Source organism: Thalia democratica, chromosome 9 (genome assembly GCF_965202585.1).
Source record: "Thalia democratica chromosome 9, ktThaDemo2.hap1.1, whole genome shotgun sequence".
Lineage (NCBI taxonomy): Eukaryota > Metazoa > Chordata > Thaliacea > Salpida > Salpidae > Thalia > Thalia democratica.
The window spans coordinates 7,790,628-7,862,716 of record NC_139173.1 but is presented as its reverse complement, the minus strand read 5'-3'; the positions used below and the strand labels follow the sequence as shown (position 1 = coordinate 7,862,716).

At 25.9% G+C, this 72,089-nt stretch overlaps 2 protein-coding genes across 2 annotated transcripts in view; one reads left to right on the top strand and one right to left on the bottom strand.

The window, feature by feature from the left end:
- Positions 1–28,429: 28,429 nt before the first annotated feature.
- On the bottom strand, positions 28,430–54,151 carry LOC145844386 (bifunctional 3'-5' exonuclease/ATP-dependent helicase WRN-like). The gene is made up of 25 exons (XM_082951782.1): positions 54,012–54,151; positions 52,430–52,651; positions 52,009–52,114; positions 49,729–49,836; positions 48,827–49,227; positions 48,397–48,559; positions 47,913–48,001; positions 47,294–47,483; positions 46,175–46,281; positions 43,816–43,963; positions 43,398–43,461; positions 43,242–43,300; positions 42,810–42,911; positions 42,431–42,510; positions 36,419–36,601; positions 35,897–36,053; positions 35,435–35,609; positions 34,874–35,021; positions 34,290–34,461; positions 31,111–31,258; positions 30,576–30,754; positions 29,842–30,004; positions 29,166–29,310; positions 28,828–28,914; positions 28,430–28,577 (listed from the first exon to the last, which is right to left on the bottom strand). The coding sequence occupies exons 1-25, from the start codon at positions 54,149–54,151 to the stop codon at positions 28,430–28,432; spliced, it is 3,684 nt and encodes a 1,227-aa protein (XP_082807908.1).
- Positions 54,152–69,795: 15,644 nt separating this feature from the next.
- Positions 69,796–72,089, top strand: part of LOC145844032 (uncharacterized) — a 9,009-nt gene continuing 6,715 nt past the window's right edge. The window contains exons 1-2 of the mRNA XM_082951359.1: positions 69,796–69,993; positions 70,797–70,932. Coding sequence (XP_082807485.1) covers positions 69,845–69,993; positions 70,797–70,932 — 285 coding nt within the window. The 5' untranslated portion in view covers positions 69,796–69,844. The remainder of the gene's footprint in view (positions 69,994–70,796; positions 70,933–72,089) is intronic.

Sequence of the window (72,089 nt, the reverse complement as noted above, 5' to 3'; positions counted from 1 at the left end):
GTTGTTTTTGTTTCATATAATCTAAAACTCAAATTTATTAGAAACCTGTTAACTTTTGTTATGAATAAACACTTTATAAATAAGATGGTTTTTAAGGGGTTAGCTGTCTGATTTGCACGAGCGTACAAAATTGCGCAAAGATACTTTTGCAAGAAGACACTTTTACACGAGCAGACAGTTTTGCACCGAGACATTTTTGCACGGGTTGAATTTCTTTTTTTTTAATTAATTTAGGTTTTTTTTTATCTACTATCACTTTGTACTGTATTTCTACTATCACTTTGTGATATATTTCTAAAATCAGTTTGAATTGTAACCCTCGGTCGGTAAATTTATTCTTATTTTTTATTATTATTTTTTTTACCTTTTTTTTACTATCACTGTTACCCCTAACCCTTACCCTCGGTCGGTTGTTTTTTTTCTTTTTATTTATTTTATATATTTTTTTTACTCTCCTGCAAAAATTACCCTCCATGCAAAATTGTCTCCGTGCAATTTTGTCCCCTCGTGAAATTTAGTAACCTCGTGCAATTTTGCGCACTCGTGCAATTTTTGCCCGTTACCTTTTTAAGGTGTCAGTAAACTTCTCATGGTGTTTTCGTTTAATCAAAATTAAAATTGTGAAACTAAACGTATCGTTTAAGATGTTTTTTATAATTGAATAAAAATTGTAAGCCCCATCAATATTTTTTAAAACGTGTTAGTTATGAATAAGAGTTCAAAATAAGCAAATGTCTGATTTTGGGTATCTGCGAAACTTCAGCTTACTTAAAGTTTCATCATGTATCATATACACTTGAATAGGTTGATACGCAACTAAAACTACTAATAATTTATTTTTTGTTTTAAGTATAGTATTTCAAATAGACCTTGATCAATGAAGTTTTTTAATATGAAACGGAACTAAAACACAATTTCCTATATAGTACAAACAGAAATGAACAATAATAAACAATACTTATAAAGCTTGCGTATAAAGAAAAAATATTCAAATTTTAAAAACAGACATTACAAACTTCGAATAGTTAAAAGATAACTAATTTTTTTTTTGTTTTTTCTATTGTTATCTATAAAAAAAATGCTTTATTTTAGCTAAATGAGAACTATATACTTAGAGCATTTTATATAAGAAGAAAAATACTTGACTAATTCAACAGTATTATAAAAATGGCTAGAAAGTTATTTACAGTTTAAACATGAGTTCTTTTTAAAACTACATTTTTTTCTTTTTACACTTCGGTTTTTTCTGGAAATTATTATAAGAACTCCTAGATGGTAACTTCCTTTTGCCCTAAAAATTAGTAAAAAAACCTTAACAACTAATAATATAGATCTTAACACTTTATACGTTCATAGTTTAAAAACTATATATTTCTTTAACACAAAAAATACATAAATAACATTTTAATTAAAAAAGGTTGTAAAGAAAGTTGATACAGTAAAATTTCGTTTATTTAATTAATTAAATGCTCAAAAAGTATGTCATTATTAAAACACAATATAGTTATAATTGAGAGCTATCGAACAGCTAATAACAAGCAAAAGAAGTATTTACTTTAAAACTTTTTGAAGGTTGGTTGATAGAGGGAAATGTATCTTGAGATTGGGTGGTTTTTTCAACTACATTGGGCTCTTTTTTGACTACTTGTTTTGCAAACCGTTTTACTGGTTCTTTTTTAATAACTACTTGATTTTCTGGTTTGAATACTCTTTTTATAACTTCAAGTTCTTTAAACGCTGTCTCTATGCTTTGCTTTACGCTGAAAATAAAGTTTTTTAACATATATCAAAAATTTCAAACTAAAATATGTTATTTATAATTTTGATAGTAATTGATTTTTGTTTTGAAATGAATATTGAAAAAAAAGTTTTTTTCATTAGCCAATAGCATTAGAAGTACTAAATTTTGTGTAAATTAAATAAAATTTAAGTTTTATTGTGGAAAGTTTGAAACTTAAAAGTTTTATCCCGTAATACTCTAGCTCAACTAATATAATCAGTTAAACACAAATATCTTATTTGAATTGTTGTATATTACAGTAAAAATTCTATAAAAATTATAAACTTATTTTGTATATATACACAAAAAATTAGATCAATATTTAAATACATGTTTTCTAATCATCAAAACAGTTTCCATATTGTACAAATTTTCGAAATATTTCGTTTAGTAGCATAAAATATTGTAACTATAAATTAAAAACATCAATTTTTATTTCTTTTTAATTTATTTCCATTCAATTTACTTAGCTTTATGTTTATACTCAAATCAAAACTTTATCTACACCAGGGTTTCCCAAAGTAGGCAATATCGCCCCCCTGGGGGCGATTTTAGTAATTTGGGGGGCGATAATTAGTAAGGGGGCGAAAGGGTGGGCGATAACTAGTAAGGGGGCGAAAAGGGGGCGATTTTAAAATTTTGGGCTGTCATGAGATTTTTACTTTTTTTCTTGCTATTTTACTAATTTTAGCTTGCTATTGATTATTTGACCCTGAGGTAAAACTTAAACAAAAAAGTTTATTTTATTTATGTAAAAACTAGAAAAAAATGAAGTGGTTATGACTCCTACTTTCAAGTAAATACTATATTTTCATTCATATATTTCCTTGTTTAACAATTACATATATCATAGATTATTAAAATCCCTCTCACTATTTTATAACCTGATATATATGTTATTTGGGATCATAAATGGTTTGTAAAAATCTATGTTATTTTTTATTAACTATCACCTCATGATATTTCCAGTTGTTTTTTGAAAATTCACCAAGTTAGACTAAGAAATAAAACTATACAGGGTTGCCAATTTACCCAGAAACCTGGAAAAACCTGGAACTTGACAAGTTCGGCAAAAAAAAACCTGGAATTTTTAACGATTTTAACATATTAAGTAGTAACATTTAGATTTGACACAAAAAAGCTATCATATAGATAAAAATATGGATCCCTTCGAGGCAGATACTTTTGAAATAAACGACATACAGGAGACCTTCTAAGACTTACAAACTGACCTTAAACTTAAAGTAAATTCTTCCAAAGAACGATATGATTGCTTTTGGACTCAACAAAAACTAAGGCAAAAGTATTCAATCATTTAAGAGATATTTAGATTGTTGTTTAAAGCTTTTCCTTCTAGCTATGTTGTTGAGAAAGCTTTCAGTTCAGTTATCAACATCTTGAGCAAAAGATCTAATCTAGATATTTATAAAGGAGGTGACTTAAGGCTCTATTTTACTGATTAAGAATCAGATTAGAAAAACTTGCAAGCAGTCATGAACCTCATCCTTCACATTATATTAGACTTCAGTAGCAGACATTATTTTATGAAAGTTTTTTAATTTGATTTGACCTTTTGAAAACTTCTTATTTAACCTGGTTTGTATTGTATTTAAGTAGTCTTTTTATAATAACAACTTTATTAAGCTATTTATTCTACAACAGGTTTGCATAATGCCTAATGAATATTAATTACGGTAGACTTCCTCTTGAGTTCGCATTTTTTACCCAAATAAAAAGGGCAAATTTATATTTTCTTATATATAACTAAAGTAAAGTCTATTACTAACCAAATATTAATAAAACAAAATGTATATAGTATTTGTTAGCTTATATAGATCTGTTTTATTTTAATGAAAATTTGTTTTATGTTTTTTTTGATTTCATGTTAATTCATAACATTATTGCATATAACATATTGAAATTTGTCATTTTGTAAAAAAAAATATGGTAATAAATTTTTAATTTAAATTGTTCTTTTTAATTTTTTTCAAAGTGCGAACTTAAGCGGAAGTCTACTATGTTTATTAAATGGTTTATGTTTTAAAGTTATTAATAGTTTTATTTTGACCTGGTTAATTTTGTAGTTCATATTCGTCGTTTTATATCAAAGTTTTTATAGCATAGTGATAAAATTAAAATATTTGTTTGAAAGACCTTTATTTGACAGGTTTTTGTTATTACTTGTTTAATCCGTATATAACTTATATAACTATATAACTATTATCTGATTGTAAAATTTTGATAACCATTAAAGTTTTTAATTCTAAATAGAATTTTTTGGTTTTAAAAGAGTATAAATTTGAAGTCTCTATTTTAAATGACTTCTACTCTTTCATTTAAAAGTTTCTTAAACTCAATTTTATTTTCTAACTTGATTTATTATTGTTAAAAAAATAATTATTATATAAGGAGTTTTAGACTATTAGTACAACTGTTTTTTGTTTTTTCTTAATTTAATTATATTAGCAATTAGAATATACTTAGTTTATTTTAATACTTCAACACTAGCTTTTAGTTTTTCACTATTTTCCTCTGTTAAATTATTATGGGCTAATAGCTAGAAAAAAAATCTTTTTAAACAGAATTAAATAAGCCATCAAAAAGACTGCTACAGTTACAAAACAAAATTTTAACCTAGTTAAAAGTTTTTTTTAATTAATTACTTTCTGTTCACACAGTTAAGTGTAAAACATTGGATTTTTTTTATAGTTTAAATAAAGAAAAAAAAAGGTTATAGAATTAAGGTTTAGTTCCCTAAAGATTATTCCAAGTCAAGTACTATTTCATGGTATTCTACTACGAAACAAATAGTTTAAAAAGTTTAAAATTATTTTTTTAATTTTACAACTAACTTGCTTACAATATATCTTAGTATTGAAATTAATAAATTTACTGCATTAACTGAAGCTGTTGATGAAACCACTTTTCATGTGAGAAAATCAACCAGTCGGTCAAACTTCCTCTAACTAGATCAGAAATAAATTTTTAATTTTTATTTTATTATGTGTATAATAAACTGTTCATTTTTTTAGTTTTTTAATCTCTGGTATAGTTATTTTAGAATATGCCTATTTATAAAATAATTTAAGTATTTTGTGCGGCTTAAATAAGTTACTTAGTATTAACTTCTAAATGTCCAAAATTTGTTATATGAGATATTATTATATTGTCACGTTTAAGTTAAGATTTCAGATGGGTAACGTAAGGCTCAGATCCAGTCGCAGATCCGGTCGAATTTCGACCCCTTAAGTAAATTGAAAACTACTTGTGCATAATAAATAAAATTTAGTTTTTTGATACTTAATATTTTGAAATACGCTTTCATTTCGTTTTCAGTTCACAATATTATTTCATAGATCACAATAATAGTACATGAGTTAATTACAATTTTGCTCGAGTTTTTTAATTTTCTTATTTGTTATTTTTTTTAAATCATGCAGCCCGCAATTACATTTTTTTAACGAGTTGAAACTAGAAATTTTTTTTTAGTAAATATGAATTGCTGACTAAAAAAATTGTCCACCACTGACCTAAAAGTTTCATTAATTTCAAAACAGTTCATATTTAAACAGGATTGATAACAGATAACACAAGGCTTTTTAATAATTAAGTATTTTTATACACTTTACTGGGCTTCTAAGAAAATAACTGTAAATTATTTTCTTAAGCCCTGTAAACTACTTTGAACACAAAAGTGCGTGCATAAGAAGTACCAGACTAAATTACATTTCGAACACAACTTTTTTTGGCTCAAAAGTTTGTACTCAAAAGAAAAACTACTTTGTGAAATCAGGGGGGGGGCGATTTTTTTTCAAATTACTGAAAAGGGGGCGATTTAGTAAATGAGTTTGGGAAACCCTGATCTACACAGACAAACTAAAATGATAGAGCGAACAACAAAAAAATATTGCTAATTTTCTATGTTTCAACGAAAATATTGTAACTTAAATTTAAAATATAGTCTTTTTTTAGATTTCTTTTTAATTTTCCAACATTTTTTTTTTAAGTTGGTAAAACTTTTCAAAAGATCACACTTATGCTTTTATGTAGCTGAAAATAACTTAAATATTAAAGTAAAGGTACTTATTTAAGAAAAACCTAGCTTTTTAAATTGTAAGGCTATATTAATTCAGGATTAGTTTTTTGTTTTAAAAATTGGCTGTTATATGAAAGCATTTTTCAAAATATAAGTTTTAAATTAAATATTGAAATATAGTCAATTATTCGAAAAGTTTTGGATATAAAAATATAAACTGAAATTACCTAATGCCAGTTTTCTCAGAAATTAAAAAACTCACTAAAATTATGTCTACTTATTTTAATGAGACAAAGTCTTTCATTTTTAAACAAACATATTAACTCAAAAGATTTCACTTTTTAAAATTTTCTTAGTCTAATAAAAGAATAAATACTATTAATATAAAAAGTTGATCTGACAATAATTTTGTTTTTGAAAACAAAAAGTCTTCTTTTAGTGGACAATTTAAATTGTAGGTGTAAAAGGTTGAATTTTTTTTTGAGACAAATAAGTCTAATAAAAGAATAAATACTATTAATATAAAAAGTTGATCTGACAATAATTTTGTTTTTGAAAACAAAAAATCTTCTTTTAGTGGACAATTTAAATTGTAGGTGTAAAAGGTTGAACAAAAACTAAAAACTGAAGGATAAGATAAACTTCAAATAATCGGGGTTTCCCAAACTGGGCCAAATGGCCTCCTTGGGGGGCATGATGTCATAGTTTGAAATTTACACTAGATATTCTTGAGTTGATGATGAAGAACAAAAAAGGTCTTAGGCGTTTTAATGGTATTTTTTTAAGTTATTGTAGTGGATATTATGGAAACAATTTAGGAAAGTTAGGGGGCCACAAGCCATAAAAGGGAGAGCCACAAAACTATTTGAAACTTACACTAGATATTCTGCAGTTGATGATGAAGAGCAAAAAACAGGTCTTAGGCGGTTTTAATGGTAGTTTTTTGATAAATCTTGTTGAAGGAAACCATAGCTTTTTTAATTTTTTTAATGGAAACCTTTTGAAAAAATTTATTGGGAAACTCTGCTTTAAATGAAACATTTTTATTATTAATGCTTTTATAATTTGCGCCTTTTGAAAGGAATCTAAAATTCACTGACTTTAATCCTTAAACCTTAAAAGTAAGTTTGAAATTTTTGAGTGCTAAAATAAAACTTTACAAAATATAATTAACTTGTGAAAGAACAAAGTTGACCCTTACAACCTATGGTTTTAAAAGTTTCATATATGTATATTATTTCAAATTTCTTGAAAAGTTTACAGTCAATGTATTATTAATTGATTACAATAGTTGAAACAGATAGATTACAAGTATATTCGTATTTTTATTTTGGTTTAAAATGTATTTATTAAAAACTTCATTCAGTGGAATTCTAGTTAAAATACTTGAAAACAAACAGAAAATTAGGAGAATACTCTAAACAAGGGTTTCCCAAATTGGTCCATGTTTAGCAAGTCAGGTGGTTATATGTTGAAAAGGAGGACCGTGACTAGTAAAAGAGCAGTATGGGGTAGTTAAGTACATTTCACAAGAATTTCAAAACTTACAAAATCATGTGGGTGTATTAAAAAGTAAAAAAAGGTCTTATGCACAATTTACGGAAGTTTTAAAATTTTACACTTGACATCCTGGAGTTTGTAATGAGTGGGGGTGATCAGTTTTTAATTTTCTGAAAAAGGGCGTTTATGAAAATGAGTTTGAGAATTTTTTTTTAATTTTTTAGCTCAAATTACTGTTAATAACGCTATATTTTAAATCGTTAAACAAATTTACTAACCTGCTGATACTAGCTGCAAAAGAGACAATATCACTCTTACAAATTTCAGTATACTCGATAATTTCATGAGCCTTATCACACATATCTAGCAAACGATCAACACAGTCATCTTGATGGTTGATTTTTATTTCACTGGTTGTCTTTTATTATTTAAATTACATTAATATTATTTATAAAAATATTTTTAATGTTAATGGTTATAATAATTTTTTTATTGTTGTAATAAATCAGCTTTAACTAATCTTTTTATTAAACTGTAGAATGTTTTAAACTAAATATACAATAAATTTATAATAACATTATTAACTATTAGTTGTTTTTTAAGAAAAAACTGAAAACAATGCTTACCAAATGGTTTCAAGTAAAGTTTTTAAAATTGAGGTTATATCAACTTCTTTTTATATTTAAAGGTCAATATTTACTATAACTTTTAAGTAAATCATTATTGCAATATGATGACCTATTAAGAATGTCAATTTATTAAACTTTTGTAAAAGATGACACCTGTATTGTTTTCATATATTGGCATGCTTTTTTTTGGTGCTTATTCTATGACTCATAGTTATCATAAAATGTTTGCCTGATGAAAATATATTTCATATTCAAATACAACCTAAAACTATTTACTAACCACTAACTAACTACTAACTAACTAGTTCTTACGTAGTTAAATAATTTATTAAGATTATATTGAAAAAAACAAAGTCGTATAAAAAAACTAACAGACCAGATTTTTTAGATAAAAATATCTGTATAATCCCTTATTCATAATATAAAACTTGTACAAACTTTATTGTAGACTAAATTGTACAACTATACTTACTAACTTACCTTTAAAAGTAATGTTTTATGCTTTGTGACTTTGTGAAGAAAAAAAATAATAATATGTTCGAGCAAACAAGTAATGAAACAAACTTAAAAAAGGCAGAGTTTTACTCATAAGCAAATTATAATAATTGTTAACATCTATAATGAAAAACTTACACTTTCTTTTATTGCATTAGCTATTTTAAGCTAAAAAAGTTTTTGGCCAAAAATGTTTGCTTGGTAGGTTATATTCGCCTAACCTAAATACTAAAGTAATCATATTTTAAACTTACTAAACACAAATCTTTTTTTAAGTAAATACATCAATAAATATCTATAAGACTATAAAAGGTATTAACTTAACATAAATGCAAAAACAGTTAAGACTAATTGTAACTTTTTTAAACCTTTTTTTGAACAAATTTATCTTCTTTGCCAATTACCCAGTCCAGACCATAAACTTTAATTTTGATAGTTTTAGAACCATTTTTTAGAGATGAGAAACTGCAGATAATTTAATTGTTAAAAAAACTAGAATAATAAACCAACATATACTTTATTCAAGTTAGTAAAAATACATAAATTAATTTATTTTAAATAAGTTTCAACATATTTCAAAATTAAAAAAAAAACTAATGTAATTTTTGTACTTCATTTAGTATTCGTAATAAAAATACAAGTCAAAAAAACTATATATCTTTTATATTTCCTTCAAAGCAAAGTAGCTAAACATCTTTAAGAAGTAATCTGGTTATATTTACATACTTCAACAGCACAAACCTGTTTAAAGCTTTTAACAACTGAGAATTCCTCACAGGAATTTTAACTACAGTTGGCACTTTTTTCATTTCTTTTTTTACTACATTTGGCTTTTTTTTATTTCCTTTTTTTGTTACAGTAGGCTCTACTTTTATTACTTTTTTTAGAAAATGTTCTTCTTGGTTAATTTCAATAATTACTTGGTTTTCAGGTTTAAATATACTTTTTATACTCTCCAGTTCATTCAATGATTTCTTTATGCTTTGCTTTATCCTAAAAACAAAAAAGTTTCAACATAAATTTAAAATTAATATACTTAGTTAATAATTTTAGATAACATATTTTTTATTACTTTTCTTCTTTAATAGTATCAAGACTATGATTTAGTAGAAAATATTGTATAAAACTAAACATAAGATCGTGGAATGCCTAAATATTACACTATTGATTTACTATACTGCTATATAGTTACAGAAGTACTAAATATTATGTAAAATAAATAAAAACCATGTACACTAATGAAAACATAAGGTTATTAATTAACTTTATAACATAATATTGATGCTCAACTAATATCATCTAATAGTTATATTATATAGTTGTAAAAAAATAATAAAAAGACACATAAGATTGTTCTAAAACTTGTTATAATAAAAAATAAAAAATTTTAAATTCAAAATACTAAGTTTAATATACAAACAAACAAACAAACAAACAAACAAAAAATCATTTAAAACACATATAAACTTCTTCTACATTAAAATTTTTTTTATTTTTTTAAGTTTTAAAACTTTTAAGTTTTTAGGGGAGTCAATCACTTTTTTCACAACTTGATCTTATTTTGTAGAGTTTTTACTGAGCTACAAGAAGCTTTTTTGCACATTTCAAAAATTCAAAACAATTTTTGAGGTACAGCCAGTCAAAGTCGTAGAGTACAAAAATTTCCTTATGGAAGAAGAAAACTACAACGGCAAATAGCTAGAAATAACTACAAATTTATCTATTTGTGTTTTGAGATAAATACCTCAAATGTTAGGTTTTCTTTTTCAATATTAAAAAAAAATTATGTAACAAAACTTATAAAAATCAAAACATAAACATATTTTTTTTTGGATATTTTCTAAAACTCTAGTTTTCACACTAAAAACAAATTGTTTCTACGCAAATTTTTTAATATAACAAGCAACATTTTCTAAAAACTTAAGGTATTATTTCAAAAAAATGTAGAAGGAAATAAATTTTTAGTGATTTCTATTTGTTCTGTTTTAGTTTTCTCCATTAATAAGGAACCTATAGTACTCTACGACTTAAACGGGCATTACCTTAACATATATTATTTAATAGTTATTTTGAATTTTAATTTATCTAAAAAGAACCTTCTAGCTTTATTAAAACTCCACAAAATAAGATCAAGTTGTGAAAAGTGATATACTCCCATGGCCTTAAGAGAAAACTCTAAACTTTGTAGCTACTCTCATATTACTGCTAATAAAACTACTTCTTAAAGTCATTGCACAAAATTACAAACCTGCTGATGTTAGTTACAAAAGAGATTGTCAATGTTGCCAGATTCAATATGATCAATAATTTCATGATTCTTATCGCAAAGTGTAAGCATGTGTTCTATACAGTCATCTTCATCTTTAACAATTATTTCACCGCCCACCTTTTATCATTTACATTACATTATTACTATTATATAAAAAGTTCTAAATTTTTCAAACTAATATTTTTTAATTCAAAATGTTGTTACAATAAATCAGTTTTAACTAGCTCATGAATTAAACTTATTCAAATTACAATTATATTAGCAGCTTTACATGGTTAGTTTTTTTTTGGAAAAAATAAATAAAACAATACTTACTAACTGGTTTCCATCAAAATTTTTCAATACTGCTTATATTAATTTTTTTCTGTGTATAAGTTAAATAACTACTAGCGTTTTTAAGATGTGAATAATTTATTATTATGGTGTGATAATCTATTAACGAGGTCTATTTTTATTCTACAATGAACATTTGAAAAAAATCTAAGCTTATGAACAGTATGAAATTTTTTAAGTGTTTATCTCAGGGTTTCCCAAACTCATTTACTAAATCGCCCCCTTTTCAGTAATTTGAAAAAAAATCGCCCCCCCCCCTGATTTCACAAAGTAGTTTTTCTTTTGAGTACAAACTTTTGAGCCAAAAAAAGTTGTGTTCGAAATGTAATTTAGTCTGGTACTTCTTATGCACGCACTTTTGTGTTCAAAGTAGTTTACAGGGCTTAAGAAAATAATTTACAGTTATTTTCTTAGAAGCCCAGTAAAGTGTATAAAAATACTTAATTATTAAAAAGCCTTGTGTTATCTGTTATCAATCCTGTTTAAATATGAACTGTTTTGAAATTAATGAAACTTTTAGGTCAGTGGTGGACAATTTTTTTAGTCAGCAATTCATATTTACTAAAAAAAAATTTCTAGTTTCAACTCGTTAAAAAAATGTAATTGCGGGCTGCATGATTTAAAAAAAATAACAAATAAGAAAATTAAAAAACTCGAGCAAAATTGTAATTAACTCATGTACTATTATTGTGATCTATGAAATAATATTGTGAACTGAAAACGAAATGAAAGCGTATTTCAAAATATTAAGTATCAAAAAACTAAATTTTATTTATTATGCACAAGTAGTTTTCAATTTACTTAAGGGGTCGAAATTCGACCGGATCTGCGACTGGATCTGAGCCTTACGTTACCCATCTGAAATCTTAACTTAAACGTGACAATATAATAATATCTCATATAACAAATTTTGGACATTTAGAAGTTAATACTAAGTAACTTATTTAAGCCGCACAAAATACTTAAATTATTTTATAAATAGGCATATTCTAAAATAACTATACCAGAGATTAAAAAACTAAAAAAATGAACAGTTTATTATACACATAATAAAATAAAAATTAAAAATTTATTTCTGATCTAGTTAGAGGAAGTTTGACCGACTGGTTGATTTTCTCACATGAAAAGTGGTTTCATCAACAGCTTCAGTTAATGCAGTAAATTTATTAATTTCAATACTAAGATATATTGTAAGCAAGTTAGTTGTAAAATTAAAAAAATAATTTTAAACTTTTTAAACTATTTGTTTCGTAGTAGAATACCATGAAATAGTACTTGACTTGGAATAATCTTTAGGGAACTAAACCTTAATTCTATAACCTTTTTTTTTCTTTATTTAAACTATAAAAAAAATCCAATGTTTTACACTTAACTGTGTGAACAGAAAGTAATTAATTAAAAAAAACTTTTAACTAGGTTAAAATTTTGTTTTGTAACTGTAGCAGTCTTTTTGATGGCTTATTTAATTCTGTTTAAAAAGATTTTTTTTCTAGCTATTAGCCCATAATAATTTAACAGAGGAAAATAGTGAAAAACTAAAAGCTAGTGTTGAAGTATTAAAATAAACTAAGTATATTCTAATTGCTAATATAATTAAATTAAGAAAAAACAAAAAACAGTTGTACTAATAGTCTAAAACTCCTTATATAATAATTATTTTTTTAACAATAATAAATCAAGTTAGAAAATAAAATTGAGTTTAAGAAACTTTTAAATGAAAGAGTAGAAGTCATTTAAAATAGAGACTTCAAATTTATACTCTTTTAAAACCAAAAAATTCTATTTAGAATTAAAAACTTTAATGGTTATCAAAATTTTACAATCAGATAATAGTTATATAGTTATATAAGTTATATACGGATTAAACAAGTAATAACAAAAACCTGTCAAATAAAGGTCTTTCAAACAAATATTTTAATTTTATCACTATGCTATAAAAACTTTGATATAAAACGACGAATATGAACTACAAAATTAACCAGGTCAAAATAAAACTATTAATAACTTTAAAACATAAACCATTTAATAAACATAGTAGACTTCCGCTTAAGTTCGCACTTTGAAAAAAATTAAAAAGAACAATTTAAATTAAAAATTTATTACCATATTTTTTTTTACAAAATGACAAATTTCAATATGTTATATGCAATAATGTTATGAATTAACATGAAATCAAAAAAAACATAAAACAAATTTTCATTAAAATAAAACAGATCTATATAAGCTAACAAATACTATATACATTTTGTTTTATTAATATTTGGTTAGTAATAGACTTTACTTTAGTTATATATAAGAAAATATAAATTTGCCCTTTTTATTTGGGTAAAAAATGCGAACTCAAGAGGAAGTCCACCGTAATTAATATTCATTAGGCATTATGCAAACCTGTTGTAGAATAAATAGCTTAATAAAGTTGTTATTATAAAAAGACTACTTAAATACAATACAAACCAGGTTAAATAAGAAGTTTTCAAAAGGTCAAATCAAATTAAAAAACTTTCATAAAATAATGTCTGCTACTGAAGTCTAATATAATGTGAAGGATGAGGTTCATGACTGCTTGCAAGTTTTTCTAATCTGATTCTTAATCAGTAAAATAGAGCCTTAAGTCACCTCCTTTATAAATATCTAGATTAGATCTTTTGCTCAAGATGTTGATAACTGAACTGAAAGCTTTCTCAACAACATAGCTAGAAGGAAAAGCTTTAAACAACAATCTAAATATCTCTTAAATGATTGAATACTTTTGCCTTAGTTTTTGTTGAGTCCAAAAGCTTTCATATCGTTCTTTGGAAGAATTTACTTTAAGTTTAAGGTCAGTTTGTAAGTCTTAGAAGGTCTCCTGTATGTCGTTTATTTCAAAAGTATCTGCCTCGAAGGGATCCATATTTTTATCTATATGATAGCTTTTTTGTGTCAAATCTAAATGTTACTACTTAATATGTTAAAATCGTTAAAAATTCCAGGTTTTTTTTTGCCGAACTTGTCAAGTTCCAGGTTTTTCCAGGTTTCTGGGTAAATTGGCAACCCTGTATAGTTTTATTTCTTAGTCTAACTTGGTGAATTTTCAAAAAACAACTGGAAATATCATGAGGTGATAGTTAATAAAAAATAACATAGATTTTTACAAACCATTTATGATCCCAAATAACATATATATCAGGTTATAAAATAGTGAGAGGGATTTTAATAATCTATGATATATGTAATTGTTAAACAAGGAAATATATGAATGAAAATATAGTATTTACTTGAAAGTAGGAGTCATAACCACTTCATTTTTTTCTAGTTTTTACATAAATAAAATAAACTTTTTTGTTTAAGTTTTACCTCAGGGTCAAACAATCAATAGCAAGCTAAAATTAGTAAAATAGCAAGAAAAAAAGTAAAAATCTCATGACAGCCCAAAATTTTAAAATCGCCCCCTTTTCGCCCCCTTACTAGTTATCGCCCACCCTTTCGCCCCCTTACTAATTATCGCCCCCCAAATTACTAAAATCGCCCCCAGGGGGGCGATATTGCCTACTTTGGGAAACCCTGGTTTATCTAATTAAGAAACAAGTTGTGTTACAAACAAGGTAATTACCAAAACTCCAACAACTGTATAATTTATAAAAGTTATGTATTTCAGCAATTCAAAAACTTTCAAATATCTTCAAATAAAGCATACCAAGTATATATTAGAAAAGTGGATCGAATATGCACGGACACATTTTGCAAAAAGGATGAACTTTGCATAAGTGACAACTTTGTACAAGAGTAAAAAAAATAAAATAAATAAATCAACAAAAATTGATAATTAAAAATAGTAATAAATCAAAATAACAATAACAAGAAAAAAAAGTTACACACCAAAAGTAAGACTTACGGTTAAGAGAGATAGTAAAAAAATAAAAAAATAAATAATAAAAACAATGATAAAAATTTTCAAATCTTGAAAAAGTGTCTTTGTGCAAAAGTTTCCCTTCGTGCATTTTTGATACCTACCCATTTAGCAAGGTCTTTTTAAAAACTGATAGCTTAAATTTTTCTATGAAAAAAAAAAATTATAACTCTTTACTCACAATGTAAAACTTGCACCAAGTGTATTGCAAAGGTCAGCAGGTATTTCTAGTCATTGGTCAAATTAAAAAATAAATTTATGTGCGGGACACAGTTGAAACTTTGGTTTTTACTAATCAAGACAGACCCAAAATATCTACTGTAAGCCCTTGTCTTGAGTTCGAGACATTTTTGTGCTCTTCATTTCAAAATTCAGAATATCTAGTAAAGTCTTAAAATTTATTTAGTTGGCTAAATTTGCATGTTCACAAAATTTACCACAATTTTATCTTTAAAGGGCCAATCATAGATATAAATTAAGCTATATTAATTGTAAAAACTTCTTACTACTCCTAATAACTTCATTGAGCTTTGTTTTGGTCAACGTAAGTTTAAGGACAAAAATATTTAATATAATGTTTCATTTGTTGAAATATAATTGTTTTTTTTATAGATTACGTTGACTAGTATATATTATAGATAATTTTCACTAACAGTAAATGTATTATACATTAATACCAAACATAAACTTAAAGGCTTGTAGTAAGTTTTTTTAAACATATATACAACTTACTTAGTTATACAATAAACCAGAGTTTTCTACAATTGTTTCATATATGAGATGTTTCTATCTCATATAACTATCAGAAAAACTTTTTTACTTGAAATATTTTACGGAATATTAGAATTTAAAAATTTTATAAATATTATGATCTTAAAAATTTTTGTACAAAACTGAGTTTGTATATACACTGCTCTCCGTTTTGTTATCAATTTAAAAATTTTTGCATTTTAAAACATTTTAATATTTGCTATAAAATAAAAACTATAAATATATATATAACCATTTTATATCTACTTAAATAACTGGCTTATACTTTGAGCTTTCATATAAGAGCCAATGTTGGTTTTTGTAAAAAAAAATTTTGGACATCTCCCCCTTTAATTTAAAATAGTAAAACATACCCAAAATGCTAGAAGAGGTAATACCCTTATCCTAATACCCCTAGCATTTAACAACATGCAAGGTCCACCTTGATTTTTACAAGTTGATCTTATTTATTAGAGTCTTAGCTGAGCTATCAGACATTTTCAACTGCTTTAAGATAATTCAAAGTAATTTTTAAGATATAAGAGATCAAAGTCAGTGACTTCAATAGGTTCCTAATAGAAGACACAAAACGAAAACGCAAAAAAAAAGACTATTTCATTAAAAATACATCTAGTCCTTCATTTTTTAATCGATCTTCTTCAAGTTTTTACAAAAAGAATTTTTTAATTTTGAAAAACAAAGTCTTAAATAAAAAATCCACATATATTTTAAGTTTTTTAACTAAAATTTTCATTTTTTTAATATTTCCTTAAATGCAACATTCAAAGTCTTTTAAACTATAAAAAGAACATTTCCTGAAAGTTTGAGGTTTGTAGCTCAAAAAATGAAGGAAAAGATAGATTTTTGATGATTTTTTTAAGTTGCTAAGAAAATTGAACCTAAAAAATTTGCAGTCCATACGTTTGTATTGGAAATTTACAAAAAGTTGAATAATATTTTAAAATTTGTAGTTTGTACTCCAAGCTTTTATATAAGAGCCTATGTTAATTTAAGTAAAAAAAAAATATTGGACCCCCTTATGCCCTTAAGATAATTTAGGTACAATATAGCTTAAAACAATTGTAAGTACTTTATTCAATTACGGATGAAATTTTTGTTCAACCTTTTTTTGAAGAAAATCATCTTCTTCAAGACTATTGTCAACTTTAGGGATATTAATGTTATTTTTCGGTTTGGAGAAACTGTAAATGTTTTAACAATTAAAGCAGTAAACTTTTTTTCAATCATTTCAACACATTTAAACACTTGGCTAATTAAAAATAACTGACTCAAAACAAATTTCTACTTAACAAAATATTTTAAATTTAGTATTTTTGATAATATAACAAAATTAACTTATTTATAAGTCTTTTTCAAGTTTTTAAAACTAAACTAGTGAAACACCCATAACTTTTTTAAAATACTGAAACAGTTCATACTTGTTTGAAATTTTTGACAATTGAGAACTCCGCACAGGATTTGTTTTAGTTACAATGGGCTCTTTTTTAACATTTTGTTTTACTACATTGGAATTTTCTTTCAGTTCTTTGTTTACTGGTTCGTTTTTGATAACTATTTCGTTTTCTGGTATTGGGAATTCTGGCTTGAATATTCTTTTTATACTTTCAAATTCCATAAACGCCGTGTTTATGCTTTGTTTTACACTAAAAACAATATTGTTTCAACAAAAATGTAAATTAAAAAATTCAAACTGTAGCTTATAGTTTTATGTAATAAATAAATTTAGTAATTTTAGTTTTGTTATGCCAAACAAAGTTCTTTCAGTAAATAATGATGTATATAATCAAATATAATATTTGTTAATCTAAATATTGCACTATAGATATCAATTTACAGTTTCAGGAAAACTAAAGTTAGTGTAATACAAATAAAACTCAAAATTGTTTAATAAAATCTTTTAAACAAATAAATTCATCACATAACATTCATGCTCAACTAATATTATGGATAAACACAAATATTTGTTGTTAAAATTTTTTTAATTAAGTATTAACTAAAAAACATTTTTAGTTTATTTTGCATATTTACAAAAAAAATATTAACTAAAAGAAGAAAAACAAAAATAAAAAATTTATTTATTTAAAACACACATACACTATTTATTTATCAAAATATGTTTATGGTTTATCAAATTTCACAACTTTTTAACATGTAACTTTTAACCCCTGTGGATCAATCACTGTATCTTATTTGTTTCAAACTCAATAGTAAAACTTGCAACAATATCTAAAAAAAACTTCATATTCATTAAAAAGATATTATCAATTGATAATCTTATTTATTCTTTTTAAACAAATTTACTGATTTTTGATTTTTTGATTTCTAATAAATTTTAAATTTTATCAACACAAATAAATTGAAATTATGGAACCTTTTAAAATAACAAAGTAACTATTTTCATTTTAAATCAAAATATGTAATTTAAAAAAATAAATTCCCAAGTTAAATTTATAATATTTTTTTAATAGGTTTCTTCTTACACTCTAATATTTTTTCAAAATAAAAAAACTATTAGTGTTAGTTAAAGATCTAAGTTTTTCAAGGACTGCACTTCGGTCTTTGTAGTTGTTACAACTGAAATTTACTTCATTCTTAAATTAAAGGTACTTATTACTGCAAAGCCAAAGGGAGCAATATTTATATATTTTTTACTTTATATATAGTCTTTAAATATTAAAGTTTTAAATAACTACAAATTTAGTTCCATAGATTATAGAATGTAAATTTAATTAACTCTTGAGACATACTCACATTTACAAAAAATCTATGGTATAAGTAAACATGTGAACTACAAATTTTTAGTATTGTAAAACTTTTCAGAAATTTTAGAAGCTACTAAAAAGCTGTCTATTTTTCTTAGAATTTTTAATTAAATGACTTGAGTTTTGAAAAAACTCTAGAATTTGCTAATAACATTATACATGTTAGAATTTAAAAAATAATGAAATATAAGAATACATTATAGAAGAAAGTGAGTGGTTTTACTTTTTTTAAATAAAAAGTGTTTTTCTGGTCAACCGGTTAAATGCAAGGTGTAAAAATTCAAAAAAAAAATTTGAAAAATAAAATAAAATTCATAAGTTTTTTTTTAGTTTGGATTTTAGAAAGGAATCTATAACACTCACTGACTTTGATTCCTTATATCTTAAACTTACTTTGGTTTTTTAAGTTATTAAAAGAACCTGATAGCTAAAATAAAGTTCTACAAAACCACTTTAAAAAATCAAGGTGGTACCTTTAACCCTAGGGCCTTAAAAGTTTTTAACTTTAAAGTTCTTAAGCCTAAAAAGTTCTTAAAAAAAGTAATTTTTTTTTTAAGTTTTTCAATTTAAAATAAAACACATTGTCAAATTTAATGGTAATTAATATAAAGCAAAGGAACAGATAGATTTTAAGAACTTTTTTTTGGTTTAAAATATATATTTTTAAACTAAATTAAACAAAGCAACTTAATATGAATAAGTTATTCATTTTGTTTTTTATATTTTATTACACAAAGCTTTTCAAAATCATACAAGATTTCTTTAGTTTTTCAAGTGATAAATTTTAAATGAAATTTGAAAAAATATTTGTTAAGTGAGTAGCTTAAAAAATAACTTTAAATTATGACGTATGAATAAATTAAAATTTGTATGATTTTGAAAAGCTTTGTGTAATAAAATATAAAAAACAAAATGAATAACTTATTCATATTAAGTTGCAAATGGTATATAAATACGTTCAAAAACCTTCCTATAATAGTACTTATAAACAAAGCAACTTTTAGGAAAATAGTTTATTAAAAAGTTGATTAAAAACTAAAAGAAAACTACAAAACTTTGGCGATTGTATTAATTTTAATAAAACTACTTTTTTAAATGATTTAACAATTTACAAACCTGCTGTAATTGTTTGCAAAAGATACAAAGTCAGTGTTGCCAGATTTAACATACTCAATAATTTCATGAACCTTATTGCACACATCTAGCATTTGCATGATACAAGCATCTTGATGGGTAATATTTATTTCATTGATCATCTTTTAACATTTAAACTTAAAAAACATTGTTCTGAATATTGTTTTAAAACTTTTTTCTATATAATATATACAAGTAATAACTTATGACTGACTCACGCATTCAACGAAAGACTGTTTTGTATTACTTTAATAAACTTTGCATAAGCTGTTTTGTAAGTTAAATTTAAAAAACAATAGTTACTTAATTGATTTAAATAGTGGTCTACTAGATCCAGCCATATCTGGTCATAGCTTGCTAAAATCCAATCAGATTCGGTTTAAAAAAAAATCTTATTCCAGTTGGATCAAAATTTACATTATAGCTCAGCTTAATTCAGACCATAAACAATCAGACAGAAATAAGATAAGAGCTTATTTTTAAATTTATATCAAGCCAGAACTTGATCTAAATCTTTTAATCAATCAAGAAATTGGTCATATACAGATCTTGTCAAGTTATCTAATAGACCACCAGTAAGACGATTTGAAGAAAGACCAAGAAAAAACTTTTTGGTTTCTGTACTTTTATAAAAATTTTCCCTATTAATAATTTTTTTGTTAAAATCAAGAAGTGCCTCCAGAAACTTTCTTCAAACATTTTAAAACACAGAGAATTTATATTCGTGGTGATTGCTACATGTTTATAAATTTGCCGCTAAAAACTTGAAGATTAACCTAATAAAGGAACAAACAACATTTAAACATAACCTTATACAAGTTTAAATACACTTAAAACATTGTATTTTTTACAATAACTTTGTTCTTAACCTTAAAAAAATGTTTTAACCAAAATTCAAAACTATATTAATAAAGTTATGTACTTTAGGAACTCTTTAAGGTTGCCTTTGAAAAATAATATAAGTATTTAAAACTTTAATGTGAGGACTTATAATATAAACTAAGCATGTTTACACTAAGCTAGCCTTGCTAATATATTCTAAATAACTTCTCTTTGTCATATTAAGTTAAATAATTTTAAATATTTTGAATACAATTTGTTACAAGATAGAACATTCTAAGTAAAACATCAAGAAATATATTATATACTAGTATTAGTGAACTATACTTACTTAGTTAAATAAAATATTTTTTATAGTGAAAAACATAACAGTTTAACTTAATAGTCACCACCTACCAAAAGCCACTATAGTGAAAAGAACTTTACTCAAGCATTGAGATGTTTTATTACAATCTTTTCTATTATATAATTGAGAAAGGAGTAAAGCATGACACATTGCTTCATTAACTCAACATGATTTCTACATACTCTTTCAACTTTCTCATGAAATTAAATCCTTCTTATTTCTTTTAGGACGGATTTTATGTTCAAATAATGATAATTTTAGTTAAACGTGCATGGGCCAGTCTTGTATAAAAACAGTTTAAATTAAAAAAAGCGTGCACAATTTAAAACAGTCATAATTAAGTGTATTAAAATAAGTTTGGTTTTTTTTTTGCTACAGTGACCATTAGCAAATTGGAAGTCTTTGAAATTTACAATTGGGCATACTAGTATATATCATTAAAGTATTAGTGTTTTTGGAAAAAAAAAGACGCTTGAGAACACAGCAAAGTAAGAAAATTAAAAATGTTTTTTTTCTGGCTAAAAAATTTGTTAAAGTAAAAATTAAAAAAAAAACATTTTTTAAAGGGGCCCACTTAAAAATTCAAACTGCAATCCAATGGATTTTTTTAATTAAGGCAAAGGAACGTTCTCTAAAATAAAATAAAAATCTTAGTTAGCTTTAAAGATAAAAAAAAATTGGATTTAACGTTAAGACATTTTTAAAAATTGCAAAAATATGCTAATTAAACTAAGTTAATGCTCATGATTTCAAATAGAATAATTAAATTTCAAATTTATTTCGTATTGGGTTCTTTCCCTTTTTTAGAAAAATGTCTCACTTGCTACGGAGTAGCTTCAATTCAAACACCTGCAAATAGTTTGCGTATACTAAATTCACCTCTTGCGAATCTACGCACATTGTGTCCACAGCAAAAATGCGTAACCTAACAAGAAAACGTAATTTAACGAGAGAAAACAAGTATATCTACTAAATTTGCTGTTTTCTTTTAATGCATTTGATCAAATCCCACTTTTTTTTTACGTGGTTAGTTTTAATTTAATGATGTTAGATAGAAATAACTACGAAGTAAAGTTAGATGTTTTATTTTAAAAACCATTTTACAAAGTAGTTGTAAGACTTTATCGTTATGTAAACACTGATGTCGCCAAAATATTGTTACGAAATTAGTTAATTTTTAAAGTAATCTTCAAATAAGAATTTATAACCCTTTCTTAAACAATACCCCCTTTTTCGCGATTACAGTAAGTCGGAGGCAACAACTAGTAAGTTGGAAACAGAAAACTTACAGTTCTTATTCTGGATCTAGGGTCTGTAGTAAAGGTTAGTTTTTGAAATGGGGTAGATATGAAAAAAGTGTAGGAAATCCCGCATTAGAAAAAGTAGTTTGTTTTGAAATATGTCCTAGATAGACACCCAGTTGTTTTAGCTTAACAACCTCACAACAAAAATAGTTATAAAGGTATTAAAAAATTGGAAACATAAACAAAATTTGTTTTTTAATTTTTTTAAATATAGTTATTTTTATCTACATATAGAAAATAACGTTTCAAAAAAAGCCTGCTTTAACGACATAATTTTACTCTGTAAACAAAAGCTATAAACCTATCTTTAAATATTTGGTAAGAAATAAGTGTTCTAAAATAATTGAAAAAAATGTCATAATGAAACTGAAACAAAGATTTATATTTTTTAGGAAAAATATAAATATAACTATGTTGTTTAACTCAATAGATCAACACAGTAAACGTTTTTAGCAAACTTTTGAGAAAAACTTTAAGTAATAGTCAAAACTTGTTAGCACTTGTTAACAAAAATACTAATTTGTTTTATCAACAGTAATCGTAGTTAAGAGTTCGATTTTGCTGCTAATTTAACAGTGTTTGTTTTTATGAATTAAAAAAAAAAAGTTCTATGGTGCATTTTGTAGTAAGCTGAAGTTTCGTATATATAAAAAATCAGATATTTTGTTTTGAACACTTGTTCGCTATAAACACATTAACGTAAATGTTTAATAGGGTTACAATTCTTATTCAAAATTAGACAAATAACATTTCAATTGATTCGTCTTGCTTTATAGGTATGAAATTTTTGTTTACAATAAACAAAACCACAAATAAATTATGACCTAAAAACCAATTGATTTTTTTAATCGAGCAAAAAAGGCAAATAAAAAAGGTAAATAAAGCTAAAACGACTGGTAAACTTAGGAATACCAAGCTTGGTTTGTCTTTATTCACAGGTAAAAAGTAGCTATGCAATAGTTTTTGATATTGGTTATTGAAAAGAACACACAAAAAGTAAAGCAAACTGCTACATGTAGTGCCTTATGCAGAGGTGCATCATCGCTCGGTAAGACAGCAATTATTTGTACAGTGTAAAGTGACACCCTCGACAGAGCGCGAAGCATCAGGAGGAAAAAGTCAGCGAACACAAATGATAAACGTCCAAATTTAAGTTGTCTGAGTTAGAGCATAGAAAGTTAGAAATAAGAACCAACCCAAGTTAAGAATTTTCTTAATATGACTTAGAAGTCACCCACCGGCACCTCCAAACACTGATGATACGAAGCTCGTATTCATACACGTCAGTTGTTCTTGATACTGATGTTTGTGTTTTAGTTGTATGATCTATCTTGTTTAATCAGTAGTGCAAATACTTATGTCAAGTGTTATATCATTCAAGTTATGGTCTGATAGTATCTATTCGTATTATAATCTTCTGCCGTTTAAACTTAAAAACTAGCAATTTATTTTAAGCATCAGAATGATTTTAAGTTAATTAAAATAAAAAAACCTAGTAAACATTCTTTTTTTTCTACTTATCAAATAAATACAAAATTTTTCAAAATTATTTGCACATAAGATATAATAAAACTTTACTTTAACACTTTGAAAATAAGAAAGTTTTAAAAGTTTTTATTTAGATTTGTAAAAATATAGAAATAAATAAAACCATGTTCAAATAAAAATAATGGAAGTAGAAAAAAATTGAAATAGAATTAATGTTTTACATAAAATAATTTTAAAATTAACAATACAGGACATTGAAAAACTTTATGTAATTAAAATGCAATATGTAAACTTTAAAAATATGTTTTTAGTACACCTACATGAATTCATTATTATACGATTTGTTTTATTACTTAGAAATATTTGTCAACAACAAACCACAAGAATATTTAGAAAAGTTTTATATGAAATAAAAGTATATATGTATAATTTAGAAACAATCACTCATGTACTTAATATAAATAAGTTTTATATTTTATGCTAAGATACACTAAAAATTTAAGGCAGCTATGTTATTACAAAACTAATTCAATCCAAAGTGTATCGTGTAATGTCCTTTAAATAACAAATGCTTAGTTAAAAATGTCATGTAAAAAGCAACAATCAGATCAGAAAGCGTAAAACTACTTGAGATCAACGGCTGGGACTTTCAAAAAAAGATGGTGCAATCATATTTTAAAAACTACAAAGAAAACGGCACAGAAATATCGTAATAAATCTGGAAACTTAAAAATAACAACATTGATTATAAAATAGAATGGGAAATAATCCACCATATTTGCAAAACCAAAAACCCACAAACTATTTGCAGTAATTGCATACTAGAAAAGGTCGCGATTGCCAAAGCCGACAGAAAAGACAACTTAAATAAACGGTACGAACGCTTTTATTCCAGCCGCATTTTAAAAAACTCAATTTAAACTTTAGTTGTTCGTAATATAGATTTTATGCATGGTCTTAAAATTTTTTATGTGGCTACTATTTTCTTGAAACTAAAAGTTTTTATAAAAAGCATCAAGCAAAATTTCATAGCCATTACAAGTATAAATTTATTTAAAATTTCGATAGTTACGTCACGATTATTATTAGTTACATTAGAAAATTATCTCAACTTAAAGCTCATTTACTACAATTACTTCATTTTTATTTAAGCTATGTTTATTTTGAAAATAAACTAAAAGAAAAAGAAGCCTACATATAGGTTCTTATTATTATTTTTATAAATATTTTGAAACTTAACTAAAATTTAGTTTGTTTTTAAGTAAAAAAATTCTATTTAATTGTTTAAATACTATATTCCATGAATGTTACATATCTTTTTAGATTTTATATGTAAACACTGACGAGGTGTTTGACCGAAACTTAGTTTGCTTAAGTTTTAAAAGAATAAATTTATTATTTTTTCTATAGTAGTTGAGATCTCTTTATTTGTTTTCAAAAAATCAAAACATATAATAAAAAGAAACACTGTGTAAAGTAAAATGCTAATTGTAAAACGTACATTAAACAGTGTTTGTTTTTATTAAAACATGACATATAACTATATTACTTAAAAAAAAACCATAAATAACAGGTTATGTAATAAACGAATTTTTTTTAAATGTTATTAAATAATGGTTTAAGCTGATTTTTAAAAATTCGATAGTTATTAGTGTAATAAAATTAAGAAACATTTACAGCGAATATAGTAAAAAAAAATTTAAATATATATTTAAACTTTCTTTTGGTTGTATTTATAAACATATAATTCAACTACGGTGTTTTTACTTGTATAGACCAGGGGTGGGCAAACTGCGGCCCGCGAGGTAGGTTTTAGTTTTTTTTTTTATTAATTTAACCACAAAAATAAAATATTTCGTAATAAAAACTTACTTATAGTAAAAATTATGCTCTTAACTCAACAAATGCTCTTTTTCAATTCTTATTTTATCATACTTTTGGTTTAAAACCGTGTTTTAATACTTATTATTATAATAGTTTTAAAATAACTGTGGTCCGCAGTGAACTTTTTCTGAGGAAATTGGCTCGCAATCTACAAAAGCTGCCGACCCTTGCTCTAGTATGCATTGTGCTAAAAACCTTAACATTTTGGCCACTAACTTCTAATTAAAGATAAACAATATTTTTTTAGTTTTTAATTTGTTGTCGACATTCTAATAGTTAAAGCTGGTTGGCAATTCATATTACTGAGATGAATTTGTTTGCAGATATTTTATTGAGACTAAGGTGGCAAGTGTAATTTATTGTTTGTTTATTTTGCATTACCAAACTAAAAAATAATATTAATAAGTTTATAATTACCAGATATCACTGTTTGGAGTAAAATTTAAACAAACATTTCTCTTTATAACAAACAATCATTTAACTAGCTTAACTACTCGTAAAATTAGATTTAAATTACTTTTGTTTTGAAGTAAACTTAATATTCAAAAATTACTAAAAATAACAAAAAAAAACTAATCAATAGTTTTGAACTTACACAATTTTGATTTGAAATTTACTTAATAATAATCTCCACCATAAATCAATTTTAAACTTGCTTAATAATAACTGAAGGTGAATAACTCATAAAATAAAACTAAACTAGCCTGAGTTTCTACAACAGGCTTTTCAAAAGTTGTAGATTTAATCTGTTTTGTTTATCAAGGCGCAATGCAATGATTAATAAGGTGGCGAAAATAAATAGATATTTAACTAGTGTAGAGGTGATGTTTTTTTTTTAAACCTGTTCTACAGAAAAAAAAAAATTATCTTTATAGACAAGTACAAATGGCAACTATTTCAACAAGTCAAATAAGCTTATGAACAGTTATACTTTTTACATCAGGAATGATCTTTTCAAAAACTATTATTTATAATTTTTATCATGTATAAAACGAAATAAAGCAATAAGTTAAAACAAAACTTACAGTAGTAACGTCAAAAAATTATTTCTAATATATGTTTTTTCGAAGTCTTGAACTATAGATATACAAACGAGAAATGAAGTATTATTTTTATTTTAAACAAAACTAAAACACAATTTCCTATGTGGTTTTAAAACAGAAATAAATAAAAAGAAACAACATCTATATAATTTTTATAAAATGACAAACTAATTTAAGTATTTTAAACAGGTATACAAAATTTTAAACAGCTAAGATTCGAATAAAGGAAAAATTTCTAATTTATTATTAAAAAAGAAAATAAATGCTTCATTTTAGCTGAATGACAATGTTATATTGAGAAAATCTTATAAAAGTAGAAAAATATTTTACTGAATCAACAGCATACAAAATATATGGCTAGAAAAACATTTACAGTTTAAAACCTGAGTTCTTTTTAAAACTATATTTTTTCTTTTCAAACTTCGGTTTTTTCTGGAAACTATTAGAAGAACTCCAAGAAGGTAATTTTCTCTTGCTCTGAAATATTTATAAAAGTATTAGTCATTTAGAACTTTAAATAAAGATTTACTTTATTAAGAAAGTACATTAAACACAATTTAAGTACAACACATACATTTTTTACGATTACATGGTTGCCACTGATCAAGCTGAGAAAAATTTCCTGCCTTTTTACCAAAATTTTCCTGACTTTTCTAAATCAGTTTTACTTATATAAATTGTTCACTTAGTTTAATAAAATACTACCTAAAGTATTTAATATAAAATCCTTAAATTAAAAATCAATTAAAAAAGAATACACTTAAGTAACTGTAAAAAAAGACATAAAAAAGTAAACTATATATATGTTGTATAAAATATTTCCTCTCATCATTTAGTATAAAATTTGTAACAAACAAATATACTCTTATCTACTTTAAAAACTAAAGTTACTTTAAAAAAAATACAAAAAACAAGTAAACTTTATCTTGGCATATACCTCTCTTATAACTTAATTTAAAAATTTAAACAACTTTGAAAAAATTATATAGAGGTAAAGTATACACATTAACTTGTTACATAAAATACTAAACTAACTGCTTAGTTACAAACAACTCAATTATTTAAACAAAAAACACTCTGATTCTAAAATTATGCTAGATAAACTTTTGTGTATATACCACAGTTTCACTATGGAAGTGTCCTTGCTACAGATCATTAATACTAAAAAGCTTACAAAATCTGCTTGTTCAAGTAGGGTACTTGTTCAATATGTTAATATAAATTTTTTGCAGTTTTATAAAGGATATTTTACTAATTTATACCAGGTGAAGGCATTGGAAATAAAATTAAATATTTTTGTACATTTCTAGGAAAATTTTAGAATTTTTTTCTGACTTTAAAGGACTTTTAATTAATTTTTACCATTTCAAGGCTTTGGAAAACAAGGAATTTTGTAAATTTAAACTGACAAAACCTGACTTTGTTTTAAATTTTATGAAATTTCCTGACTTTTCTGACTTTTTTTCAAAACCCCCCATTTTTTCCTGACTTTTCCTGATTTTTGTCATTTTTTTTAATTTTTCCTGACTTTTCCTGATTTCCTGACTTTTCCTGACCGAGTGGCAACCCTGCAATTACCACTATAAACTTAGTATAAGAATGTAAAGTAAACTATGTATTCAATTTTTAATAAGTTAAAGGCATTTTCAATACTAAATAAATTTAAGATATTCTATCAATGCACTAACGAAGTCAAAAAAGATTACTGTTTGATTTAACAAATTATCTTTTAACAGCCAGCAGAAAACAAAAACACATTTATTTTACCCAATCAGCTAGAAAATTTTAATGAAAACACTTGAAAGAAATTTAACACCTATTTAATACTATTATCATTATTACCGATGCACAACTAGAACTAAACTATAAAAATAGAACATTACATGACTGGAATAATATATATTATTCATATCTGATCAAACAAACTCGTCACACCTGACTGTCGTTTTGTGGTTCTGAGAACATTTTGGGGGTGGAAGGGGCTCCAGATAAAAAGTGGCGGTCGTGATTTGAAAACCTTCCGCCAGGTGGCGCCGTTGTTGTCTTCGGTCTTTGTGACATCATACCCGGCTGCATTCTGTTGTTAACATTTTAAGTATGTACTTGAATATACATTTTACTTCAACTCAAGTAATTAGATCAATAAAAGGTATTTGGTTGTTCTTAAACATATAGCGTACTACAGTAAAGTTTTTTAGTAATTTTGCAGCTAGTACTTTATATAATTGTTTTTTTTAAGAAAAGTGTACTCTGTATACTGAACAATATAGAAAGGTACAAAGTTTAAATTAAAAACTATCATCATTAAGCCATCTTAAGTTATTTACAGGTTTATTTGTTTTGGAGCCGGAGTTTTCGAAGTCCTTCTGTTTATTTCTGCTTGTTTTTTCGTTGTTGGAGTTTTTTGAGGGTTTCTGGAAAAAACACAGTTCTTATAAAACTATTCATACGTTAGTATAACATTATTAAACAGTATTTCTAAAAGAAATAAAAACAAAATCTGAGAGTATTTTTCTGAAAAATGAGAAATAGTTTTTTAAACAAAACAATTTTTTAACATTTCTCATACATTGGCATAACTTGTAAACAAACTTGTGTAAAAAAATTACCCAAAAGTCATGTATATTCATTAGTAATAATGTTTTAAAGTAAATTGTGAACTAACTGCGGCTGATTATTTTTCGTTGCATTATTTTGTTCCATCACATTCATTCCGTACATTTTAATAATGTACTGCCTGATGATTCTTAACTGGCCGTACGATATTTGAGTTCCGACCAGCTCTTTGATTGGCGCAAGTCGGCTTATGTCTGTGACGTCATAATACATTGAAACATAAAAAAAATGGTGTAGGCAAGTAAATATGACTATTTAGGGTTGTATACAACTTATTTAGGTTTAATGTTTGTGATTCTCAATTACTGCTAAAAGCATTAGAGCTACTTAATTAAAAATTTATTGTAAAACATAAATTTAAAACAAAGATTGCAAGTATATTTATTTAGATCAATCAATAATTTTCAAAACGTATCTATCCAACCTATTTATAGCGTTAATTAAAAAAATAGCAGTAAAATTCATTAACACCGCAATTAATAAATACAAGTAGTTGAAACACCTATTTATTACAAACTTTTACAATTATTAGTAGTAAAATAATATTACTAATAATTTGTTGCTAGAGGTTTCAGGACTATTTAAAAAAATAAAAGTTATGATCAGATATTTTTTTTTTAATATTTTAAAAATTTCAAAACGTCTCTAGAAAATCTGTTTACAACTTACAATCAAAAAATTGCAGTCATAAACACTTTACAACTCAATAAAATACAAATAGTCACCGTTATTAATAGTGGGTTTCCTGATGACGCTTAACACTTGTTTGATGTGGTTGTCTGAAATACCAAGTTTTATGAAGTTAACGGGATGCCCGGCTTTGAAGCAATCAGACAGCTGATTGTACAATGTTGATACTTGAAGGTCCCTCTCTTTCGATATTTCTTCCTGATTTAAATAAGACATATAAACATTTTTAATTCTTTTTATAATATGATACATATATATATATATACATATATACTATGTTTTTGAATGAATCATGTCTCAAGTTTCTGTTTAATATGTATAAATATATATATACCATTTAGAATAGAAATGAAAAGTTTTAACAATTTTTATTGAGTGATAAGTAATGGCTTACTATACGAAGGTCTGTATAGATCTGTATTGCGACAATTTTTAATGTATAGTATAGTTTTAAAACGGTTATTAAAAACTTTATTTTAATACCCTTGGCTTGAAAATAATCTACTTTTATTTTTAAAAATAAAACACGGAAAGCTAAATTAAATCGGCTGAAATATCTAATTAATAAATAAAATATTCAAGTAACATTAATAAATATCATTCAAAATTTTGTTTACTTATATAAATTTTATAACGCTAAAAAGTTATCGTGATCTTTTTTACAAGCTTTACTTTTACAAAACAATTATAAGTATGTAATTAAAATTTGTACAAAATCTAAATTAAATAAAATCCGACTTTAAAAACTAATAAAAAACAAGTTTCAAACCAGGGACATTCCCCTGTCGTGAAAGTACTTGTAAGTTCTCCTCATGGTTTCACTGATGGCTTCCTTCTTCACTCCTTCTATGTCATTTACCTTCTTACCCGAGAATTTCTCCATTGATGACGTCACGTCGCAATTGTCACGCGTGACGTCACCGTTCTCCTCGCAGTACGAATCGATTACTGTTGGGAGAAATTATTTTTATACTTAAAACAGTTTTTTGATCAAATTTAGTACTTTTGTTTTAAAAGAGCAAGTTAAGGTAAATTACTTATAGTTTGATATATTAGTTTGGTAATATAATTTTATAACAATTTAATAGTACTTTAGATAACGGTGATTTTTAATTTAACTGTTAATCATTCTTCAGTTTTTAGATAAAAAACAAACGTGCCTTATATAAATATTCTTAAGTAGTTTGAGACTGTTTCTTAATAACATTATCAAACACAATTCAGAAACATTAGGAGTAAAATTTTCATTTTTTGTTTAGGTTTAACCACTTTTTGTTTTATTTTAACAAAAACAAATTATTTACTCGCGAGCATTTGCTCTCCGGCCCTCTTAACTTTAGTGGCGGTCATTCCCTCAACTTTGGTCATTTTTTCTGTTGTTGAAGGTCGGGCCTTTGCAAGTTCCATCAAGTTCTTGTTGTCAGCTACCAAGTGGGGCGGCAACTCCAAATCCTTAAATAAAATATCTCTTGAGTTATTTTTCCTACATTATCCTGACACTATAAACCGAAGTTAATAGAGTTATTTTTAATTAGATAATAACCGAAGGTAGATAGATATCTCGAAAAAACACAAGACAATTATTTCGGGAGCGGGTCAGAATGACACAGCAACAAAATGACACGGTCGTCAAATAGACACGGTGCGTCACTTTGGCACAGCGACAAAATGACACGGTGCGTCACCTTGGCACGGTGCGTCAGTTTGGCACAAAGGGTCAGAATGGCACGGCGACAAAATGACACGGTGCGTCAGAATGGCACAGCGACTAAATGACACGGTGCGTCACTTTGGCACGGAGGGTCACTTTGGCACGGAGGGTCACTTTAGCACAGCGACTAAATGACACGGTGCGTCAGAATGGCACAGCTACAAAACGACACGGTGCGTCACTTTGGCACGGAGGGTCACTTTGGCACAGCGACAAAACGACACGTGAGTCACTTTGGCACGGAGGGTCACTTTGGCGCAGCGACAAAAGACACGGTGAGTCACTTTAGTACGGAGGCGCAGCGACAAAATGATTGTGCACCTAAGCACTAAAAATGCATAGATAAAAGTATAAGTACAAATAACCGCAAATAAATTAGTTTTTTTAGCAAAACATTCCCTACATCAAGCATCTCTTTAAATAAAACTCAATAAACCACTAATACACACTTGTAATACAATTGCAGACTTGCTTTAACAAAATATAATTTTTCTTACTAACATAATAGTAAAACTTCGCAAAATAAAACATTATTCCAATTGATATTGTCAAGAAATAAACTCGTTAAAAATTTGATTAGTAATTATCTAAATTATTTTCTCGCTCCGTTTTTTAATGGATTAGGCGTCTGATTCCTATTAGAACATTCCTAAAGCTCAGGCAACTCGTGGTCTCCAATGTCTCAATACAAATATTGGAGACAACGGGTTGCCCATGATAATTAGGTAAATAGAACATCGCTTTCACCAATTACTCCCAATTGCCCCATACTTTCAAAATGTTGTCTATTTTATATCAAAAGTAAATACTTTTTTTTTTTTACTTTTTCATCAAAAAGAAATCAACTCCTAATTAATAAACAATATTATTTAAAAAATTTTAAAAAAAGTTTTTAGATATCCTAGAAAATGCATTTATTTTTACAAAAAACTCATTTTTTTAATTGGCAAGATTAAAAATAGAAAATTAAATATTATTTTCATAACAGAGTTAAGACAAAACCGAGTTTTTAAAACTTTGTAATAAAACTCAAGAATATAAAGTAGCAGAAATGTTTTACAAGCAAATTAAAATCTGCTTTTACTGTATTATTATGAAATTTATTTACTGATTTTGTATTAAATATAAATGCTATTTAATTCCTTATATGCAATAAAATACTATAATATCTGTCATACTCTAAGTTTAATCTTTTATATTTTAGACTAAAAAGTTTTGTAAAAATAAAAAAGACTTATAGTATTAACTTTAGTAGAATGGCTGCAGCTTTAATTAGAAGGCTGCAGCAGCAATGTTGTATGTATAACCTCTAGTGATTTTTTTTAAAGTGATAAATATATAAATGCGCATGAATGGTTGCATCAGACTCTTAATTTTTTCTCAACTGTTCATGTTACAATTTTTTACTTTTTCATAAATTTATGCTCCAGGACTGTTATTTTAATTATCTGCTTTTAGACAAGTTTATTATACATTTTCAATAAAGAGTTTTAAGTAAACATCCTAACTTATTAACTTTTTTTGAATATAAATATATACACATATTTAATATAAATGGCTAGTTACTACAAAAGCATCTGTATTTTTAAAAACTAGAGTTAAAACACGCATGACTTATTCTTACTACGAAATAACTCTGTATAAAATTAAAACTCTGTTATTTTTTATAACAATTCCTGATAATAATTAATTAAACGTTTAACAAAAAATACCAAATTTTATTCATTACATAAATATGAAAAGTCGTGAAACGTAAAAAATAAAACTTAAGAATATTTTTGTTTTTATACTATGACTTAAATTTTAAAGCAATGTATCATATATAGTTTCAAATGTATCAAGCTACTATAGTTTAGAAAAAGTATAACAAATCTTTTGTTTAACTAGTTACTATCATAATTTTACGTTTAAAAGTTATAAAACTGAAGAAGTTTAGTTTTGCTTATAAGTTTGTTAATCCATGCTATAGTGACACACCGTGTCATTTTGTCGCTGTGTCAAAGTGACGTATCGTTTCATTTTGTCGCTGTGCCAAAGTGACGCACCGTGTCATTTTGTCGCTGTGCCAAAGTGACCCTCCGTGCCAAAGTGACGCACTGTGTCGTTTTGTCGCTGTGCCAAAGTGACCCTCCGTGCCAAAGTGACGCACCGTGTCATTTTGTCGCTGTGCCATTCTGACGCACCGTGTCATTTTGTCGCAGTGCCAAAGTGACCCTCCGTGCCAAAGTGACACACCGTGCCAAGGTGACGCACCGTGTCATTTAGTCGCTGTACCAAAGTGACGCACCGTGTCATTTTGTCGCCGTGCCAAAGTGACCCTTTGTGCCAAAATGACGCACTGTGCCTGAGTGACCACCGTGTCATTTTGTCGCTGTGCTAAAGTGACGCACCGTGTCATTTTGTCGCCGTGCCAAAGTGACCCTCCGTGTCGAAGTGACGCACCGTGCCAAAGTGACGCACCGTGTCATTTTGTCGCTGTGTCATTCTGACACCCACCCAATTATTTCAGCTGTGTTCTATTTTCATAATTAAGTTATTTTGTTTTAGTGCTAGAGCTAGTATAAACTAATAATACTACAACTTGAATTATGACAAAATTTTAGCTTGTATAACAATTTATCAAATTTGTAAGTCCATAGTTTTAAAAATTATCTAGTTTGAAAAGTATTTTAACGTTACGAAAGTTGAACTCCCCCGATTGTTTTGATAACTATTTTGAAAAATTTTAGATATAAACATTTTCTACTCATAAATACTTCACTCAGTTCAAACCTGAGCAATTTCGTTCCTCAGTGCAATCAGCTGCTTGTACAGTGGTAATTGATGCTCGTCTTTTTCAAATTTAATATTTTTAGGGATGATATTTTGCAGGTAGGGTCCCATTTTCATTTTGTTCAATTGGATCTCTGTAAGGGCGCTGGAACCAGGCTTTTGAGGAAGAATCCTAAGAATTTAATTATTACTAAAATTACTATATAGTATATAACTTATAATTAATTATAACTAAAATTATTTTTTATTTATGTATTACTTAAGACTAAATTTGCGTTTTTGTAAACAATAATATTCTGAAACTTATAAATTGATAAAATATCAATATTTTTAAGATATTAAAATCAAAGTTATAATTTACTTAATTTGGTTTGAAACTTTAACCTAAACAAGATAAGTAAATTTTTAAAAATGTTTAAAAAAATTTCATATTAGGCTCAATTTAACAAAAATAAATTTAACCTAGTTATCTGTTAGAAATGTTTATGTTACTATATATTTTATAAATATTATACCTATCACACTTAACAAAAAAACTTATCTTTTTACGAAACTACAAAAGCAAAAATAAACACAAAACCAACGTTTTTTGTATTTCAGTGGTTTTAGCTTCAGTAGTATTAGACATTTTGGTTTCCTTCACAGTGAGATCAATAGTCGGTATCAACATTAACGGATGCTTCTTCTTCAATCTGCATTGTCTCATCCATTCTTCTCCTTTTGGACTTACACCTGTTGAAAACTTAATTTCATTACTTAATTATATAAGTTATTCAACAAAGGTTTCAATTATTCTTTCACAAGGCGTAGTGTGATCATTTCGTTTGTAGCTATCTACTTCATAATAATTACGTATTATTTTATTTAATCACAGCTTCAAAATTTCTTAAAGTGTTTAGTGAAAATAAATTTACGGACTATATTAATTTAGAAGCACCTAACATGAAATAATTTTTGGTAAAGTCTCTAAGATTGCATTTCAAAAAAAAGAAAAAGAGTATAACAAATCACCTTTAAGTAGTTTAATAGGTCAGATAGTAAATATTTAACTAAAATATATGGTGTAACTTAACTTTAGCTTACATCTTTAATAATCCAACTGAAAATTGGCGCAAAAAATTCCTGAATAAAAACTCAACACTGACCGACCAAACTGCCGCCAAATTTGTTTTTCCCGCCAAAACTGGGCATGCTTTTTGTCTTGAGGTAGCATTGATCCAGCAAAGCCTTGCCCAGCGCCTTCCAGTATTTGTTCTGCTTGTGCTTGCCGCTTCCGAACTTGTGGTGAGAAGTGAACCTAGTAAACATCTTCTTCGTTTTCTGTTAATTTTTTTTTTGGGTCATTTAAAGTATAATAATTTTTATAAGAGTGTAGTAGAATAAAATTTTATTAAATTCGTTTAACTGTTAATAAAATACGAACAATCTGTAAAGATAATATCAAATAATAAATTATGATACAAAAGGTAAATCTACAAACATGGTAGAACTTGTGACATAAAACAAAGATAAGCAAATTAAATAAACATACCTATATGATATTGTATTTTTCAAAAATCAATTATAAATCATAAATCAACTTAACACAAAACAAACAAACAACTAACAGATCCGCACAGGAACAACACGGGCATCCCCAACCCGAATTTCTCCCCAGTTATCTGAATAGCTTCGAACAACAGTCTGCAGTCATCACCGAAATCTCTCTCCTCACTCGCATCATCCTCTTCGAACTTCTCACCTCTCTCCTGTGCGCCCTTCAACCTGTTGTTTGATTATTTTTTTATTTAGCTAACTTAGACTAGTTTTATTGAGGTTCTTCAGTCTGTTATTAGATTATTTTTTAGTTTTTTTATTTTTGATTGTCTGTTAAGATTTTTCATTTTTATTTAGCTAGATTACACTAGTTTTAGTGAGGCCCTTTATTCTGTAATTTATTGGTTTGTTTTAAATGTCGAAATGTAAAGACTTTTGCTGTTCGAATAAATAAGATTAGCTTTCCTCGCAATGGATTTCGATTAATGAAACTGTTATATGTTTCAAGTGATAATTTAAGGAAACACGATTAAACTGAATTTTATATTAAAATAAATTAACTTAGATCTTCATTGTTCAAACAAATCACAAACTTTTTCCTGCAATTATCGCAGCACTTGGCGGTGTGATAGATGGAACTTCTGGCGTTGCTGTCGAAATGGCTCAACACGGATTTTCTCCTGCAGCCGGTGGTTCCCACGTATGCCTCCATTTTCAGTATCATCTGCTCCTTGTGGTTCCTGAACTTCTCACTCGTCAGGTCTTTCAGGAAGAACCTTCAAAAAATTTTCAAACAGTTATAATGAATTCATTTTCAGTTCCTGATTTTTTTGACGTTGGGAAGAATTCAGGTGGGTTTTGTTTTGAACAAAAATAAGCTGAAGTAACTTTTCTAAATGCAAGAGCTATAATAACTTTTAAATTTATTACACAATCACATATAACCATCCACAAACCATACTCAAACAAATCCCAAAAATGGTAGAGACCAGACTTTCTAATAATTCAAGTAACAAAAACCTATTTAAAAACATAAAAAAGGACTATAATGATGCTTTAAAGGTAAACGGATACAATTATGAAATTAACTATACAGAAGAATTCAAAGATAAAAAAATAAACAGAAAAATAAAAATTGTATGGTTCAATCCCCCAAATTGCAGGTCAGTAAAAACAAACATAGGCAAAAAGTTTCTAAAAATAATAAACAAGCACTTTGGAGAAAATAGTAAGTTAAAAAAATGTTTAAACAAAAACAAAATAAAATTAAGCTACAGCTGCATGTCAAACATTGAAACAATAAAAAAAACACAACAAAAAAGTAATAAACAACAATTAATTTAAACAAAGATGAATCATGCAACTGCAGAAAGAAAGAAACTTGCCCCCTTGAAGGAGGAGAATGTAGGGCAGAAAATGTAATTTACCAGGCAACAATAGAAACAGATAATTTAACAAAAATATACATTGGACTAAGTGCTAATCAACTAAAAAACGTATATCTACACACAACACAACAATAAAAAGCAATCCAAACAACAAAAACTACCTCCAGTATAAACAAGCAACTGAACTCTCAAAATTAACCCATAAATAATAAAAATAAAATAAGTCGGAAAATATTACAAAGGGAAAATAATCAAAACCAGGTATTATGACATGCAGATTGTGCTTAAAAGAAGCTTTATTGATACTTGAATCTGGTACAAATTGCATCAACAAAAGAACGGAATTAATGAACTCATGCAGACACAGAAACAAATTTTTATTAATAAACTGGAAAGCAGACAAAACTTAAACCAAATCATTATAAAAGTACAAAATAGGTTATTTTTCTTGATTTTTTCATTGAGTTTTTGTAGACATTTGGCTTAAATTAAAAAACAAGCTTTTTTAGATAGTTTTTCATTGAGTTTTTGTGGACATTTGGCTTAAATTAAAAAAAAGTTTTTTTAGATAGTTTTTAATTCAACTTAGATAAACTTATGGAATTTTTTTAGATAGTTCTTAAATCCGTTTAAATTTTGACTGTTATGTTAACTTAACACAAATTAGATTTCGAAATCTTCAGCGACTTTGAGTTTTATTAATGTTTGTTGACTATTGGCTTAAAATCACAATTTTAGACAATTCTTAATTTCATTTAAATAAATCTCAAGGAATAATTTTTTTTTTGTTATTATTATCTTTTTTTAAAAAAGCTCTGAATTCAGTTTTTTTCTTAAACTCATTATATTAACATTAATCTAATTTGTTTTTTTAAACTAGTACCAATTTTACCTAAATATACTCTGATATGCTTGAATTTTCGAATATGCAACATTTTTGTTTTTGTTTATATTCTTCACGCATGAACAAGTTTTTAAATAACAGTATAAATAACTAGCATTGTTATATGCAGTTTCATATTTTATTTTTTGCTTGAAAAGGTCGCAATCTCTTGCCACCGAAACCGGTCGTAAATAAAATATACAATTTGCATAAATCTATTTAAATTTAGAACTAGTATTCATTTTAAAAAATATTTAAAATATGAACAATAAAAAACTTATGTTATGTTTTTTATAAATAAAGGAGTTCGTTATTTTCAACGAGAAGAAAAAAAAGTATAAGCAACCTTAAACTTTAAGAACTACGTTTATATTTGTTTTCAAAAAAAAAAGTGCAATTAAAACTTTCCTAGATACTTAATAAGCTTTATTTTTGATAACTGAGTTTACATGTGATGATTAAACTTTTATTTGTTTTGATAACAAAACTCCTTAAAGACAAAATTGTTAAAGAGGGCAATAAAAGACTATTATTAAAAACTGATATTTTATAAGGTTTATGTATTTTGTTAAATGAAATTCAAATATTCAGTCAAACTTTGTTATAAGCTTCCATGTTTGCATGTAAAGTCTAAAAATTTATTAATCTTAAAAGTTTACTATAAAAACCAACTTCAACAATCCAATCTGAAATACATTGGAAAGTTTGTAAGCAACAACTTAAACAAGAAAAATGAAAAAAAAAACAGTTTAGTGAAGCTATTGATAATTTATGTTTAACTACAGTTTTCAAAGACTTATAAGCATTATACCGTACTAGATCTATAAAATAAATTTTAAAGCAAATTTCGCGTATCGATTATACATCAATTAATATATTACATGGACACACTAAAACCCTTGGAATTATAAAATGTGTAATAATAATATATCACTTGGAGACATTGAAGTCCTTGGAATTATAATAAGTGTAATAATATATCACTTGGACACATTAAAGCCCTTGGAATTATAAAATGTGTAATAATAATATATCACTTGGAGACATTGAAGTCCTTGGAATTATAATAAGTGTAATAATATATCACTTGGACACATTAAAGCCCTTGGAATTATAAAATGTGTAATAATAATATATCACTTGGACACATTAAAGCCCTTGGAATTATAATAAGTGTAATAATAATATAATACTTGGAGACATTAAAGTCCTTGGAATTATAAAAAGTGTAATAATAATATATTACCTGGAGACATTAAAGTCCTTGAAAATATAAAAAGTGTAATAATAATATATTACCTGGACACATTGAAGTCCTTGGAATTATAAAAAGTGTAATAATAATATATTACCTGGAGACATTAAAGTCCTTGGAATTATAAAAAGTGTAATAATATAATACCTGGACACATTAAAGTCCTTGGAATTATAAAAAGTGTAATAATAATATATTACCTGGAGACATTAAAGCCCTTTGAATTATAAAAAGTGTAATAAAAATATAATATCTGGAGACATTAAAGTCCTTGAAATTATAAAAAGTGTAATAATAATATATTACCTGGAGACATTAAAGTCCTTGAAAATATAAAAAGTGTAATAATAATATATTACCTGGACACATTAAAGTCCTTGGAATTATAAAAAGTGTAATAATAATATATTACCTGGAGACATTAAAGTCCTTGGAATTATAAAAAGTGTAATAATATAATACCTGGACACATTAAAGTCCTTGGAATTATAAAAAGTGTAATAATAATATATTACCTGGAGACATTAAAGCCCTTTGAATTATAAAAAGTGTAATAAAAATATAATATCTGGAGACATTAAACTCCTTGGAATTATAAAAAGTGTTATAATAATTTAATACCTGGACACATTAAAGTCCTTGGAATTATAAAAAGTGTAATAATAATATATTACCTGGAAACATTAAAGTCCTTGGAATTATAAAAAGTGTAATAATAATACCTGGAGACATTAAAGTCCTTGGAATTATAAAAAGTGTAATAATAATATAATACCTGGAGACATTAAAGTCCTTGGAATTATAAAAAGTGTAATAATAATATATTACCTGGAGACATTAAAGCCCTTTGAATTATAAAAAGTGTAATAATAATATATTACCTGGACACATTAAAGCCCTTGGAATTATAAAAAGTGTAATAATAATATAATACCTGGAGACATTAAAGTCATTGGAATTATAAAAAGTGTAATAATAATATAATACCTGGAGACATTAAAGTCCTTGGAATTATAAAAAGTGTAATAATATAATACCTGGAGACATTAAAGTCCTTGGAATTATAAAAAGTGTAATAATAATATATTACCTGGAGACATTAAAGTCCTTGGAATTATAAAAAGTGTAATAATAATATAATACCTGGAGACATTAAATTCCTTGGAATTATAAAAAGTGTAATAATATATTTTACCTGGAGACATTAAAGTCCTTGGAAATATAAAAAGTGAAATAGTAATATAATACCTGGAGACATTAAAGTCCTTGGAATTATAAAAAGTGTAATAATAATATATTTACCTGGAGACATTAAAGTCCTTGGAATTATAAAAAGTGTAATAATAATATAATACCTGGAGACATTAAATTCCTTGGAATTATAAAAAGTGTAATAATAATACCTGGAGACATTAAAGCCCTTGGAATTATAAAAAGTGTAATTATAATATAATACCTGGACACATTAAAGTCCTTGGAATTATAAAAAGTGTAATAATAATATATTACCTGGAGACATTAAAGTCATTGGAATTATAAAAAGTGTAATAATAATATAATACCTGGAGACATTAAATTCCTTGGAATTATAAAAAGTGTAATAATATATTTTACCTGGAGACATTAAAGCCCTTGGAATTATAAAAAGTGTAATAATAATATAATACCTGGACACATTAAATTCCTTGGAATTATAAAAAGTGTAATAATATATTTTACCTGGACACATTAAAGTCATTGGAATTATAAAAGTGTAACAATAATATAATACCTGGACACATTAAAGTCCTTGGAATTATAAAAAGTGTAATAATAATATAATACCTGGACACATTAAAGTCCTTGGAATTATAAAAAGTGTAATAATAATATAATACCTGGAAACATTAAAGTCTTTGGAATTATAAAAAGTGTAATAATAATATAATACCTGGACACATTAAAGTCCTTGGAATTATAAAAAGTGTAATAATAATATAATACCTGGAGACATTAAATTCCTTGGAATTATAAAAAGTGTAATAATATATTTTACCTGGAGACATTAAAGTCCTTGGAATTATAAAAAGTGTAATAATAATATAATACCTGGAGACATTAAATTCCTTGGAATTATAAAAAGTGTAATAATATATTTTACCTGGAGACATTAAAGCCCTAGGAATTATAAAAAGTGTAATAATAATATAATACCTGGAGACATTATATAATACCTGGACACATTAAAGTCCTTGGAATTATAAAAAGTGTAATAATAATATAATACCTGGAAACATTAAAGTCTTTGGAATTATAAAAAGTGTAATAATAATATAATACCTGGACACATTAAAGTCCTTGGAATTATAAAAAGTGTAATAATAATATAATACCTGGAGACATTAAATTCCTTGGAATTATAAAAAGTGTAATAATATATTTTACCTGGAGACATTAAAGTCCTTGGAATTATAAAAAGTGTAATAATAATATAATACCTGGAGACATTAAATTCCTTGGAATTATAAAAAGTGTAATAATATATTTTACCTGGAGACATTAAAGCCCTAGGAATTATAAAAAGTGTAATAATAATATAATACCTGGAGACATTATATAATACCTGGACACATTAAAGTCCTTGGAATTATAAAAAGTGTAATAATAATATAATACCTGGAAACATTAAAGTCTTTGGAATTATAAAAAGTGTAATAATAATATATTACCTGGACACATTAAAGTCCTTGGAATTATAAAAAGTGTAATAATAATATAATATCTGGAGACATTAAATTCCTTGGAATTATGAAAAGTGTAATAATAATATATTACCTGGACACATTAAATTCCTTTGAATTATAAAAAGTTTAATAATAATTTAACACCTGGAGAAATTAAAGTCCTTTGAATTATAAAAAGTGTAATAATAATATATCACTTGGAGACATTAAAGTCCTTAGAATTATAATAAGTGTAATAATAATATATTACCTGGACACATTAAAGTCCTTGGAATTATAAAAAGTGTAATAATAATATAATATCTGGAGACATTAAATTCCTTGGAATTATAAAAAGTGTAATAATAATATAATACCTGGAGACATTAAAGTCCTTGGAATTATAAAAAGTGTAGCAGTTTGACTCTAACCCATCTCTACCCGCTCTTCCTATTTCCTGTTATAAAACATTAATAACAAATTTATCAATCCATGAATTTTTTCATAAAATAATGTTTAACTCAGTTAATAAAAATTAGAGCCTCAATTCTCTTGTTAAATTTTTATTTAAATTCATATTAGTTGTACATGTTTTTGTAAGTTTGAGTAATGATTAAGTTCGTGTAAAATAGGCAGGGCATGTTTACTAAAATAACATTAAAACCACATTTAAAATCTTAAAAATAATAATTCAAATACTAATAAGAAGTTTATGTTATCAATATAATCAAACTGTGAAATCTTGTTTATTTAAACCTGATAATAGCTCTCAATGTCTTTAGGTGCTCCGTAGTGGATGACGGTTCTGACGTCGGGTTTGTCGATTCCCATTCCGAATGCCACCGTCGCCACTATGCACTGTTACGTCAAAATATTGATTATAGTAAGTATAAAAACGCCAGTTTAAAGCTTGTAAGCTCGAGTTAAAACTAAAAGTTTAATTTTGTTTTATTGTTCACAAAGTAGGTAATTTATTCAAAACAAACAGAAAGTTTGCTACGTAAATATAAGTTTTCAATATTTATAAATACAATATAATAAGGGTGAACTCGAAAAAAATTGCTTTTAAATTTTTATTTCAAATACAAAACCTTTTGTATATCAAAAACTACTTCTGAAATATTACACAGCAATAAATGTCTTATTCCAACAATCCTACTTTTAAAAAACTTTTGATAAAATATAAACCTGCAGTTCATCTCTGACGAATTTTCTGTGAGCTGCAGTTTTTCTCTGGGGGCTGAGACCTGCGTGATATAAGTTTAAAAGTAGTTAACAAATAATAAATTTATAAAATAAGCTAGGCTATTTAAGTTTAAAAAAAACTATAAAATTAAAAGCAACCTGCGTGATAAGTTGCCGATTTCACACCTAATAGCTTCATAAGTGTCCCTATTTCATCAGTGGTCTGTTGAAAATTGTAAAATTACATAAAAGTAGCTATTTTATACACTATTGCTTAGGTTTCATTTTAGGTTTAATTAATAACTGTAGAACTTAATTACATAATAAAAAGTGTTAGTGCTTATTGTTTTTTTCTATATTTCAATCTAAACTTGAAGTAAAACTTAATATCCTTTGTATCACTTTTTTTAGTTAAATAATTTTTAGTAAAATATTAAGTTAAATAAAAAGAATTTTAGTTAAATAATTTAAACTACCGTTTGAAATCTAGCTACAAAAAGTACTAATAAAATTGTTTTAGTGGGGCAGTGAATAATGTAAATCGCCTTTCAGGTGGGGATTTAAATAATAAAGTCACCTTTTTAGTGGGGCAGTAGATGATAGTCGGTCCATCAAATTTCCACCTCTGTCTTCCGAACGGTCCATCCGGGCATTTTTGCATCAGTGACGTCAGATCCGCTTCAGGATCCGCTGTTTTCCTGAAAACTCCAAGAAACAAGTTTGTTCTGTTTGAAGGAAAAATTGATTAAAAATAGTTTAGCTGGATTTAAATATTTGAATAAAACATCGAAAGGTAATTGTTATATAGATATAACAAAAAACTACTAGGTACTTGAATTTAATCAAACTTCTAGTGATATTGTATAAATTCGAATTGAAATATTTGTTATATTTACTAACTCATTATTAATTTGCTTCAAATTTCAAGTTTTGTTTTTCACAATTTAAAACAAAAATTACTTTTTTACAAATTGTTAAGGTTTTTTGAACAACGAAAAACAAAAAATGTGTATGTATACATATATAAAATACTAACTTTTCAAATATGTATATACATATATATAATTCTAAGTATTAACACATCAAAGTATTAAAAAAACAGTTTTTTATGTGTTAACAAATATTAGCACTTGCTAGGACAAAAGAATTAATTTTAAATTGTTTCAAAATATTATATAAAATTGTACTAAAAAACTTAAATTTTAACATTATACTTTTGCTATGTAATTATTTTATATAAACTTACAATTTAAACTAATCACGAACAAAAGTTCTTAGCTTATGTGAAACGTTCATTGATTTTTTAAACTAACAAAATAATAGGAGTTTTAATCATGCAGAAAAAATTATTAATTTTGTTTGGTTTCTAAGTTTTGTATAAACAATATATATCGTAAACAACTTTTTTGGGGTACAAAGTTTAAATAAAAAATATTGACAAATACATTGCATTTTTATTGAAGTATAAAAATTTCAAAACACGCTTTTCAACTACTACTGTGTTTAACTAAGCTATAGAATTTTATATTAATATCTATTAAAGCTTGATAATAGATACCTAATCATGAATTAAAATACAAAAATTAAATTCTGTTTAGATAAGAACTTGGTATAATCAAGTATCAGGACTTTTTAAACATACATTAGTAAGTAGAAACTTAAGATGGTATAAGGATATTACAATAAACTTAATAATTGACATACTAGTTTCAAAATTATATAAATGTAAATAATAATGATAAAAAGGCTTTGAAAACGTTTGAAATTAAACATAATTATCGGAATTAAGTAAATGTATTTATTTAAAATGAATAAAGCTATAGTATTGTATTTGTTCTGAAATCTTAATTTTTCTAAAACTATAGCTTTATATTATTTTAATTTTAATACACATTAACTAAATTCCGGTAATTATATTTTACTTCAAATGTTTTCATAGCCTTTTTATTATTATTACTATTTACGTTTATATAATTTTGAAACTTGTATGTACTTTAATGTATTATCCTATTACCATCTCAAGTTTTATATTTACTTAATTATGCTTAAAAGTCTTGTTTACTTATTTTTACCAATTTTTTTTTCTAAACATTATTTTACCTTTTTTTTAACTCATGATAGCGTATCTATTATTAAGCTTTAATATATGTTAATATTAAACTCTATAGCTTATTTAAACACAATAGTAGTTAAAAAACATGTATTGAAAAATTTTTTACTTCATAAAATGCAACGTATTTGTCAATATATATTGTCAAACCTATCATTGGTCTTTTTTTTCTAATTTCAATTACTCTAAATTTTAAGTTTGTGCAAAATATAAACTCAAATATAAAAGTCTTTTAAAAAACTTCTAACAATACTTAAGCATTTATCTGTATTTAATCTGAATTTTCAAGCTCTAAAATTCTTACAAACTCGATTACTTAACAGTTTTCCGTAAAAAAATAGATTGTTTTTTTAACTTTTGTGAATAGAAGCAGCAAAAAACTTCTTAACTTTTTTTTGATATACGATTAAATAAAACTAAAAAAAATAGTACTTGGTTTAATTATGCAAGTAAAATTAACTTCTGAAATGTATAGTCAAAGAGTTAATTCAGAAAATTTTTTCAAAAAAAATCATAAAAGTACAAAAAACATTAGCAAGCATTATACATGCAATATATTGTGATTCAAATTTCAAACTTGTAGACTTTCAGTTTAAAAAGTACATGTGTAAAAAATATTAATCTAATCATTAAGAGAAGTACAACTCAAAACCTTTCTTTGTTTAGTACTTCTGTGTTCATAAAAGTTTCATATTTTTTAGAAACACTTTATTTAGAAATTTAACAAAGTTTGAATAACAAAAAATAATAATTACCGAATAGTTTAGTTGTACAATGTTATACACTTTACGCGTAAAGTAAAAACTTTTTAAAAATAAACAAAAACCTGTCAAAAGAGGTGGTTGTAATAACGGGGTTTTTCAGGTACAATGACTTGCAAATATCCTTCCTGACTTCAGGTGTGGCAGTGGCTGTCAGGGCAACTATTGGGACCTGTAATTTGGTTGTTTTTTTGTTGTTTTTAACTTATTTTTCAGTAACATGTTTTGTCTGGACAGTTAAGTTTAATATTAATAATATTGTAAAAAAAAATTAAAACTTTTTTTTAACCAAAACGCTTATATCTTATTAATATTTACTATTTATTTCTAACTGTTTATACTTTTATAAAATTATTTCATAAAACCTTTATGAAACTATTAAACATTTATAATAATATCACTCTCGTCAAAAGTAAAGTAAATCCTCTTCATCTGAATGTAAATATTTACTTTAAAAGTCTAAAGCCAGGGCTGCCTTCAAAAATTTGTTCCAACTAATGATATATAGCTTTGTTTTCAAAAAATCAATTTATAATTTTTGTGTTATCTTTAAAAAATAATATATCACCTTATTTTTTGTTTAAAAAAATTAGTAAAAAATATTTTGTTTTAGTCTCATTAAAATTGTTCCTTTTTCGATCTGCCTACCCATGGTCTAAAGCAGAGTTTCCTATTTTTTTAGAGGCCCCCTTTTAAAAAAAATAAAAAAGCTATGACCACTTCAACCCCAGAATGTAAGTGTAAGTTACAAAACTGCCATTTAAAAACACCTCAAACTGTTTTTTTTACTCTTCAACTTCGACTCCATAGTATCTAGTGCAAGTTTCAAATTATGACCTCATGCACCCCCCCTTAGCCCCATTGCTGCTCTTGGTCCTCTAAATTTCTGTCATGACCCCCAAGGGGTCCACTTGGCCCACTTTGGGAAACCCTAGTTTAAAGCAACAACTTTTAAGAAACTAACAAACAATAACCTTAAGTGTAAAAAAAAAAAAAAAAACCTTAAATCAAACATAAAATAAAATCAACATTGGGTAGTGACGTTTTCAGCCCCCCTCCCAAATTTAACTAAATTTTAGTATCAACTTACAGAAATCAACTTACATAGAGTGCTTACTTTACAAGATAAAAATAACATGTTTTTAATAAGTTTAAAACTTAAATCATACAAATACGAAACCAACATTGGGCAGAGAGGTCTTCAGCCTGCCCAAATTTCTGTACGCGTTCCTGAAGTCGTGTCCCCATTGGCTGACGCAGTGAGCTTCGTCTATTGCTATCAGGGAAATCCCCACGTTCCGGTTGAGTTGCGTCAGTATGTCGCTGCACGCTTCAGCGAACTCGGGCGTTATGTACACTACACGGTACTTTCCCCTGAGTGAGAAAAGTTGTTTAGTAGCTAAAAATGGTTTAAACACATTGCATATTTATGGGTACAATAATATTAATTATGATAAAAGTTCAAAATACCTTATGTCTTTTATTGCATAAAAAAACTGCGAAATGCTTAAATAATATTGTTGTGTTAAATTTAATTTATAAAAAGTTTACTTAGTATTAAATATTTACATTTTAAATTATTATATTTAAACATCTTTTTAATTTTTTTTCTATACTCGTTTGATTCTACTCTACTTAATATTTATAGTTTAAAGGATAGAACTTATTATAAGCCAAATCAGTTACTATACTTTCAACTAAATTCGTTAACAGTAAAACTTTAAAACTAGAGTTTAAAAAATAAATTTAGCTTGATTAGAATCAGTAGTACAGGTGTGAACTAATTTCTACTTCGAAACTAACTTCTGCATGTCGTTGTAAACCTGCGCCTTGTTGGTTTGAGCACTACCGAGAAAGCAGGCTGGTATGTTTGATGTTTCCAGCTTCAATACCTGTAATAAATTTAGTAAATAATAATATATTAAAGTTTAAAGTTTTCAGCCAAAATACCTATAAAAAACACAATAATATAATATACAGTACATTTAAGTTAAAAGTTTCCAGCTTTAATACTATAAAGAATCCCTGTAATTTATACAAGTATTTTACGTCAAAAAATATAAATAAAGAATTTTCCTTCTTATCATTAAAAAACACTATGACTACTACTACTTTATGAATTTATCACATGTTACACTATTCTTACAAACTTATAAGTAGAAAAACTACGTTCAACACAATTCAGCAACTTATACAAAGATTCTTTGTTACAAATACAGGAACACTATAATGAGCTACATAATACACAGTTGTACAACCTGGAATGAATAGCATAATAATAACATACCTGATCCTCCATGAGCGATATCAATGGAGATATGCAGATTGCGGTTCCGTCCAAATAAACGGGTGGGTACTGGTAACACAGGGACTTTCCGTACCCAGTCGCCATGACAACGCATTGATCCCTGCCCTCATTCAGCGCCGTGTTGATGATCTTCCATTGCATGCTGTTGCAACAAATAAATAGACTTTGTATTTAAAAGTTTATAACAATTTACAAAAAATTATAATTGTTAAGGCTGAATCTTTAAGTTTTAAAACATCATAAAAAAACTATAAAAAAATTAAAATTATAATCCGAAATAGCTGTAAAGTTTCAAAATAAGAAACCTTGAGTTAAGTAAAAAAAAATAAGTCATAGAAACATCACCAACACAAAAATTTTTAAAACTAATCAAAATAATTAAAATTTGTTAAAAATTTTGCCAACTGACGGTCTGAACTTGGAATGTCCGAAATGCTCCTTCAACACGTCGATGTACTGCTTTGAGGGCGGCACGTAATCCGGATCCACCTCCTCCTCGGACTTGTTCATTGTGACGTCACCGTCGTTCGTTTCGTCATCGAATATGTCGTCGAACTTGTTGTCCGGCGATCCCTGCTCATAGTCGTCCGGATTGTAGGGAGAATCGGAGTAATTGTTGTTTTGGTAGTTCGAGGAATTTTGGTAGGAGGAGTTGTTGTAATTATTGGGGGAATTCGTGTAGTTAGTTGTGGGGTTTTGGTAATTTGAGTTGTTGAAATTATTTGGGGAGTTTTGGTAATTTGAGGAATTGTTGTTTGTGTAATTTGTCGAATTGTTCGGGCTTCCACTGTTGATAGATGAGTTCCTTCCCTGTTTGAGTTGACAAGTTAAATTGTTGGTGTTCTTTTTTATTACAATAAACAAAAAGCATAACTGTTCATATGCTTACTCATTTAAACAATGATTTTTAAAACTTTAAGACAGATAGTGTTCTTATAATTTGTATACAAGTGTTTTTAACATATAATGTCTAACTAATACAACAAACTTAAACAAACGATTAAAAAATTAAAACTAGAGCATGTGCTAATACTGTGATATTAAAAGATATGTATAATTAAACAAAATATAAAATAATTAAATTTAATTAAACTTCACGGTGCAGTTATCATAAATCATTACATTCTACAGTTATTTTGATGTTATAACAAAATATGTAACAAAAAAGCTTTTGGGAAAGTTCATATAGAAAAAATAGTTTGAATATTTAACCAGATGCTATGTTATTTAAAAATAAATCTAATTGAATTTGACATATTACTACCAAACATTAAATATGAAATATGAATCTGTATAAAAATTGTATCTCACTTGAAAACTGTTTGAACTCTGGTTGATGGAGTTTTGAGATGTGTTGGTTGCAAACGGGTCGAAATCTCCACCCATCTTTAAATTGCTCTTATCAGGAGTTTTTACTTTCTGAAATAAAAAATTAATAAATTTAATTTGTACATAATAGTTACCTTACATTTATAATTTAGTTGTTTTAAATTTTATCAATGCAATTTGACACCTTTTTTGAAAAGTTTTATCCTTTTGTTACTTAATTTAAAATGGTTTAAATATATGTTATCAATAAATAAAACTTTGCTACAACAAACTTACAAATGTTTTTAATATAAAACTACAAAAACATCAGCAAAATTCTACTAAGCCTAAACCTAGACTTTCGTATGCCGTGAGACAACCTCAACTTTAAAGTTTACCAAAAGGGTTGATCATACCAATTCGATTATCAGACAACAAGCTTTCGGTAGTCTGAGAAAGTTTCGTCCTTATTTAATCGGTTTTGTCGTAACAATTTAACGTTATGCAGGTTGTTTCATTTCATAAAATGATAAGCCGTTTGTAAATTGAAGAAAACTGCAAGTTTTTTGGTTGTGGCTAACTGATGAGTCCTAACAAGGACGAAACTGGTCTCCATCTACCGAAGGCTTGTGGTCTGATGATCGAGTTGGCATGGTCAAACCTTACTTTAAAAACACTAAACATAAATACTTCAGCACAATTTTTTTATAAAAAAGTATGGACAAAAGATTTTCTTAAACAATGAATCTATTAACTAACTTACCTAAACGTTTAAAATATTTTTCAAATAAACTGAACTACTAAGACAATTATAGTTTACGGTTTTAAGAGCAGATAGTATACAAAACTGGATGTTATATAAAAAATCAAAATAAAAATTGTTCATATAGAAAAGCTGTAAATAATAGTGCCACACAATTTAGGATAAAAGTTGAATTGCAAATTTTGAGTGAAAATTAATAGTTACTTTAAACAAATTGACTTCAAAAAACTGAATTTTGTTTACTTATTTTAACAAAACAATATTTCACTTTTCAATAAAATATTAAGTAACAACTTTTAAACATTATTTGTAAATGAAATAAAGTTCTTAGTGAAATACGTTCATAAAAAAAACTTTTTAAAACTAAGATTAATACTACTTTTTGATGAAAAAATTAAATTTTTTCAACAGTTTAAATACTATAATACACATATATTAAAAACACCAAGGAAACATGTTTTTTCCTCCAACAATTATTATAGACCTTATATAATCGTATATTGAATGGTGATTGATTAAATAAAAAATAATGATTTAAATATAAATTGTAATTTTAATAAAAATATAGTAAGTATTGTGACCATTCTTAACTAAATTTACTTAAATCATATTTAAGACTTTGACTTATATTTTGATGTCAATTATAAAAACAAAATACATAATTTTCATTTTAAAAAAACATAGTCTAACAACTTAAACTATTTTACCAAATTTAATGAAACTAAACTCTAAATAACAATAAAATAAACTTAACAAACCTTTAGATAATTTAAAACTCTATAATATATCAATTTATAATTAAAACTTGCAAAGATAGTAAGTTACCAACCATGAACGACCAAATAAAAATTTAAAGACTAAGTTAACAAATTTTGTATTCATCAACATTAGTTTTTAACACCCGAAACAAACCGAAATAGTTCATTAACATCTACATTAAAATAAGCTACTTATAACAAAAGTTTCAATGGTTTTTATGTCAAAAACATAAAACAGGGGTCAGTAGCTTTTTATGAGAAGCAGATCAGCTAGACTGAAAATAATTTTCGGTGGCCACAGTATCTTTGTAAAAATTTTAAATGTGCATACATTTATTGTAAAAACAAAAACAACTGGTTACATTCGGACTTAAAGCCGTCGCTCTACTTTATCTACGAAAATAGAGCTTTTTAGATCAATTAGAAAAAAAACTTAGTAACTAAAAGTATGCATAAATATATCAGAAAATGTGTTCGGAAATAAATACTAACGTGCAGCTTTATCGCAAAAAACAAGCGTGTTTGTAAACCTTTACTACAATGTATTCTAAACTTACTTTTACTAAATTAGTTTATTTTAGTTAAAAATTGATCAGAAGACCTAAAATTTTTGCTTAGCATGCCACACTTGCGACCCTAAATTATCCACATTTTCTAAATACAACGCAAACCATTTTTTGATAGACTAGTAAAAAAAGCAAAAAAGCAAGAACAGGTAATAACTTAACAAAAACGTAAATAACGCTTATAAAAATTTCAAACCTTTTCTTGAACAAAATCATCTTCTTCATCGATCAGCGCGTCCAAATCGCCCCAATCATCCATTTCAACTTTTAAAGTTTTATGGTCATTTTTCGGTGTGGAGAAACTGAAAAATTTCAATTTATCTATAGAAATATATATATAACATTTAACGATTATTTATCAAATAAGGTAAAAAAAATAATTTGTTGTTAGTTTTTTAACAAATTTAAATTAAAAAATATATATATTAAGTAAAAAATTCAGAATGAATTGTAAGTTATCTAAATTTCATGTTTTTGTTAAAATTACAAGCATCAAAACGTTAAGTACAAGTCTTTTGTAATACTTTAAACTATTTGTATTATTTATTTGTAATTTAAAGTAGCCAAACTCCTTCAAAAGTACACAAATGTTATTTACATGCTGGAAAAGTCCTTACTTGTTTGAAACTTTTAACAACGGAGATTTTCTCACAGAGGTTGTTTTAGTTACATTTGGCTCTTCCTTAACTTTTTTTTCTACAAAATCACCATCTGATTCAACTTTAACAACAGCTTTATTTTCTGATACTGGGCTGTCACTAGCATCTACATCGCCTGGCTTGAATATTCTTTTTATATTTTCGAGTTCTTTGAACGCTGCCTTTATGCTTTGCTTTACACTGAAAAAAAAATTCAACATAAATTAAGTTTTTTTAACACAACATTTAGTTTATATTGTTTGGTATGAAGTTTTTTTTTTAATTAGTATTGTAATTACATTTTCAAAAGAAAAAAGGTGTAAAATAAAATATAAAGTTTTTTTAAGCTTAGATTGTACACTACACATGTTAAGAAATAAACTAATACTATATTAATAAATTATAACAGAGGTGGGAAAACTGCTGCATTAAAAATTCAATTTCAACTACGTTATTATGCTATTGTTTTAAATACTTTTTTAATTTTTAGTTTTATCTTTAAAAGATAATCTGTTGCCAATTTTTTTTGTTTAAAATAATTGATAAGAAATATTTTTCAAAGCATTTTAAAACTTTTAATTTTTTCGACCAGCCAAACCCTGTATTATTGCAATATATAGTCATAAAAATAATTAAATAAGTGTAAACAAGTAAACATATTTCACTTATTAAAAAAGCATAAAACAAGTTAAACTTACCACTAACTAATATCACAAGATAGATACAAATATTTACTGTTTAAATTTTTTTTTTAATAAAATAAAAACTTAAAAAAAACTTCTTTTAATTGTTTTGTTAATTAAACAAACTATACAACATTAAAAATTAAAATTTGCACTTTTTTTAATAAAATTTATAGTATATATTTATTTTTTATAATTTTTTAGCTATTTCAAAAAGAAATTGATAAATAGATTATATGTCTATTTAAACTTTAATTACTAAACTTTTTATTTTTTCTTTTTTTTTTTCTAAACTTCATCTACATGGAAAAAATGAAATAATTGAACTTTTAAAAATTGCTCTATAGCTTATAGTTTTCTACCAAAAGATGTAGTTTAATAGATAAAGGTTAACTCAAAGTTACAATACAATATTCCCTTTAAAAATTCTCTTAGGTTTCTGTTTTTTTTTCTCAAAATAAAAATTCCAAGTATTTTTTGTAAAACATAAGTGTTCTATGTTTTTCACTAATTTTTTTAAGTTATGACACTAAAATTTAGAATCATTATTTATAAAATTGTTTGTAAATAAGTTCTATATTTATAATAAAAATCTAAGGTTTTTATGTAATGGTTTTATAATTTCATAACAAATTTGCTGTTCAGTTTATGATTATTGGATAGGAAATGTAGGAAAGGATAGGTTTTATCTTTATATTTTTGCCTCTAGTGTATTTATTCAAGAAATTGTATAAAACTATATAACTTTAAAAAAAAAACAACTAAAAAAACTAAAATGAAAGTTGGGAGAAAGGCTTAATAAACTTTGTCGTTTATAATACTGTTATCAACGCTACTTTCTAAAAATAATTTAATAAATTTTCACCATATTTACAAACCTGCTGACATTAGCTGCAAAAGAAACAATATCACTCTCTCCAGATTCAATGTACTCAATTATTTCATGAGCCTTATCACACAATCCAAGCAGGTGTTCAACACAATCATCTTGATGGTTGATATTTATTTCACTGGTCATTTAGTCTTTTAATTCACATAAATATACAATGTTTTTCTGTAAACTGTTATACTTATCATGTTTAAAATTCAAACTATTGTTAAAATAAACTAGTTAAAACTAACTCATAATTTAAACTGAAGACTAAACTCTGTACATTAAGCAACATAGTAGAAAAAAACATTTGATTTACTAAATGATTTCAAAATATTTCTAAAAATATTATTTAGAGTAGTTTATTTTGTATATAAAAAAGCAATATTTATAAAAATATTGTAAAATCAGAATGGTTACTCTTTGAGGCAAAAAAGCCAGCCTGAGTGATTAAAAACTAGTCTGAGTATATAATAAAATTGAAAATATATATATTATCCCAAGATTAAAAAATAATAATGAAGCTTAAATATATAAAAATAACAAACTAACAACACAAAAACTTGGTAAAATCATAAAAAAACAAGTCTGATACTTAGAAAATATATTTAAACAAGCCTGATTTGTACAAAATTATTCATGTATATTCTAACAAGCCTGAGTTTTTGAAAAAAACTAAACTAAATACTTATTTGTCTTAACTAAAAAAGATTGCTCAATTTACTGAAATGTAAAGAGCTTATTTAAATAGAGGTATGCAAATAAAATATTTTATTTATGACCCGGTAACATTATAGATAACCAACATTGTTATGTACAGTTTACTATCTTATTATACTTGAAGAGGTCGCAATTTTTTGTTTCAAAACCAGGTTGGTAATAAAATATTTTATTTGCACACCTCTAAATAAAAAAAAATTAAACTAAACATAATTTCTAAAAACAACATCCACATTAGCCTTAATTTTTCAAATATCTATAATAAGTAATCCTAAAGACTAGTTATCCTGAGTGTTTGGCAACGCTGTAAGATGTTAATGATTGTTGATTATGATGTGATGAACTACTAAAAAAATAGTTTCGTAATGCAAATTTAGTTTTTTTTTAATTTCTCTAAAGTTTAGTAGATTGTAACATCTAATTTTATTTAACCTATTGGTATGCAAGTTTACTTATAGAAAACTACTTTAAAAGATTTAGCTAATAAGGAAATAAATTAAAATTAAGTATGACATTAAACAAGATATGGCCAAAAATCAAAAAACACTACAATATTCTTTATTAAAGTTTTGTATTCAGGGTTGCAAAATGTTTTTGGCAAATGTTCTCCAGTTTTTTAGAAGTAGACATTTTTCAGCCTATTTTTAGTTTAAAGTTATGTTTAAGATAAGAAACTGTGTTAAATAGTATAAAAACATTGAAAAGATACTCTAAAGCTACTTCAAATGTATTTTTTGATAAAAAAAATTATCTATATGATAGATTTTTTGAGTCAAATCGAAATTTTACTACTTAAGCTGTTAAAATTGTTAAAAATTCCTGGTTTTTTCCAGGTTTGAAGGTTTTTTGGCTCCTGTGTATTTTAACATTCCATTAAGGCTAATTAAAAAAATATATATACCATAACACTTATCTAACTGCTGTTTGAAACTAAGAGACAAAATTAGGTAATAAAAATAAAAAAGTAATAAATTACAACTCCCCAATCACAATAAAGGATTGTCATTCTTTGAGGAAAAAATAAAACTAACCTGAGTGACTACACAGTAGTCAGAGTCTAATAAAACACATTTAAAATATATTTGGTCTTTTAGGGAACTAATACTAAGCCAGTTTGCATTGTTCAAAATAGTGTGTATACAAGTTACAAAGTTACCTTGTTTTTAAGGTTTGGGTAACCAAAAACTAGCCTAGTTACAAGCTAGCCTGAGTTGGCCTGTGTTTGTAAGAATATTGAAAAATAAATAATAGCTAGAGTCTAAAAAAACTACTTATCAAGCTAAATAAGTACAAATTCTAAACAAAAACTAAATTTATTTTAATCAAGTTATAAAAACTATTGTAAAATAAGGAATTTTAATATGTTTCTGCGTGTTAACGAATTAACACACTTCGACTGGGTTTTTAATAGAAAGAATTTTAATATGTAAATAATCAGTCTTGTTTTAATTTTCAACCTGTATTCATAATGGTTAATTAGCTTTATAGGGGAAGGAAAACTTTTCAAGACAGCAGGTAAGATTTAAAAAAAAACTTGCCTGAAGTATAAGAAAAGCAATTGCAGATTACTGTATTTTGAAAAGTTGTATTACAAAAATTAAGAAAACCACTTGTTTTGAGAAAAATTGTGATGAATTGATCATTTAAATATAAAACACTTTGTAATGCATACCAAATTAAAAGCACTAAAACATTTATATCTAAAAACTTAATTTTATAGTTTTACAAGTGGTAATCAAGAAAATACTGCATCAATTGCCAAAGTTTCTGCTTGACAGGTCAGATCTGGCCAGTGGGCCTAACATTGCCCACCTTTACTTAAATATTAATGCATTTATAAAGACAAGTAATTTTTTTTTTAATAAAATGTTTAAACAAAATTTTCTACTCTGCATAAAATGTATGCCTTGAAAAAAAACAGTACTAGCAACATTAGCTTGGTTGCAAATCTATATTGTAAAAAGAATCTGAGTCAGCAAATACAGTCTGACTTACTTTAAACTAGCAGGAATCAGAATTCATAGTTTAAGCAATAAAAGTTTGTGTCTCTAGTAAAATTTTACCCTAGGCCTGTATTTGAATATGTCATATTGTACATGAAATAAGAAATGTTTTTTGACATTTATGCTTTCTTAGTTAAAGTTTAAACTTTTCTCTAAATTTCTTACAAGCTAAAATTTAAAAAAATATTTAAATTTAATTCTTTAAAAATTTAGAACAACAGAGTGTATAAATAACAATGTTTTATTAAGGAGTAGATAAGTTTTTAGAAAAACTACAAAAACTAAAAGTAATGATAAATTTAATGTTAATTTCCTCTTAAATTTATTGACTAGTGGCTGATGCTTTTAGCAAGCGGAAATGAAATTGTTGTTTTAATATCAAAAAGTTTAATTTGACATGGTTACTGCTAGAAATTCCAAAGAAAGTTAATGACTATGCAATTATCTAAATTTCTATTGACACATGCCAGCTTTTGTCATTTAAATAAAACAGTCTTTTAGTAAAACTACAATATATTTAATTAATATGCTAGCTACTTTTAGAAAAACTATGTGTACTATTTATTTCAATATTAAAATGGATACAAAATTTAAAACATTGTTTTTAGTTTATTTCATCAGTATTATTATAAAAGTAATAATTGACTTATTTTTCATCTTTAAATAACTATTTTATAATTCTTAAAAATTTTTAACAATTTTACTGTGATTTAAACAATAAAAGTAACCTTAAAATAACATTTAATAAAAATTGCATGACTAAAGTGTAAAACCACAGTTCTTATTATAATACATTTAAAATGTTATAAAAATGTAAAAAAAAACTGTTCAGTTTTATCATGTTACAACTATTTAAACAGACACTGAAAAAATATTTAACAGATACACTCAAATTTTTATACAATTATTTTTGAAATGGATCAAAGGTTATTAGCGTTTATCAAATAAACTCATAATACATAGAACAAACAAATATATTGTATTCTAAACTAATAAAATTTTAAAAAACTTAAATTATTATCCTGAGTAAAAAAAAACTAACTAGTTAGTAATAATAACTCAGTTTTATACAGTGGATAAAAAATAACATTAAGGTTATCATTTTCAACCACAAAGCAACTATTTTACAGCATTGAAAAACACAAAATAAATATATTAGAAAAAAGTAGTGACTTTTTCATCAAAAACACTAAGATTTCCTGACTTTTACTGATAATTTTTAATAAAAAAAAATTGTTTATTGATTTTTTAATTTAATAACCAAATGACAAACATGCTTACAAGCACTGTATAACATTTTGTGTAAATACAATTAATTTAATACAATTAAATTTAATACAATTTGTATTGAAGGCTTGTATAAACTAAACTAAGATTAGATAAATTTTCAAAAGTAATGTCCAAAAAAACTAAAATTCTGAATAAAAATAATTTTAAAAACTGTGTAGTACATCTTTTTTTTTGTACTAGTACACATTTAATTTTAAGTATAATTATAATAGAAAACTTTCCTTATGTTAAATTATTTGCATATTTTTATAACTTCTTCCGGTAAACTTATTAACATAGCTGGTTAAGATAACTCAGTAAAATGGTCAAAATATCAAATTTATTTACATTTAATCCACTGTAATTGCTTATTGAGCAACAAAAAAAGGCGCTCTAAACAGTTTGACCAAGGACCTGCTGTACAAAAAAACCTTAGGGTTACCAGTGTATTAAATTTAATTTTAGTAGTAGTAATCAGATAGTTGGATTGCTCTTTTTAGGTGCAGTATTATTGGTAAACACTTGCTTTTTGATTTAAACTTCAGATATTTTTACCTTTGTGACATTAAATGTTGGTGTTTTAGTTTTCTGTTTTCTAAGTACCATGCAACTAATAATTTTTAACTTGAAAAGATAGTTTTATTTTTTAATGTTAGTTAGTAAATGGGCAGTAATTACATGTGATGTAACTTTCTTGCTAAATTTTGTTCTAGTAAAACTTCACTAGATAAACTCATATAAGGTAGTTTATAATTTATATTGCTATTTATACCGTCTATTAAGTTTCAGCACTGGTGAGTTGTGATGTTTTATTATATAAAAAAACCTTTTAAGTTATATAATTGAGTCTAATTAACTTTTTTTAAACTCAACATATTATTAGCTTCAGCAAGTGTGCAAAACTATTAAGGGCATAGGGGTGGTAAACACCCTTTTTTGGTTTTTGATCTTATTTTATATTTATATAGCTTTTATCAAGCTAAAAAATGCTTTTTACAGATTTAAAAATTTTTAAATAGTTTTTGAGATATAGCCAGTCAAAGTCAGAGCCAACAATAGTTTCCTTATGGGAGGCGCAAACTAAAACAGCAAAAATAGACTATTTCACTAAAAATCTATCTTCTCCTACTTTTTTGAGATAACTACTTCAAACTTTTAGGAAATGTTCCTTGATATATATAGAAAATTCTGTCAGAAGAAACTTTTTTTTAATAAAAAATAAAAATTTTATATAAAAAATAAACAAAAAAACATTTTTTTTTGTTTATTTTTTATATAAAATTTTTAATTTTTAATTTTTTTAAATTCTGTTCCAACAGAATTTTCTAAATACTGCAAGGAACATTTCCTAAAAATTTGAGGTAGTTATCTCAAAAAACCTAGGAGGAGATAGATTTTTAGTAATTTCTAGTTATTTGCTGTTTTAGTTTGCGCCTCCCATAAGGATCCTATTGTTGCCTCCGACTTTGACCAGCTATATCTCAAAAATTATTTTGATTTTTTTAAATCAGTAAAAAGAATCTTGTAGCTTAGTAAAAACTATATAAAATAAGATCAAATACCAAAAAATGGTGTTTACCCCCCCTCTATACCCTTAGTTTGTGTTGTTTTATAAATCTATAAAATGTTTTAATATATGTATAGTATTTACATGCTTAAGACTAATTCAGATCTACATATGTTTTATCTAAAATACATGATTTTAGTACATATGAAATATTTTAAATGTAAAACTTTAATAAACAACTTAAGTGTAAAAATTTTACATGTTTTTAACTTTACATCACTAAGAATTTTAAAAATGTTGTAAATTCAGCTTTTATTCTTGATCATTTTAATTTTAGACCTATTAAGTACTTTTGTTTTGAATAAATTTCTAGCTCATCTTAGTTATACAACACTTTAATTTTGTTCATTTCAATTTTAATTCATTCAATTGTTTAAAAATAGAAAAATTTTGATAAATTTTTTTTTTAATTGTAGAAGATAGAATAATTTTTATTTTTTGTTAAACACAAAAATTCTAAACTCAAGTATGTCCTGGACAAGACATTAAAAGTTCCTTGGTGTACGACTCAATAACCAAAAGATTTTTTTGTACACCAGGTCCTTCAACCAAAGTTTTTGAGTGTTTTTTGTTGTTCAATAAACTATTGTAAATAGAGCTGATGTGTCTGTAAAATTTGAGTTATTTTATATCAATCAACAAAATCGGCGAAAGTCTGCAGAACAAGTCCGGACTTTCGTTTGCCGTGAGACAAGCTCAAATTTAACAAAAAGGTTGATCATGCCAATTCGATCATCAGACCACAAGTTTCGGTAGACTGAGACCGGTCTACCGAAACTTGTGGTCTGATGATCGAATTGGCATGATCAACCTTTTTGTTAAAGTTATTTTATATGGTATAATTTTAAACAGTTTTTAAAGGGGTTTAAATTTTACAAAAAGACTATAGGATAAATTAGTTATTTTAGTTATATCCCAAGTTCACTAATTCTGACTTTTTTATTGTTATGTTTATTCAGCTTGCTAAGGCAGGGGTCTTAAATATTTTCTATATATTATGAAATGTTTTCTATGAAATTACAAGCTTTCTTTGGCGCATTTAAATTTAAAAATTCCCTAACTTGAACTAATATGTAAATAGAAACTAAGTAGTTATACCGTAGCAACTGACCGACCGTTCTACCTAAGAACTTATAAATTAGAAATAAAAAAGTTTTTATAAAGAAAGTGTAGGTAAGTTTATAAGACTATTAAAAAATATAAATAATTTTATAACATTAGAAGTTGATAGATCTTTTTTCGTCATTTATTACAGTTACTTCACTTGTTATTATAGTTAAAAGTATGTTTGTGGATTATAATGTTGTAAAAAAAAGACTAATCGACAACTTCTAAGTAAGTTTTTTAAGTTAACAACAATAAACTTAGTACAGCTGAGATTAAAAAGCTCTACTAAATAAAAAACAAAATTATTTAACTTTACTTATATTTTTAACTTATGAAACTAATCTTTACTTTGTCTAGATCTAATTTTATACTTAGCATAGCAATATAAATCAATTCGCACATTCGTACACTTTGACCACCACTTTTAATTTTTTTTTTTTTGATAATCACTATTTTTTTAACTTGATACTTTTTAATTACTTTTTCGCAGTTTATTAAACAGCTAAAACTACTTTCCGACAAAAGCGTGACTAAAATTGTCAACAATTTTCTTGCTAATTTCGCTCAGATCTTCACCAAACTTGTTGCAAATTATAGCCACCGAAACAGTTTCACTTTCTCCTTGGTGTTCTTCGAAGGAAACCACATCAGAATCACAATCTTCATCCGGGCATCGATAAGCATCGAAGGAGCAGCTTTTCGTTAGTTGCTTAGCAACCTCCTTCGCAGGTTTCTTAGCAACGTGTTTGTCGGTTATCGGGTCTCTACTGCCCCAGGTGCACGAGCTTATGTGGGAGGAGAAACCGTTTTCCGCCCCCGTGTGGTGAATTATTGTTTTGTACCTTTTGCTGATTTCCTAAAAAAAGAAAATATGTCTTATCTGTTGGGCAAAAAGTTAATAGTGCTAATTTATTAATGATGAAGTCGCTAGTATTTTGTTTGTAATAAGCCAATTTTCTTTTTTTTAATGTAGTTCATAAAAATAATGAAGTAATCAATTTAAGATCATTATATAAAGTAAAAGATGTGGTAAAACACGCAATAATAAAATATTAATAACCAAAAATTTATATTACAGCTTTAAGAAGATAGTATGAAATTTTAAAATTGAGCTTAGTTGAAAACTTTTTAATAAATTACATTTCAATTCTTTTAGAACAGTTTTTATTGGCTAAAAGTAGCTCGCGGGCAACATTTGGCCCACAGTTTGCAGTCTTTTGATTTAGTCAATTATTGCAAAAAGTTATAAATTTTCCAAACTTTTTCTTCGTTTGCATCCTGCACAAAAGTTTGGATGGACCAATTCGATCCACAATTTCCAGATCCTCTCACATAAACGCCTTTATCGTTGTTGTCCAAATTCAAACTAAGTCGCTGTCTGAACCTCGGCAGCACCTGTGGTTATTTTGAAGCAGTTTGCGATTTAAAGTTTTATCTTGTTGTTCGCAGATTTAACTAAAAAATGTTTACTAAAATTGTGAAATTCTGTTACTTTATAAACTAGTAAATTTACTTATATCTTTCGCATCGCATCGCGTTTTAAACTTTAAAATAAAAACTTAATGTGGTATAGCAGTTTATAAAGAAATAAATCATTTAACCGTGAATCTTTGTAAAACTAACAACAATGATTAGTGTTACGTTTACAACAATAATACAAAAATTAAAAAGATCTAATATGATTGTTATTTAGTTTTTAAATAGTATGCTTAATTAAGTTTTTACAACGGTAAATTTCTACTAAAAATTTTTTAAAATATTCAAGTTAAAAATAAACTTTATTAACTAAATAAAAAATATAAAAGTAAGTGTTTAAAAGTCTAAAAGTTTTAAAAACTGCAGTTACTGTATAAGCACTTTCAATATATCAAAGCATAACTATAAAAGTTAATTCAAACTAACAGAGTATTCTGAAAGCGGACAGTTGACAAGATTCTGAAAAAAAAACAATATTATAAACCAAGTTATTTTAATTTAAATTATTAAATTTGTTATAAACTTTTTTATTTTAATGACGACTTAAATATTAAATAATCTACGTACTTAAGTTTAAAAAATATATATAACTTTAACTAACTTGCAATGGTTTTTCAAATATGTTTGTGAATTTTAACAAGTCCAACACGTTGCTTACAATTCTCACTGAAGGCTTTTTATATGAAGGTTCACATTCGTTTGTTTTTAAGGGTTCGTTTTTCCTGAAAATAAAAAAAGTATTAAAAAAAACTTATTTTTATACTTGAAAGCTTTTCAACAACTAAATGTTTGTAAAATAAAAGTTGTATAAATTGCTTTTATAGTTTTCATATAAGAAAGCTTTACAAAATAAGCAATTTTAAGACGAAAATTAGGTAAAAATAAGTTGTTTAAAATTCGAAAACATCAAATACGTAATTTCAATAGTAAAAATTCTATATGACAGTAAAACATATAAACCTTTCCAATTATACTTGAATTTAGCTTATCAGTACACAAACTTGATATTTTTTAGAACTCAAGTGTTTTAAATAAGGTAAAAACTCAAACAAAATTGTGAAACTTACTTATCAAAACAGTTTAAACTCAAATGTAAATAAGTGTTTTTAGTCTCAATTTTTTTCATTTCGTTGTTAAAAACATCTTGAACATTTGTTAAGTCAATTTTTTGATTTCGGGTGTACAGCCAGTTTTTATAGAACAAGTTTTCCTTTCCGTACTGCTACAAACATAAAATGTAATTCTTAAACAATATAAAAACTAAAGTAAAAGTTTTTCTTAGGATTTTTTAATGTTGTTAATAAACAGCTTCAATAATTAAACAATTTAGTGTTTTAAATTACTTTTTTCTTATACTATACATGAAGTTTTAAAACTTGTTGTATAGTATAATACAATTCTTATGTAACTAATTTAAACATAATTTAAAAAAAATCCAGTTACCATCTCAGATGAGTCCGTCATAGTTTTAACATTTTTGTTCGCAACCATCAAATTCTCACGATTGTGGTTCATTTTGTTCCAGCAGTAACTTATGAACGGCCTGCACAACTTCCCGATTGTCCCCGTCATGTGAGGTGTTGCTTTCACTTCCTCGGCCTCGTCCTGATGACCACATCCTGGAGTATTATTTTATTTAAACTAAATTTAAAATGTTATTTTTAATAACAATCTCAATGAATTAAACTGCTCAAGTCGAAAGCGCAAAGTTATTTATTTATCAAAATTTCAACCTATTTTTTATTCAATCTACAATATTTCACTGTTAAAAAAGTTCTAAACAAAATAAAGTTAATAAAAAACACCATAGCAGAGTCTGAGGTTTCAACAAAGGTAATACAATACAGATAATTTTATGAAAACAAAATTAATGATAAAAAAAGTTAAGTTACCTAACTTGAATTTCAACATCATTTCAGCAACTTTTTACATTTTTAAACGTTCTCAAGCAGCCTTTAAAATTTTAATCACAAAATAACTTAAAAAACAAAAAAGTAATGAAACCTCTCGCGTAGATGATGTTCCCGTCTACTGAAACCGCCACTGACATTCCGAGTATGTGGTTGTCTCTCCTGTACTTTTCTATCATGTTGTCTGTTACTCGCAGGCAGTGACGCCTTCTCTGGTAAATTAAAATATTGAACTTTTTACCAGTGTTTATATAGTCTACAAAGTAAATATCTAAGGTTTAGTTTAAAATGCATATTGTTCCAGCTCTTTTTTTCATGATTTAAATACTAATTTAAATTTAAAAACCAAGAACTAATAGTACTAAATAGATTTATTGTATTTAAATTCTGAATCACTGTATTCACTGTATAATCAATCACATTATAATCACTGATTCTGAAAAAAAAAATTGCCGAAGTATATTGAATACTACACTTGAGCGTCGATATACGTTTTTCAATGAAGTTTATGATTCGAATAATACTTTTAATTTTTCGACAAGTCGTATGACTTTATAATTTCCACTCTTAATTATAAATTGAGTGGGCAACGTACGGCCAGCCATCAAAAATCTTACGAATCAACGTATTTTGAATCAAAAAAAACAGCTTGTGCAAAGCAAATACAACTGATATTATTTATAACAAATGCTTTAGTTTTGTTCTTTTATTTGAAAAGTTAAGTCATAGGCCGCGTGAATTTGAAAAGTTGTATAATAAAAAAAACTAGAATACTTGCATTAAAATATTTGATAAACCTGCTGAAAATCAAATCAAGAACAAGATTAAAACATCTCGCAAACAGAGTAAAAAAGATTCCCACTCCTACTGTAAATGGTATTAAGCAAGTAGTATATGTAGAGTTTTAAACAAATTAAAATGTACAGTATGAAGTGTTTTTAAAATTTTAGTGAGTTGTATTACTATTTTCAAGTTCACAAATCACAAACATACTTGTGATAAAACGCTAGCAGGTAAACAGTCATTTTCTTTTTCATCCTTGTGGTCATCTTCTTCTTCTTTCAACTTTATCGGATACTTCAACTCTTTGTCGAGATTGGGAAGCAAAAAACAATCAAAATCGGACATTATATAAGTCAATTTGAAATGCTTTAATATTTGTTACAAAAATACAAAAAGTCTTTATATTTTCAAAAATGCTTTCATTATAATACTTGTATTTTATTGATCAGTTACCATTGGCAACAGTTTTTCATAAAAGTTTTCTTTTTGAATATATTCAATTTATTTTCTATAATTTGAATTTTTGTTATACGTTGTTTTAATGAAATTAGTTTTGCGGTAATACTTGAAAAACTTATAGTTTTTATTTATTCTTATATCTTATTTATGAGCAAAAACTTAAGACTTGATTTCCGGTACATGCATTTAATTCAAATATAATATAAGAATTTTCTTTTTAAAAAACACCAGTACTTTACTCACCATTCCCTCTTTAAGAATTAGCGTTTTTTGAAAGTAAAAAAAGCAAATTAAGTCATGTATAGTATCACATTTCTATTCAGTAATCAACATTAAATTGTCGAATTAGAACTAGGAAACAAGCTTATCATTTTAATTAAAAACGCTTGGTGGCACTCATAAAGTTCAAATATCAACGTTATAACCACTAAGTGTGGGAAAATCTCGAAGCTGAATCCTGAGCAATTGTTCACAGACGCTGTAAATAAAAAATAAATCAATAGTTACACAGTGTGCTACCAATACCACAAACAGTTGCTGCAATTTAACCAACAATTTACTTAAATAAAAAACGCTATACACAACTTCATGGAAATCAAACAGTTATACAAAACAGTTTTTTATACCATAAACAAACATTGAAGCATAGTCGACCACAACACCTTTTAAGTATCTAAAAACTAAAAAATACTTTGAAAACAACTTAAAATTAAGTAATAAATAAGTCAAGTAAATAAAAACAGTTTCTAAGTTTTAAAACAAAATAATTAGGCTTAAACTTAAAGCAAACTTATTAAACCAGCATGTAGTAAAATCAAAAACATGTCAACATATAATCAGAACTGTAAATCACACAGTATAGTGATTTACTAAATAAGTTGTATAAAAATACCTGCTTTTAAGTTTATATTTTTCTTTCTATTAAGGTCCAAAAAAATGTAGGAATTTTGGACAAGTCTTGTCCAAGGTCTTTTTTTTTTGTTTTATTGGTATAACAGAACGGACAAGTTAATAACTTTATGTATATTACTTTTAAACTAAAACAATTAAAAGTGTATTTTGATTTTTAAAAGCAGGGTATATTTTTTGAGCGAACAATTATTCGAGTAAACTATAAGATTTCTAAACTTGCATGTAGTTTGTTCAAAAAATTATAAAATGCTTTTAAAATTGTTGTAGTATTTTTGTTGTCGAGCTGATATACTAAAAGACATGTAGTTTTATCTTAAAAAAGTTACGGTTATATACACAAAATTACTAAAGACATTAAAAGTGGTATGACGATTTTAAAAAGATAAAAGTAGATCCTGTCGACAAAAAAGTCAGAATAATCAGAATTAACAATATTAATTTTTTATAATACTTCAATTCAAAGGATTTAAAACATTTAAAAAACAAATGGAATTAGATTTACTAAGATGATGAAATTAAAAACTATAATAAACAGAAATATAAATAAAGTATAAAACTACTCCCGCTTGTTTTTACTTTATACTCCTGTTATATACGCAAACTTTTTATAACAACAGAGTTGATTTGTTTTTTATTGAGAAACGCTTTCATAAAAATAAAATATTGTTCTTTAGTATACTTATTTTATTTAGTTTAAAATTAAATAAACTTAAGTTACGTTTTTATAGCACAAAACTACTTTTACAGTTATTTTTTATAAAAGCAATAAGTAGTTTTTGATAAGACTAACAACAGTCCTAATAAATGTTTTAACTTCTTAACACAAAAATAAAACTCTTAACTGTACAATTAAATTCAATATATTTCAACTTATTCCAGTCATACAACTGTTAAAAAGTTTTAGAATAATAAATACTAAACAAACTGAAAAAAGCAGTGTAATTTTGTTTGAATTCTAAATCATCAAAGAAACTTTTTTTTCTTGTTAATGTTTTAAGTTACACATATAAAACACTGATTAGTTTTATATTGTTTTTGATCGAAAAAAATAGCGCTTAAATATTTAATCCAAGGACCTGGTGTACGATAAAACCTTTTGGTTATCAAGTCATACACCAGGATACAGTCTAATGTCATGTCGTAGACAAGTATAGTATATAAAATAATAAGGTATAGTATAGTAAAGCATTAAATTAAAATGTTTATTTAAACACAGTTATAGTTCGTAGTTACTTAGAAGTTTTTGTTTTTACAACTTTAGTATTTAGTAACTGTAACATCTAAAAAAGCTTTAAAATATATTTTGATCTCTTGAACTTTCTAACTTATTAGAAAAACGGTATTATATAGAGTTGAAAAAAAATCTCTAAATTCAAATTTTCTTGTTTTGTAAAAAAAGAGATAACTTGTTACATTTTTTGTTACAAAATTTTTGTTTTCATAACATTAATTTGTAGTTAAATATTTCGGTAGAAAAATTAAATTAAATAAGTGTGACAAAATAGAAAGAAGTACTTTTCACTTAATTTCTATTTCAATATTATATGTGCTATTTTGTGAAAATGGTTTAATAAAAGTCTTAAAATTTTATAGCAGCAGCATTTTGAATATGTGCCAAGTCACTAAAAAGTTTCATAACTAAACTTTAATAGTTGCTAAAACTTCAACTTTTTTAATATTCTTTTTATAGTTCGTTTATGACTAAAGTAGTCAGTAAAACATTTTGGTAAAAAAAATTTCTTTTTTAATTAAAATTTATATAAAGTTTTGTAAGAATTACTGAAAAAAAGGAATGTCTTTAAAATTTTGTAATAAAATTGCTTTGTATAAAGTGCACATTACTGAGTAACTTTATTTTAAAATCATTCCGTAAATCAAAAAATTTAAATACCAAACTAAAACGAAATCAAAAGTGGCACGAATAAACAATAAGAGGGGATATTTAATGAATATTTAGCGACATATTGATTTTATATTGTTTGCATTGCCACTTCAGCACAACAACAAGAGTGCTCTCAACTTCAAGTTCTTACATAACATTTGGGTGTTACTATATTGCAAAACTTTGCAATTTTCTTGAATTTTTTTCAAGTTGAGAAGAAAGTTGTTTGCATTGTTGTTTGGTAAGATTATACAGCTAATCTACTTAGGTTACTATTGAAGGTTTTATTTGTTTTAAAAAGTTTAAGTCATTGTAAAAGCTTGTATTTTTAAACTTATTGTTATTTATAGCTTTGCACTTCTTAAGTTTTCTTTCAGGAAATGTAAGTTATTTGCTTTCTCATTTTCTAGGATTATAAAACTAATCTACTTACTTAATTTGTTGTTGTATTATGTTTAACATTTTAAAAACTTATTTTATATAAAAACGAATCATAGTTTTTGGTTAAATTAACATTAATATTTTTATCAAGCAATATATTTAAATAAATCGATTTCCGAGCGAACTTGAAAGCAGATTTTTTAAAACAATTATTTGTGTTATAACTTCAGCATTGGGGGATTATACAACAATGCCAACAAATATTTTCATAGCTCGAAATTTCTCTCTTTTTTCTCTCCAAATATTCTACGGAAGAAAAAATACTTATGAGAGATTTTGCACAACTTTTCCGATTCAAACATGCTTCATATACCCAGTAGATATGCAGAATAAAAAAATTCTCACCAAAATTTTTGAATTGCCAGATAAGCGAGCAGAAAAAATGTGTTTTTTCACTAAGCTTTCAATCTTGGTCGTGCGAAATTTTTAGCAGAAGATATTTAGCAGAAAACATTGAGTGGAAAATATTTAGCAGAAATATTTAGTGGAAAATATTTAGCGCGGCTTCTTAATGCCTTTTGCTTGTTTTCAGCTTAAAGATAGTTAGCTTTTGTTGATGATAAGTTATCCGCCACGAAAATCAGCAAAAAGGAAAAATTTAAGGTGTTTTAATGCAAATTTGTTCTGCTTTTTTTGATAGAAAAGAATTGTATTTCAGATGTAAAAAAATTTTTGAAGTTTTTAGTTCTTGTTAAACTTTTAGTAAAAGGTAAATTTTAAAACTTTTTCAAACTTGTTTGGATTTAAAAGCAAGTCTAGCTTGGTAGGTCAGCTTTAGTAAACTGTAACTTATAGTTTAAATATAACAAGAAGCTTTTTAGTATAAACATTTTTTATTTTTAAGTCTATGTTTAAATGTAGTATCTTGTTGTTTTTTATACACGTTTTGTAAGCACGTTTTTGTACAAGAAACCTTTAAGTAACAGAAGCACATTTTGTAAGTCAAAAATGCAGTTGTTATAAACTAGTTTTAATATTCGTATTATAGTAAAAAATACCAGCGTGATTTTTTATTCAGATGTCATAGTTTATGTACTAAATTTCAAAAAAGTATATGAAGTTTACACTGAATACAAAAAAAACTTTTACAATTTTCTTTTCTAAAAGTCAAGTCTTTTTGACAGATGTTGTAACCTTTTAATTTTTCACTAAAGTTTATAAACTGCTTATGTTTTTAACTTGGTTTAAACAATTTTGAAGTTTTTATTGTACAGTTTATGATTTAATGTTTTTTAGTATGTGTTATTACTTTACAGAAATAAAAGACATATATTTAAGTACGTTTTAAGTTTTGATATCCAATGATGTAAAATGAGCTCATCTAGTTCAAAAGAACACAAAAAATTCACCTCAGGTTTGAAGGCATTCAAAAGAAAAGTGTTTGGAAGCCACAAATCGCCAAGAAAACAAAAAAACAACAAAGATAAAAATGTTTTGTCGGATGATGAAAGTAATAAAAGGTATAGTTATACAAAAAACTACTTAATAAAATTAAAACATGTTTTTAAACTAAAATTGATGTGATGTAAGAATAATTATGTTTAGAAATAACCCGTTTTTAAAAATATACAAATACACATGTCATGTTCTTCATAAGAAGTACTTGATTGACCACAACTTTAATTTGTAAACTTTATAACGGAGCACAACATATGTATTTGTATGATTTTAAAAGTCCACACATGTTAAAAGCATGCTTTTGCTGTTTTGCATTTTAAACTAATTATAGCTTGAATAAATGTATAAACCTTTTTTTTAAACAATAACAAAAAAAAAATTGTTTATAACTGTTATGTTTTATACAGATTTGAAAGTAAACTTTTCAGAAGTGTTTTATAAAATTATATTATTTTATTTTAAGCTTACGAGTTTTTTTAACACTTATTATTTCAAATAAAATGTTTTAAGATAAAGCAAATAGAAATTTTATAAATAATACTAAATTGTTTATTTATAAATTTGGAAAGATTAGTTTTGCAATCAACCTAAGTAAATAACAATTTTACAGATAGCTTTTATAAATATACAAATATATTTTTTTTTAATTTGCGTGTTCTTCAAACCTTTCTCAAAATTTTTAACACTAAATTCCCACATTCTTCAGCACATTTTGACACATAGTTGGGAATTTCAATTTATAAAAGCAATACAATCCCCGCAACAAGCAAAACCGCAACACACCGATGTGCAAAAAGCATAAAAAAAACAGAAGCAGAAGCGCGCATGTGTGAGCAATTAACTGAAAGCCGTTAATAATTAACAGGAGCGCGTCTGGCGAACAAGCAACATCCAAGTTGTCGAGCAGGAGCCAATCACACGAGCTCTTGAACGAAACGGGTGATTCCCCTAAACTAGAGAAGAATCAGTCGCCGGTGCAGTCGAGGATCGAGCGGCTGAAAGTGAGTGATGTTCGGTTTTCGAAATATTAGAAAAAAGTAGATGTTCGATTTTTGAAATTTGTTAATTAGTTAGAAATTAGTTCGAAATGTTGATATTGTTGTGTGGGAGGAATAACTTGTAGATGCGCTTCGGACTAGTTTTGCAGGAATGTTTTAATGAAATAACATTCAATCGCGGCAGTATTTTAATAAAAGTTTAAGTTGTCAACGCCTTTATTTTGTCGTATTTTATGAAAAAGTTATGTTTTATGTCACAATAATACATGTTTTCTTGTTATTTTGATTAACTTGTATTACAAGGCAAACTGGTATAATTTTTTGAAAATAACATTTTTATCTAATGTAGTTGATATACAAATCTATTCAAAAAAATAAAATGTTATGCAGGATATGACGTATTTAAAAAACTGTCATTTTTATTCAGTAAACTTATTGATGTTAAATATTAAAAAGTAAAAATAAATTAATGTGGTTGCAAGCTTTATTAAAATATACACTAAAAAGCATTAAAATTAGTTCTAGAATAACTATAAAGTAGAAAGTAATAAAAGTAATCTTTTTTCAAAAAAATTAATGCTTATAATGTTAATAAAAAATTTGATAATAAAATTTTTTTGAACATTTTAGTTTTATTTTTTTGTCAAAATGTTTATTTTTTTTTTATAAAATACCAATATATGATTAGTTTTGTTATAAATAGCAGTGTTATAAAAAAAAACTGTAAAAGTATTGAACACTAATTATTAAAAATGGCTTTAATAGGCAATACTAAAATGACTTAACTTAAAAAGAACATAGCTTTTAGTTTTACACCGTTTTAAAAACTAGCTTTTTTATTAATTACGCGTTATAAAATAAATGTTTTTATAAGTATTAAAAGTGTTTACAGTATAATTTACGCGAATTTAAAATATCAGCAATTCTTTGTGCCAATTAAACTTAAACTTTACTCAGCGTTTAAGCTTAATGCTAGTACAAACTGCTTTTTCAAGATCAAAAGCAGTTCATAAGAGTTTGTTTAATAAAATGGTCGTTAAAAAATGTCATTTGTTGTTTACAGTAAACGAGAAAATATTGTTTAACTTAAAATAGTAAACTTTTATATTAGTATGCCGATATATGGTGTTTAAGGTAAGAAACATTCAACATTGACTTAA

What these genes read in the sequence shown, in the direction of transcription:
- LOC145844386 (XM_082951782.1), bottom strand. Translation starts at nt 54,151, where the DNA reads ATGACCAGTGAAATAAATATCAACCATCAAGATGATTGTGTTGAACAC. An exon ending in ATGATTTTGTTCAAGAAAAG is followed by an intron (nt 49,837 to 52,008) that starts GTTTGAAATTTT and finishes TTTTTATTTCAG; the next exon opens with AAAGTAAAAACTCCTGATAA. An exon ending in ACCACTGAAATACAAAAAAC is followed by an intron (nt 34,462 to 34,873) that starts GTTGGTTTTGTG and finishes TTAAATTCTTAG; the next exon opens with GATTCTTCCTCAAAAGCCTG.